Raw genomic sequence first — 72,089 nt, forward strand, 5'->3', positions numbered from 1 at the left:
TTGATTATTAACATCAATAGTATTTATAATTTATGCCATTCATAGCTATTTATCATCAGGTGAATCTACTCAACCAATTATTCGTGCGACGCCTCCTTTATTGCATTTTTTCGTTAACCATGAACTCTGTGTTGAAGCAAATAATGCTATTAATAAAATAAATTATAATTATTATTTTTATTTTACAATTAAATACCAATTTGTTTTGTTGATTTTGGTTGATAACTGTGATTATGTTGTCGAACTAACCCAAAAGCGGTAATAATAAACATTTTTACACATTTTAAATAGAGATTTAAAATATGACATTATGTTAGGTTTCTAACTGAAACTTATGATCGATGGCAGATAGCGGTTGTCGGTCAACATAAATATTTTATTCGCCATATTATTTGCGCAATTCTTCCATAAAAACTAAAATAATATTTTAATAAAAGTTATAATCATAAAAAATATAAAAAAAAGTTCAATTATGTATTTTCTACAAATATTTTTAAATTATTTTAATATATATTTTAAACATTTTAAAGTTATGTTTTAAATATTTAAGTTCAATTATTAATAAATAACTAAATAATAATTTCTAGTATGCCTAAGACAGTGTACAGCAGTTAATACCAATTTATAAATTATTAAACTTATTAAAATTTATAATTTACGCCATTTATGATTAGGTATTATCAGATGAGTTTTTACTCCACCAATTATTCTGTCGACGCCTCCTTTACCGCATTTTTTTTTTGTCAACCAGGAACTCTGTGTTAACGAAAATATTGATATTAATAAAATAGATATTATACAATAAAATACCAATTTGTTTCTTTGATTTTTTGTTGTGTTGTCGACCTAACCCTAAACCGATAATAAATAAACATTAAAAAATTCAAATTCTACTAAAAATATGACATTATGTTAGGTTTCTAACTGAAACTGATGGCCGTCAATATTCAGTACTGCCGACAAACTGTCCGCACAGAATTTGTGTACCAATAGTATCACTTTGTCGGACACTCACTCAATCACTCAACAAAATTTTTTCCCAACACTCAGTCATACAAACATACCATCAATAATAAACTAATCAATATTTTCGTTACCAATTGACTGTCCATTTAATTATCATCGACTAAATCTTCGATATATATATAACTGGTATAACATTGATGATGGATGACATCTTACAGTTATTTTGCTGTAAAATAATAAATAATTTTTACTTATTATAAAATTATATAAAAAAAAGCTAAAATAATATTTAGTTTATATTATTTCTATTATTATTATGAAAATTATAAATAATAGTTAAAAAATTATTTTATAATTATTTTTTTTTTTAAAAATTTCCCAACACTCAGTCATTACAAAAAAATACAATCAATAAACTAATCATTATTTCCGTTACCGTATCGGATCGTTAAATAGATCTTAATACAAACACACACATCGAAAATTGTATTATTAATTTATCAGGGTTATAAATAAAATTTTCATTAAAACAAAAGCGTTTTTCATTTTACATTTCATTTAAATTTATTTTATCAACTTATCTAAAAAAGGAAATTAGAGTAAATTTTTTTAACCTAACCTAACCTTACCTAATCTATTAGGTTTTTATTTATTTATTAATTCATCTATTCGCCGCCGCCATTATTTTGGTAGATACTTTATCTACGTATAGTAGACGTATTAATAATTAAAAATAATTATAATTATAATAATAATAATAATTTATTTATTCAAAAAAATAATTTATTAAAAGTTAATATTAATTATAAATTTTTTAATAAAAAAATAAAATTAAAAAATCCGCCGTCACTATTTTTATTTTATTTTAATAAAAAATAAGAATTTAAGAATTAAAATAATTAATTATTAATTTTAATAAAAATAAGTATGAAAATAATTAATTGTTATCCACAAGAGTTTCTAACCCTTTGATTTCATAAGTCATAATTTGTACAAATCATCAAACGGTAAGTACAGTAAAAAAAACTAATTTTTCTTTATTAATGTAAAAAGCCTTTAACCGCAAGCCGTGACACTTTCGATGTATAAATAAACTCAATCAGTTGTCGACACCGGCGGCCAATTGTTATCAACAGTTGAATGGTCTGATCGGTGCCAAAATAATTTGGTAAACTAATGGACAGTTGTTTCAATTGTTGCATTTGTGACAAACCGGATGTCAGTGTCAGTGAAGTTGTTTTCATCTTTAAGTTTATCATAAACTAATAGATTCAATGAATTTGATTTGTTGGCCATAAGTGGTCGTAAATTTAGTAAATAATTTGATAAAATTGTTGTCCAGTCTTAGTGTCAATGATTGGATAGTTTTCGGCAATGAATACAACTTATTGTCAGTAAATATAACATTCAATCCCAGACTTCCTCCACATATAGTGATGTCCAATGTCTGCAAATGTCGACCAAATTAATTATAATCATATAAATTATATAAAATGATAAATTTCATAGCATTTAAGTATTTCTTAATGTATTAATAATGATAATAATAATCAATTGAAAATAATAGTGTTATAATTTATTAATTTCAGTAATTAAAATTATTTTATCATATTATTATAAATATTATTATTTATAATTTTAAAATTACAATAAAAATGTTATATTAAATGTTATATTAAATAAGATTCAATTAAAAGTATACATTACATGTTCAATATAAATTTCAAATTACAATCAAAATGATATATAATATTAAATTATCTTCAATTAAAAATTATATTTATTCTACAATAAAATACAATAATATTAAAGTTTATTAATTTAAAAAAAAACATTTTTTAATAAATAAATATTTTTTGTGATATAATTACTATTATTATGGATATAAAAAATATGATTAATTTACTATTAATCACTACATTAGTAGTAGTAGTGAATAGTTTGCACTCAACTATCAAACACTACCCGAACGTAACGCTCGACACGTGTGGTATCGGCAGACAATCACTGTTGACTACCGGCCAGTGTTTCAAGTGGTCATACAATGAGACCACTAGTAGTGATATACAAAATGGACGGGTAGTCAAACCCGGAGAGTGGCCGTGGATTGCATTAGTTTTGTGTGAAAAATATTTTTGGTTTATAAAAATCAAAAGGCAATTGATTTACTAAAATATATAAAAATTATATATATTATTATATATTTCTAAAAATAATATTATAACAAACTCGAGTAAACAAAATTTTGTGCAAAATGTTTGTTAAAATTTTTTATTATAGTCACTTTTAAACATTAAGCTAAGCTATTTCTAAATACTGTAATATAATAAATTAATATAAAAATTTGAATATATATTATATATAAATATTTACTTTAATTTAATATATAAATACAATTAAATATTTACTGTATATATACTGTAGCTATCACTGTCCGGGTGTTATACTAAACAGCAATTGGATTATAACAGTAGCCCATTGTCTCAAGTAATGTCATTAATTAATTAAATTAATATAATTATTATAAATAAACCAATTAGAAAAAAGTGTTATAAGAATACCATTAAATAATATATATAAAAAACTTTAATAAAAATATTTTAATTAATACAAAATAATAAATTACTGTTTTGTTTGTTTGTCTTTTAATTTTTTTTAAAGAACTGATCGCACGTTTAGTGTGCGTATAGTTCAGGATCATAGAGATGATAGCCATACATATGGTGTCCAACAGTATTACTATCATCCGCTATATTTCGGATCGGATTCAAAAACAGACCTAACATATGATATCGCATTACTGAAACTCAAGTCACAGATACCGATACCAATCATTGCCTCTCAAACAATCAATCGACAGCCGTTTGTGAACAGCATTTGTTTGCCGGACAAAGACATTGTCAATACCGATGAAGAGTTGGCACTGACTGCCGGTTTTGGTCAGACAGATCAAGAGGAGTATAATTTGGGTCCATTGCTAATGGGTTGGATTAAGTTGGATAAAGTCGATAATAATTATACAGATCTATCGGCGAATACTATTATAGCGCACAGATATCCGATAAATACAGGAACAGCAGTTTGCAAAGTAAGTATACTAGTATACAGCATATACAATAAATATATATGATATATCTATATATACTAATAATAGGGTGATTCTGGCGGACCAGTGATCCAGTATGTCGGGGGTCGGGCCGTACTTATTGGACTAAACAAACTCATTACGATTGAAAATAGTGGTGAAAATTGTTTGCCATATAAATCACATCATACAATGCAATTCACAAGAGTTTCAAAATTTATTGATTGGATCGTCGATACTGTTAATAATAATAATTAATAAAAAATAATAATAGTTAGGATATGTTTGTTTGTATGTTTGTATATGTAATATAATATAATAATTTGTAACAATCTATTAATAATAGAAATTTAGTTTTTTAGGTAATTTTCTTTTCATTTGCTAATTGTTTGCAATGAACATTATTTTTAACTAATATTTATATAATAATAATAATAATAATAATAATAATAATAATAATAATAATAATAATAATAATAATAAATAGTTATCAATTAGTCAATTAAAAAACTTTATTTATAAAAAGTAAATTTTTAAGTATTAAAAATAATATATTGTTCTATATATTAAAATTTTTTATATAAATATAAGTTCAAAATGTTAGTATTTGCATACATTAGATGATAATACAGTATAATGTATACATACAGATAAAAGTTTTTTTTATTTTATTATTATTAAAAATTTAAGTATTAAAAGTATTTAAATTTTAAAATAATTATCTAAATCAAAATCTAAAATATGTAAATAAAAATATCTAAATTAAAAGTAATATTAATTGATTATTATTTAAAAAAATAATTATTTATGTTTTCTTCTCAACACTTGTTTGTAATAAATCGGATCTTTGGCTTCAAATCTTTCAATGTATTCATCAGTTTCTTGTTTTAGTTGTTGTGTGTATTGAATCTGTTCTTCAATATAACTGTTCGGACGAAACCTGTTGTGTAATGTCTTGAAGTCAATGGTTTGACCAACACTTTGTCCATCAGTTGGTCCATCAGTTGGACCACTGATGTCAATGCTATCCAATTGTATGTCAGTTGTGTTGTCTGTGTTTTTTCGCAACTTTTTGATTGTTGCAATGATTATAGTGATTATCATTAGCATTGTTACGACAATTGCAATAATTTGAAATAATTCAGTAGTGATGTTATGGTCATTAGGTATAATAGATTTCTGTGTAGCTAATAATATATTTAGTACAAAATTATTATAAAAAAAAGTTTAGTTAAAATTATATATTATATAATTAATTAATTGATACTAAATAATACTTACATGTTGTTATTAAAACAGTTGAATTCATTGTAATTAATTAATAAAAAAAGACTATATTTTATTAAAAAAATACTACTTTACGTATTAATTTACTTATAAAATGTATACAAATTTTATAATTATGTATTAATATAATAACTATTATTATTATACTTATTATAACTATATCTGAATTTTAATTATTCAACAAATATTACACAAACATCAATAAAAATTGATTTTAAAAAAAGTGTTAAATAAAATGTTTTAATCATATATTCAAGTTTATATAATTTAGTTTAGAAAAAATATATATAATAATAATATTAATTCAAATATTTAGAAAACATTACAATAAATATTTAAATATTGATTAACAAATGATAAATGAAAGGATGTGTTAAACATATAAACATTTTTGTATTGTTTAGAGAATATTTAATATCAGATTTTTTATTTTTAAAGATTAAAATAATTAATTTATACATTATATACAGTGCTAAACATAATTAATGAATTAATATAATTAATACTAACTTATTATTGTTTATACAAAAAATCTGAAAATCTGTTTATCAAGTGTTAAAAGGATGTGTTAATCAATAATTTTAAAATAAAACTTAAATATTTCATATTCTCTTTGAAGTATTAATATTAAAATAATAAAAAATATTGTGATAATTAAGTTTATTTTGAAAATTAATTAAAATAAATGGGTTTTGTTAAGTATACATACTATGATATTATTTTATTTTTATTTTTTTTTGTATAAATATTAATAAACAAAATTTATTTATTATTCTTTAAATGAAAAATAATCTTTTTTTTAATAGTTTTAAGATACCAAAGTATTATAAAATTCACAAAAATATCAATTTTAGCAAAACATTTAAACAAAAATACTGTATTTAATAAATTCATTAATAAATGATTTTTTTTTTTTTTAAAAACAGGATGTGTTAAAACAAATATAAACATTTTGAATATATTGTTTATTAAATATTTTGTATCATATTTTGTTGATTTTTTTATAGTTTAAAAAACAAAAAGTTTTCAATAAAATGTAGCCTTGATAACTTTTTTTTATAAAAGTGTTTTTAATGTAATAAAAGTAATTTCATTAAAATATATGAATTAATACAACAATTTTTTTAAAAAAACAATAATTCTTAAGGATTTTTGGTGTAATTTATTTTTTTAATTTAAATGTAGAAAAATCTCATCAATATATTAGATACAATACAGTATTATTAAATATAATAACATATAATTTAATTGTAATATTTTTTTTTAAAAAGTAAACCAAATATTTATTTACAATAGATTTTTTTTAAATGTAAACTAATGTCAAGTGAACCTCTAATTAGTTATTTATTAAAATATTATAAATCGTATAAATTTAATATATTTTTTATGATTTTTTAAAAAAAATTTCAAAAAATTTAATTGCAAACATTTTTAAACAAATAAAATCTAAATTATTAAACAATGTATACAACAAATAGTCTATTAATTTTAATAAAATTACTGTATTTAAAAACAAACATTTTTAACAACTTTAATTATAATGTTAACAATAAACAATAACAATAATAGTTTTAAAAATATGTATTATTAATATTATTAATACAGTAATAATCAATAATTTTTTTATAAGTAAATAATTACATAAACTATTAAAGTAGCTCTAAGTTATAGTTTAAATTAAATTAATAACAATTAATTAAAAAATAATATAATTTTTGTAAATAATATATAAGTAAAATAAAAATTAAAACTATTACCGTAGTATATATTTATACAAATTGTTATTAACCATTGATATAACAGAATTAAAATCAATATAATTATTATTATTGTTATAACATTATCGACTTAAATCTAAATCATATGTCAATCACTGTCATCACTACTATAACTTAATAAACTGTTTGAATTATTTTCCTTAAGATATTTTCCATAAGTAAACTGTTTTTTGCGACCATTTAATGTCAAATACTTAATAAATAAGTGCTTAATATTATTATTAATTAGTAACTGATTGGATATTATTGATAATATTTCATTTGTCATCAGTTTGTTTGGATCGCACAGTAGATAGACAAACCTGAGGTGTGCCAACTGTCCCATAGCTTTGATCGACTCATCAGTAATGGACGATTCAAAGCACCTGATATACTGTAGACGCGGTAGATTGCGGTGAATGTCGCGGAAAAACTGGTCACCAATTATACGCCAATAACCAACGCGAAGTTTCAAATGTGTTAATCGACGAAATCGTTTCAACGAATCGCTGGTCACTTCTGACACTTCGCCATAAGTCAACTCATCGAAAGATCTGGACCAACAATTCAGTGATAATCGTCTCAATTTCGGTGACATATGTTTAGTAATTGTCACAAATATTTGGATAATTAAGTCAATCGATGTTTCGTTTGATGTATAGCTAAACTCTATCAGTTGTCGACACCGGCGGCCAATTGTAGTCAACAGCTGAACGGTCTGATCAGTGCAATCGATGACAAAATTATTGGGTAAACCAATGGCCAGTTGTTTCAATTGCGGCATTTGTAACAAACAGTTTGTCATTATCTTGAATTTGTTTTCATTTTCATATTCATCGACTGATAGATTCAATTGTTTGATTTGTTGGCCATAATTAACTAATACGGTATCCAAACGTGTTTTCCTTGTTATACGGATGTCCACAGTCTTCAAGTTTGTCAAACTATTGATACTTTTTGAATACATTAGTTCGTTAGTTACCATACATCTGACGCTAAACTTAAATGTCTGTAATTGTTGACCAAATTGGCGACAAAAACAATCAAACGATTGACTATAACTGATCCAATCGTGTGAATTAAGACATACGTGACTAATGAATAGGTGTTTCAATTGCGGACAATATTTGATTAATAAATCAAAATAATTGATAAAATAAAGGATTGAACTTATATTAACTGTTGTAATGTTTGGACACTTTTTGGCCAACAATTCAAACAAATTAATTGTCTGTTTCTCACCAAACAATGAGTTGTTAAAAAAACTTATCAATAGTTTCTCATCAAATATCAGATCAGTTTGTCCATTGAATATCAATGACTGCCACTGTTTGGACACCAATTCAAGTCTTAGTTTGTCATCAGTTGGCAGATATTGAAGCAATAGTTCCGCCAAATCATCGCCGAAGCGATCAAACGAGTCCTTCGACGGTATCATCGCTGGTGTTGTCATTGTTTTTCAATTGATTTTCACAAATCAATTGTTATAATAATAATAATTATTATTATTATATTCAACAAACAATATATTGTAAACAATATATTCAACAATTGTATTATAGTATTACAAACCAAATCAATTAATTTAATTAGAAAATTATATTTACTATTAATTAAAAGTTAAACTAACTATTAGTGACTGACTAGTAGTTTAGTTAATAATACTATAATAATAATAATAATAATAAAAATCAATACAAATATTGTATTACATTTACACTACAAATACATTAATAATGTATTATTAATATTAATAATAATGAAATAATAAAATTTATGTAAATTTGATTAATACAACATAAAAACTTATAATAATAATAATTATAGAGAAGTTCCCCTCAAAAAAAAATAATATATATATATTATATTCCTTTTAATTTACCCGGAAATTAATGGGGAAAATATATATATAATTTTCTATTTGTATTTTCTATTAATAGTTGGCGAAAAAAATTATTTTATATTTTAAATATACGGTAAGTCAAGTATAAACAATTTTTAAAATACAGTAAACACAACACTAGTTTAATAATTATTTTTATTTAAATAAGTTTATTATTATAAGTTATTCAAATTGTTTTCAACAGTTGTTTTATATTAAATTATTGTTATTAAAAAATATATATTAATTCTAATTACTCTAATTATAAAATTTTTAAAAATAATGTGTTATATAAAGTTTTTCTATGTATTATCTATTATCATATATTAAGATCAAAATAATAATAATAATAATAATAATAAGTTATTTTAAACATTAATTAATTATTTTATTTTTTTTAAATATTTTATGAAAAAAAATTTTAGATATCATATTTGCCGCAAACAAAATCTTTTTGCATCTGTTTTGATAACCAATACTCGATAAACAAGTGCTTAATATTACTATCGATTAGTAATTGATTGGATATTATTGATATGATTTCAGTTGTCATCAGTTTGTTTGGATCGCACAGTAGATAGATATCCATGAGGTGTACCAACTGTACCATAGCTTGGATCGACTCATCAGTAATGGACGATTCAAAGCATCTGATATACTGTAGTCGCGGTAGATTGCAGTGAATATCACGGAAAAACTGGTCTCCAATTATACCCCAATAGCCTACACGAAGTGTCAAATGTGTTAATCGATAAAATCGTTTCAAAGATCCGCTGGTTATCACTACTAACTCTTCGTCATAATTGGACTCTTCGCCAGATATAGGCCAACAATTCAGTGATAATCGTCTCAATTTTGGTGAGATATGTTCAGTGATTGTCACAAATATTTGGATAATTAAGTCAATCGATGTTTCGTTTGATGAATAGCTAAACTCTAACAGTTGTCGACATCGGCGGCCAATTGTTGTCAACAGTTGAACGGTCTGATCGGTGCCAAAATCTACGGGCAAACTAATGGCCAGTTGTTTCAATTGTTGCATTTGTGACAAACAGTCTCTTAGTGTCTTGAAGTTGTTGCTGTCATCTTCAAGTTCATCATCAAGTGATAGATTCAATTGTTTGATTTGTTGGCCATAATTAGCTAATATGATATCTAAACGTGTTTTCCAGTTTATAATGATGTCCACAGTCTTCAAGTTTGTCAAACTATTGATACTTTTATAAAATAAGTGTTCATTAGTTTCAATACATTTTACGTTAAACTTAAATGTCTGTAATTGTTGGCCAAATAGGCGACAAAAACAATCAAACGATTGACTATAACTGATCCAATCGTGTGAATTAAGACATACATGACTAATGAATAAGTGTTTCAATTGGTGGCAGTATTTCAGTAATAAATCAAAATAATTGATTAAATAACGGATTGAACTTATATTAACTGATGTAATGTTTGGACACTTTTTGGCCAATAATTCAAACAACAAACTAATTGTCTGTTTTTCATCAATCAATGAGTTGTTTAAATTCAAATTCATGAATAGTTTGCCATCAAATACCAGATCAGTTTGTCCATTGAATATCAATGACTGCCACTGTTTGGACACCGATTCAAGTCTTAGTTTGTCATCAGTTGGCAGATATTGAAGCAATATTTCCGCCAAATCATCGCCGAAGCGATCAAACGAGTTCTTCGACGGTATCATCGCTGGTGTTGTTGTTGTTGTTGTCATTGTTTTTCAATTGATTTTCACAGTCTCTTCAAAATAGTCTTTTGATTTCTTTATAAGACATTTAAAAGTCAAATACAGCTGTAAATCATTAGTTAACAAAAATATATTAATATAAAACTATTAACTAATACTTACATTTGATTTTTACAAATCAATTAATTAAAACCATTTAATTAACACAAAAAACTATTAACAATATATAGTGATTGACATTAGTTTTTAATAATACAATAATAATAACAATACAAACATTGCATTACATTTACACAACACATGTGCAGTAATAATGTTTACAAATTATGAAAACTTTATATATTTATAGAGAAGTTCCCCAAAAATATATTCCCTTTTAATTTTTATTTAATAAAAATATTATTTTATCTCCTATTTTATTGGAACTATTAATATTGGTTAGGGGGTGAAAATTATTTTTTATTTATTAAAATATTTACATAAAATATTAGATTTATTTTTTAAAAATAATTTTTTTAAAAGTTACAATTATAAAGGAATTTATAATTATAAATTTATGTGTAAACTATAACATAGAGGGGGGAACTTATCTAAATTTCTATAATAATAATTCCTATTTTCTAAACGTTACTAATGTACAGTCAATAGTGTAATACATATGTACATATATCGATTATATTCAAAACCAAAACAAAATAGTATAATAGCACTACAAACATATAGATTTATCATAGATTACACACACAAATAGATTATAGATTATACATACAAATAAAATATTGTGTATAAATAACTATGTAATTATATAGACTCTATGCTTAGTAAAAACTCCGCCCCCATAAGCATTAAACACTATAAACTGTGCGCGCATATACACTGTATTAGTGGGCGGCCCTAATTGTTTTGGTTTTAAATATAATTGAACATAAATTATTTTATTATTATTGTTTGCAATGATTGCGTCAACAAAAAAAAATATAATATTAATAACAATAATATTTATATACAGTTATGTAATACTACTTAATGTTTCGTTTAGTACAGTAATAGTGATAATAATAATAAATATTTAATAATTAAATTGAATTTTTTTTAGTTTATATGATATACAGAGTGTACAGTAGTTTACAATATTTTAATTTGTTTTTCAATAATAATAATAATAATTAGTTTTATATTTATATTATACTTTAAATTAATGAATATTTTTGAAGACATTTTATAAACTAATTGAAGATCACTGAAGAAGACAATGACCACAACAACAGCGAAGAAGAAGGACTCGTTTGATCGCTTCGGCGATGATTTGTGTCAACTATTGCTTCAATATCTGCCAATTGATGACAGATTGAGACTACAATCGGTGTCCAAACAGTGGCTGACATTGATATTTATCACACAAACAGATCTTGTATTTGATGGCAAACTATTAGAAACAATGTCTTTGAATTCAATGCGTGATTATTATCCGACAATTAGATTGTTTAAACTGATTGTCCGAAAGTGTCCGAACATTACCGCAGTTACCATAAATGTCGGGTAAATGTTTGAACTTTTTTTTAAAAACAAAAAAAAACAAACAAAATACTAATAATTGTGACACAAATTATAATTTTATAGACAAAAACTGATTTTATTTATTATTTAATTATTTTTAATTTTTTTATTATTAGTTCAACACTTGCCGGTGCTGTCCATATGATGAACCGTTTTATCAATTTATTGACTAAAAACTCTAACCGATTGAAACACTTGTCAATTAAATTTGATTACTACGACCTACTGGTCATCGGCCGTATGTTTGACCAATTATTCTGGCGTTTCGGCCGACAGTTGCAGACATTCAAGTTTGACGGCAATAATCATGAATTTAATAAACAATTGTTTTACAAAGTCATCGACGGTTTGCCTAACCTGAAGACATTGGATATAACTAATGATAACAACAGTGAAAGTACTGTCCAATTGAATGATATATTTATTGATAATAATATGTATTATTTGTTACCGAAATCGTTGCAATCATTGAACATAAAACTGGACGAACTATCGATGCCGTTATTCCGTAATTTTGCCAATAATTTTGGCCATCAATTGATATCATTGACCATACAGTTGGACGAGTCTATTGTTGTCGATGAGGACGAAGACGACGAATGGTCTGTTAATTTGAAGCCATTGTTAACCGGATTTAGACAAATGCCGCGATTAAGACAACTTAAGTTTGAATTGCCGATGGATTTTGGGCCACAATTTACTGTCAATTTATTTTCGACAATTGGCCGCAACTGTCGTCAACTTAAATCCATAGACTATTCACCAAAATTTTCAAATATATTGACAATTAAGCGCATATTTGCCAAAATTAACAAACATATGTCCAAACAATTAAGACAATTAACAGTTGATTGTTCGCCCGATTATGATTGTAATGAGTTATCACTGACCAGCCGTTTGTTAAACCGATTGCACGGATTAACGCATTTGACATTAAGATTAGATAAGTGGCAGATAATCGGTAACCAGTTTTTTCAGGACATTCATCGCAATCTTCCGCGACTACAATATCTATACTGTGACAGGGCTTCAATTACTCGACAGTCTATAGCATCTATTGGACAATTGACACATTTGACGGATGTCTATCTACTGTGCGACCGATACACTGTAACATTAAGTAAATCCTATATTAAACGCCATTTACTAATTGGTACAAAAATTCAACATTTATTTATTGAATACAATGATTCAATAGGTAGACAATTGGTGTTTAAATGCGGTAAATATTTTCATAATAATTACCAAATTAATAGTACCGGTAATGATGTTAATGATGTTAGTTATGATTATAATCTTATCGCTTATAAGTATATTCATAGCCATACAGATAGTGATAGTGAATAAAGTCATAAATGAATAGTATTAATGATAATTATAATAATTATTATTATTATTACTATATTTATAATATATAAAATTGTATTATACATTATACCTGTTGATATAACATTAATTATTTTATCATAAATCAATTTAATTAAAATTATAACACTTAAATTATAGATTATAGCTATTATAATAGTTATTATACTTGATATTTGTTTGTCATTTAAATATGTGTTATTAATTTATTTATTTATTTAAACTGTAATTTATGGTGTATTTCATTAGTTTTTAATTATTTTATTAATTAATTAATTATATAAAATTTTAACCACTTATTTGCCAAAATTCACAAACATATGTCAAACATAGTTGTATTATACTGTAGTTGTACTTAAATATAATTGATATACCATTTATTGTGTAATTTTTATTTAAAATTTTTATTTATCAATCATTAATATATAAGTAGAATAAAGATTACAAATTTAATATTATAAACAAATTAAGTTAGTAGATGTTAGTTTTAAAGTTAAATAGTTAGTAGTAAATCGTTAAGGCGTGGTTCACATATTACGTTCGCACTTGAGGTGAGGGGGGGGGGTTGGCCAAAGCGAACTTTTGCGAACGAGGGGGAGGGGAGGGGTATAGTCTTTAAGAACGTTCGCATTTAGATAATATTTTATTTCTTGTGTGGGGGGGGGGTAGCGGTTAGGGACTTGCGAACGTAATTTTTTTTAAATGACTACATGCGAACAATTGCGTACATAGGGGAGGGAGGGGGTCTAGATTTCTTAAAAAGTGCGAACGTAATATGTGAACGACGCCTAAGTAGATCAGAGACAGAGACATCCATGAGGTGTGCCAACTGTCACAAAGCAGTAATCGACTAATCAGTGATAGACAAACAATTTTATTAATCATTTTATTTATCAATCATTAATATATAATTAGAATAAAGATTACAAATTAATATTATATTATCCGCGAGTAAACATCAAAAAATAATATTATAAACAAATTATATCTAATCATTAATTATTGGACACATATTACGGTAATCATTATTAGCTATCAATTATTTACTGATTGATTGTAATTATTTATATGTTTTCATAGTTTTTAATTATGGTTATTAAAATATTTTTAACCTAATTATTATTATTTTTAATTGTGTTATAGCATTGATAGTGTAATTTGTAAAAAAAAATAATTTTATTAATAATTATATATATATATACTGTATGTACAATACAATAATGATTACAAAAATTTAAATAATAATATTACCCTGGGTAATCATCAAAAAATAATATTATAAACAAATTATAGCTAATCGTTAATTATTGGACACAATTGCGGTAATCATTATTACTGATTGATTGTAATTAAAAATAATTGCTATTTCCATAACTAAAGCTTTTTGGACAATTTGACGCCCAATACTTAATAATCAATTGCTTAATATTACTACCAATTAGTAAATGTTTGGATAGAAATGGATCACTTGTTGTCAATTGTTTGTTTGAATCGCAAACCAGATAGACATCCGTCAGGTGTGCCAACTGTCCCAAAGCGATGATAGATTCATCAGTGATGAACACACTGTTGCAGTGTATATACTGTAGTCGCGGAAGATTGCGGTCAATATTATGGAAAAAGAGTCACCGATTATCCGCTCATTGTATACCATATAATTAAGTGTTAAATGTGTCAATCGATGCAATCGTTTTAACGAACCGCTGGTCAGTGGAAACTGTTTGTCATTTTCGTAATAAAAATACACTAATAATCGTCTCAATTGTGGTGACATATGTTTAGCGATTAACACAAATATTTTGTTTAAGTCAATCCGTGACCCATTTGATGTATACATGCTATATATAGCTAAAGTGTTTCAATTGTCGACACCGGCCGCCAATTGTTGTCAACAGTTGAATGATCTGATCGGTGCGAAAACAATAGGGCAAACTAATGGCCAGTTGTTTCAATTGTTGCATTTGTGACAAACCGGATGTCAGTGTATTGAAGTTGTTTTGATCTTTCAGATCAGCAGCCAATAGATTCAATGATTTGATTTGTTGGCCATAAATATCCGTAAATTTAGTAAATAATTTGATAGAATTGTTGTCCACTTTTACTACCAATGATTGCTTAGTTATAGGTAATGAATACGACTTATTGTCAGCAAATATAACATCCAATCTCACAATTCCGTCCCCTATAGTGATGTCCAATGTCTTCAAATTTGCAATTGTTGACAAAATCGTTGACAAAATAAATCAAATGATTTGCCATTTAATATATCAGAAATAAATAAATTAATTAAAAAAATGTTTTTAAAAAATATAAATCAAATGTGAATTCAATGCCAATAACAACACTACTAATACTTAAACTGATTTTCAATTCAATTGTTTTAATAATAATTTGAAACTAACTATTAGTTTGGACTTATATTTTAAGATATTGACATCTAGTAGTAGTTTATTATATTTATAACATAATAATTTTGATATAAAATACTAACAGTGCACCCGGGTAATTTAATATATTTTATTATAATTACAAAAAAATGACAAAAAAATAATATTTATATAAATAATTTTTTTTAATAGCTGTAAAGTATAGATTAAACAATTATAGTTAATAAGTTATAGAAAATTATTATTATTATTATTATTACCGTACATAAACCGGGTAAATATCTTTAATTAATTTATTAATAATAGTAATTGTGATTAAACATTGATATTACAGTAATAATATTTAAACAGAGATAATATTATTATTAACATTAGCGACAAAAATCTAAATCATAGCTTACGGTTATCTCAATCATTGTTATAACTACTACTACCACTACTACTACTACTACTACTACTACTACTACTACCACTACTACTACTACTACTACTACTACTACTACTACTACTACTACTACTACTACTACTACTACTACTTCTACCACTCAATAACTTTTATCACTACTACTATCACTACTGAATATACGCTTCCGGTAATTAACATTAAGATTATAATCATTAAGATATTTGCCATAAATAAACCGTTTTGACTCATTTGATGACCAATAGGTAATAAACAAGTTCTTCATATATTTACTACTAATAACTAAATGATTGGTTAGAAATGATTCACTTGTTTTCAGTTTGTTTATATCGCACAAGAGATAGACATCCATCAGATGAGCCAACTGTCCCAAAGCAGTGATGGACTTCTGAGTGATGGACAAATAGTCACATTTAATATACTGTAGTCGCGGAAGATTGCGGTGAAGATTACTCAAAAAACAGTCACCGATTATCAGCCAATTGTATACATGAAGTGTTAAATGTGTCAATCGATGCAATCGTTTTAACGAATCGCTGGTCAGTGGAAACTGTTCGTCATATTTGTGATAACAATCCACTGATAATCGTCTCAATTGTGGTGACATATGTTCAGCGATTGACACAAATATTTTGTTTAAGTCAATCCCCGACACTTTCGATGTATAGCTAAACTCTATCACTTGTCTACACCGGCGGCCAATTGTTGTCAACAGTTGAATAGTTTGATCGGTGCCAAAATCTACGGGCAAACTAATGGCCAGTTGTTTCAATTGTTGCATTTGTGACAAACCAGCTGTCAGTGTCTTAAAGTTGTGTTCATCTTTAAGTTTATCATAAACTAATAGATTCAATGATTTGATTTGTTGGCCATAAATATCTGTAAATTTAGTAAACAATTTGATAAAGTTGTTGTCCAATCCAAGTGTTAATGATTGCATAGTTTTCGGTAATATATACGACTTATTGTCAGCAAATATAACATCCAATCCCATACTTCTATCCCGTGTAGTGATGTCCAATGTCTTCAAATTTCTAAAACTATCAATACATTTATGAAACAATTCATCGCCACCTTTGATGCTTTTGCCGTTAATCTTGAATGTCTGCAATTGTTGACCAAATCGCTGACAAAATAAAACAAATGATTTGCCATAACTGTTGTGATAGTGATAATAGTTGTGGTTAAGACTAATGTGTGTCAATCGGGAACAGTACTTATTATTAGTTAATAACTTAAAGTAATCGGCAGTAAAATCATTTATAGTGACTGTTGTAATGTTTGGACACTTTTTGACAATTGATTTAAACAATTTCAAAGTCTGTTTCTTATTAAAGAATGAATTCATACCAAACAATTTCAATAGTTTGTCATCAAATACGAGATCCGTTTGTGTTGTGAATATCAATGCCAACCACTGTTTGGACACCGATTGTAGTCTTAATCTGTCATCCATTTGAAAATATTGAAGCAATAGTTGACACAAATCATCGCCGAAGCGATCAAACGAGTCCTTAGCTGTTGTCATATATGTCGTGATTTTCATTCAATTCTATTCAATATATTGTCTAAACAATTATCAAATGTTTTAGAAATCATATGTTTTTTAAAAGTATAAAATCAAATGTGAATTCAATGACAATAACAACACTACTAATACTTACATTGATTTTCAATTCAATTCAAATTTTACAATAATAATAATTGTATTCAAAAAAAGCAAACAATATATACAAAATCAATCAATGATTAATTACAAATATATAATAAAACAATTTAATGAATTATATTTAAATTATAATTAAAATTTGAAACTAACTATTAGTTTGAACAGATATTTTAATATACTGTATTGACATTAGTAGTAATAGTTTATTATATTTATAATTTTGATATAAAACAGTGCATCCGGGTAATTTAATAGTACAAAAAATAGTAATAGACTATTACTAATAATTACTAATAGTTTTATAAATATAAATATATAATATATATGTAGAATAAAGATTACAAAAATTTAAATTATATTTAATTATTTAAAATAATTATATTTAAATTACAATTAAAATTTGAAACAAACTATTAGTTTTGACTGATATTTTAAGATATCTGACATTTAGTAGTACTTATTATATTTATAATATAATAATTTTGATATAAACTAGTTATATAAATCAAAATTATTAATAGCTGTAAATTATAGATTAAATAATTTGTTTTTTTTAGATGTGTTATACCATTGATAGTGTAATTTGTAAAAAAATAAATAATTTTATTAATCATTTTATTTATCAATCATTAATACTGTATATACTGTATATAATATATATGTAGAATAAAGATTACAAAAATTTTAATTATATTTAATTATATAAAATAAGTATATTTAAATTACAATTAAAATTTGAAACAAACTATTAGTTTTGGCTGATATTTTAAGATATCTACTTATATAAATCAAAATTATTAATAGCTGTAAATTATAGATTAAATAATTTTTTTAAGTAATAGAAAATTATTATTATTATTACCGGGGTAAGTAAAATAATAATTTTAATAGTAATAAAAATAAATATTAAAGAAAATTTAGTTTTCAAATAATTATTGATTAAGCATTGATATTACAGTACTAAAATATTTTTAAACAAAATAATAGTATTGTTAACATTAGCGACAAAATCATATAAATCATAGCCTACGGTAATCACCAATCACTGTCATAACTACTACTACTACTATTATTATTGTATATAGACATCCGGTAATTAACATCAAGATTATAATGATTAAGATATTTGCCATAAATAAACTGTTTTCTCACACCATTTGATGAACAATAGTTAATATACAAGTGCTTCAAATATTTACTACTAATTAGTAAATGTTTGGTTAGAAATAATTTAGTTGTCATCAGTTTATTTGCATCATTCTTGAGATAGACATCCATGAGGTGTGACAACTGTCCCAAAGCAGTGATCGACTTCTCAGTGATGGACAAAGTGTTACATTTAATATACTGTAGTCGCGGAAGATTGCGGTGAATATTACTGAAAAAACAGTCGCCGATTATCCGTTGTTTGTATACAAAAAGTGTTAAATGTGTCAATCGATGCAATTGTTTTAACGAACCGCTGGTCAGTGGAAACTGTTTGTCATTTTCATAATAACAATTCACTGATAATCGTCTCAATTGTGGTGACATATGTTCAGCGATTGCCACAAATATTAAGTTTGAATCGATAGTTGAATCTCTCAATGAATAACCAAACTGTTTCAGTTGTCGACACCGGCGGCCAATTTTTGTCAACAGTTGAATGGTCTGATCGTTCCCAAAATCTACGGGTAAACTAATGTCCAATTGTTTCAATTGTTGCATTTGTGACAAACCGGCTGTCAGTGTCTTAAAGTTGTTTTCATCTTCAAGTTTATCATAAACTGATAGATTCAATGATCTGATTTGTTGGCCATAAGTGGTCGTAAATTTAGTAAATAATTTGATAAAATTGTTGTCCAGTCTTAGTGTCAATGATTGCATAGATTTTGGCAATGAATACGACTTATTGTCAGCAAATATAACATTCAATCCCAGACTTCCTCCACATATAGTGATGTCCAATGTCTTCAAATTTTTAAAACTATCGATACATTTAGGAAAAAATTCATCGTCACCTTTGATTCGTCTGCCGTTAGACATCTTGAATGTCTGCAATTGTTGACCAAATCGTTGACAAAATAAATCAAATGATTTGCCATAACTGTTCTGATAGTGATATCTGCTTTGATTAAGACTAATGTGTGTCAATCGGGAACAGTATTTGTTATTATTTAATAACTTAAAGTAATCGGCAGTAAAATCATTTATAGTGACTGTTGTAATGTTTGGACACTTTTTGACAATTGTTTTAAACAATTTCAAAGTTTGTTTCTTATTAATCAATGAGTTCTTATCAAACAATTTATTCAATAGTATGTCATCAAATACAAGATATGTTTGTGTATTGAATATCAATGACTGCCACTGTTTGGACACCGATTGCTGTCTTAGTCTGTCTTCTAGAGACAGATATTGAAGCAATAGTTGACACAAATCATCGCCGAAGCGATCAAACGAGTCCTTCATAGCTGTTGTCATATATGTCGTGATTTTCATTCAATTCAAATGTATATTAATCAGGGTTAAGTAAGGGGGGGGTAGGGGGGTAAGGCCAAAATACCCCCCCCTAAGCTCGAGAAATTGGGATTTTACCCCCCAGACTTTTTGACCAAATTGGAAAAATTGTCGCTTAAAAACGACGAGAAATGACCCCCCCCCCCCCTAAAATTTCGGCGCCGAAGGCGCCGAAAATTTTTTTGAGATTTATAAAAATTTTAATTTTAGTTGATACTATTTTATTTAGTGTTTTTATGTTTTTAATATTTATAAGAATCTAATTATTGATTAAAAATAGTTAAAATAACGTTAAAACTCATCCAAAAATAACATTATTTTAATTAAAATAATCTAAAAAATTAAAAATTACCCATTTGTTGAAAAGAGTAATCATATTACAATTTAAATATAAGTTTAAGATAGTTTAGGAAGTTAATAAAACAATAAATACTTATATTATAAGTTTTTTATTAATAATTTTTAAATTTAAATTTAAAAATATTTTCAATTTTATACTTAATATAACTAAAACTTTAACGAAAATTGAGTTAAATAAGTAGTATTCAGTCAGTATTTGTATAAAAAACATTTTAAAAATATATAATAAACTATAAACATTAAGTATTATTTAAAAAATTAATTGTTAAAAGTTAAAAATTATTAAAATACAAAAAATAACTCATTGTGTATCATAAATGCTTTTATCAACTATTTTTAAATCAAAAATACATTATTTTACTTTTTTGTAAAAATTTTAGTTTTTATTAATTTTTTAATTTTTTTTCAAAAAATATTTATTTTTTGTTAAAATTTAAGTTTTTTATTAATTTTTAATTTTTTTAATATTTTTGGAAATTTTACCTATTTTCCTGGGAACTTATACGGGAACTTATGGGAATTTTCCTTAATTTACATGGGAATATTCGGGAATTTAAGGGAATATTAGGAAATTTTCTCTGGACCCCCCCTTGATTTTGGATTTTTGAAAAAATTGCCGTTTAAAAATGCAATAAAAATCTTACCCCACCCAATACCCCCCCCCAAGATTTTTCGAGAATTTTGCAAATTTTACCCCGGTCTACCCCCCCCCCTAAAATCCAAAACCTTGCTTAACCCTGATATTAATATATAGTCTAAAAAACAATATTAGAAATATACTGTAATAATCAAATCATATGTTTAATTACAATAATTCAATGACAATACCAACACTACTAATACTTACATTGATTTTAAATTCAAATCTTTGATTAAATAATAGTTTATTATATTTATAGTTTTGATATAAAATATAATACAATTCAATTGTTATAATAATAATTATATTGAAAAAGCAAACCTTAAATGCAAATCATTCAATGAATAATTACAAACATATAATAAAACAATTTTATGAACTATATTTAAATTACAATTAGTTTGGACTTATATTTTAAGATATTGACATCTAGTAGTAGTATATTTACAGTTTTGATATAAAATACTAGCAGTGCACCCTGGTAATTTAATAAATTTTATTATAATTTAAAAATTTACTAATACTAATAATTACTAAGTATTACTAATAGTTATATATTTTGTTTGTGATTCATAGTTTTTAATTATGGTTATTAAAATATTTTAAACCTAATAATTAATGTATTAATTTTTTTTAATTGTGTTATAGCATTGATAGTGTAATTTGTAAAAAATAAATAATTTTATTAGTCATTTTATTTATCAATCATTAATACTCTATTATATTAATTAGTATTGTATTAATTCAATATGTAGAATAATGATTACAAAAATTTAAATAATAATATTACCCTGGGTAATCATCAAAAAATAATATTATAAACAAATTATAGCTAATCATTAATTATTGGACACAACAATATTAGAAATATATTAATTAAATTATATGTGAATTCAATGACAATAAAAACACTACTAATACTTACATTAATTTTCAGTACAATTCAAATCTTATAATAATAATTATTATTATATTCAAAAAAACAAATATTATATGCAAAACAATCAAATAATAAATACAAACATATAATTAAACAGTTTTATGAACTATATTTAAATTACAATTAAAATTTGAAACAAACTATTAGTTTTTACTGATATTTTTAGATATTGACAACTAGTAGTAGTTATTTTTATAACATAATAAGTTTGATATAGAATACTAATAGTGCACCTGGATAATTTAATAAATTTTATTGTAATTAAAAAATTTACAAAAAAAATTAATAATAATTATATAAATCAAAATTTTAATAATAATAATACAATAATACAACGAAAATTTAGTTTTCAAATTAATTATTGAATACTATTAATAATAGTGATTGTGATTAGACATTGATATTATAAATAATAGTATTTAAACAAAAATAATATTATTGTTAACATTAACGACAAAAATGTAAATCATAGCTTACGGTAATCTCAATCGCTGTCATTACTACTACAGTATATATTATCATTACGGGTAAGGTTATCATCATTAAGATATTTGCCATAAATCAACTGTTTTGGACTATTTGATGACCAATAGGTAATATACAAGTGTTTCATATATTTACTACCAATTAGTAAATGATTGGTTAGAAATGATTCACTTGTTTTCAGTTTTTTTGGATGATTCGTGAGACAGACATCCATGAGGTGTGCCAACTGTCCCAAAGCAGTGATCGACATCTCAGTAATGGACAATCTGTCGCATTTTATATACTGTAGTTGCGGAAGATTGCGGTGAATATTACTGAAAAAACAGTCACCGATTATCCGCAGATTGTATACACGAATAGTTAAATGTGTCAATCGATGCAATCGTTTTAACGAACCGCTGGTCAATGAATACTGTTGTTCATAGAAGGGACTACAACCCAGTGATAATCGTCTCAATTGTGGTGACATATATTCATTGATTGTCACAAATATTTGGTTTACAATCATAAGTACAGTCGGATGCAATTTAAATATACAGTTATATCTAAACTCTATCAGTGGTCGACACCGGCGGCCAATTCTTGTCAACAGTTGTATGGTCTGATCGGTGCCAAAATCTTCGGGCAAACTAATGGCCAGTTGTTTCAATTGTTGCATTTGTGACAAACTCGATGTCAGTGTTTTGATGTTGTTTTCATCCTCAAGTTTACCATAAATTGATAGATTCAATGATTTGATTTGTTGGCCATAAATATCCGTAAATTTAGTAAATAACTCAATATAACTGTTATCCACTTTTAGTGTCAATGATTGCATAGTTTTTGGCAATGAATACGACTTATTGTTATATTCAGCAAATATAACATTCAATCCCAGACTTTCTCTCCATATATTGATGTCTAATGTCTTCAAATTTCTAAAACTATTCATACATTTAGGAAACAATTGATTGCCACCATTGAGTCGTTTGGCGTTAATCTTGAATGTCTGCAATTGTTGACCAAATCGTTGACAAAATAAATCAAATGATTTGCCATAACTGGGGTAATAGAAATAATCCCAATGATTAAGACTAATGTGTGTCAATCGGGAACAGTATTTCTTATTATTTAATAACTTAAAGTATTCGGCAGTAAAATATGGATCACTTATAGTGACTGTTGTAATGTTTGGACAGTTTTTGACAATGAATTTAAAGACTTTCATCGTTTGTTTCTTATTAATGAATGCTTTTATACCAAAAAACTTCTTCAATAATTTTTCATCAAATAGGAGATGCGTTTCCGTATTGAATATCAATGACTTGAACTGTTTGGACACCGATTGTAGTCTTAGTCTGTCATCGATTGGCAGATATTGAAGCAATAGTTCCGCCAAATCATCGCCGAAGCGATCAAACGAGTCATTCATTGCTGTTATCACTGGTGTTGTTGTTGTTGTCATTATCTTCAGTGATCTTCACTTTTGTTTCTTTGATCTCTTCAAATAGTCTTTTGATTTTTAAATTTCAAATTTTGTGATCTATACTATTAATACTACATATAATTTATACCAAATTTGTGTGACGCAAACAATTATTATATTATATGTGTCGCGCGATTATTAATAATTTTAATTTATTAAATAAATAATAATTAAATAAAATATACTTTTTATTATACACTGTATTATATTGCCGTGTGTTGTGAAAGCACAACAAGATAACAGTTGGTTAGGACGCCATTTACTAATTGGTACAAAAATTAAACATTTATTTATTGAATACAATGATTCAATAGGTAGACAATTGGTGTTTAAATGCGGTAAATATTTTCATAATAATTACCAAATTAATAGTACCGGTAATGATGTTAATGATGTTAGTTATGATTATAATATACAGATAGTGATAGTGAATAAAGTCATAAATGAATAGTATTAATGATAATTATAATTATTATTATTACTATATTTATAATTTATATATAAAATTGTATTATACATTATACCTGTTGATATAACATTAATTATTTTATCATAAATCAATGGCATCAATAGCATTGATAGTGTAATTTGTAAAAAATTAAATCATTTTATTAGTCATTTAATTTATCAATCATTAATATATAAGTAGAATAAAGATTACAAATTTAAATAATAATATTATCCGCGGGTAAACATCAAAAAATAATATTATAAACAAATTATATCTAATCATTAATTATTGGACACATATTATGGTAATCATTATTGCTATCAATTATTTACTGATTGATTGTAATTAAAAATAATTACTATTTCCATAACAAAAGTATTTTGGTTTAATCACATAATTATGTGACGACCAATACTTAATAAACAATTGCTTAATATTACTACCAATTAGTAAATGTTTGGATAGAAATGATTCATTTGTTATCAGTTTGTATTGATCGCAAACCAGATAGACATCCGTCAGGTGTGCCAACTGTCCCAAAGCGATGATAGACTCAGCATTAATGGACACACAGTCGCAGTGTATATACTGTAGTCGCGGAAGAATGCGGTAAATGTTACTGAAAAAAGAGTTACCGATTATCTGCCAATTGTATACACGAAGTGTTAAATGTGTCAATCGATGCAATCGTTTTAACGAATCGCTGGTAAGTGGTAACTGTTTGTCATATTTGTGATAACAATCAACTGATAATCGTCTCAATTGTGGTGACATATGTTTAGCGATTAACACAAATATTTGGTTTAAGTCAATCCGTGACACAATCGTTGTATAGCTAAACTGTTTCAGTTGTCGACACCGGCGGCCAATTGTTGTCAACAGTTCAATGATCTGATCGGCGACTAAATAATAGGGCAAACTAATGGCCAATTGTTTCAATTGTCCCATTTGTGACAAACCTGATGTCAGTGTATTGAAGGTATTTTCATCATTCAGATCATCACCAAATAGATTCAATGATTTGATTTGTTGGCCATAAGTGGTCGTAAATTTTGTAAATAATTTGATAGAATTGTTGTCCAGTCTTAGTGTAAATGATTTCATAGTTTTCGGCAATGAATACAACTTATTGTCAGCAAATATAACATCATATCTCATACTTATTCCCTGTATATTGATGTCCAATGTCTTCAAATTTCTAAAACTATTCATACATTTAGGAAACCATAGATCGGCACCTTTGATACGGTACCCATTAATCTTGAATGTCTGCAATTGTTTACCAAATCGTTGACAAAATAAATCAAATGATTTGCCATAACTGTTGCGAAAGTTATGTCTGATGTGCTTAAGACTAATGTGTGTCAATCGGGAACAGTATTTCTTATTATTTAATAACTTAAAGTAATCGCCATTAAAATCATTTATAATGACTGTTGTAATGTTTGGACACTTTTTGACAATTGATTTAAACAAATTCAAAGTTTGTTTCTTATTATTAATCAATGATTTCTTATCAAACAATTTCAATAGTTTGTCATCAAATACTAGATGTGTTTCCGTATTGAATATCAATGCCAACCACTGTTTGGACACCGATTGTAGTCTTAATCTGCTATCAATCGGCAGATAAGTCAACAATAGTTGACACAAATCATCGCCGAAGCGATCAAACGAGTCCTTAGCTGTTGTCATATATGTCTTGATTTTCATTCAATTCAAATGAATATTAATATATTGTCAAAAAAAATCAGAAATAAATATAACAATCAAATCATATGTTTTTAAAAAAATTATAAATCAAATGTAAATTCAATGCCAATAACAACACTACTAATACTTACATTGATTTTCAATTCAATTCAAATCTTATAATAATAATAATTGTATTCAAAAAAGCACACAATATATGCAAAATCAATCAATGATTAATACAAACATATAATAAAACAATTTTATGAATTATATTTAAATTACTAATTAGTAATTAAAATTTTTAACTAACTATTAGTTTTTTGACTAATATTTTAAGATATTGACATCTAGTTGTAGTTTATTATATTTATAATTTTGATATAAAATACTAACAGTGCACCCGGGTAATTTAATAAATTTTACTAATATTATAATAATTACTAAGTATTACTAATAGTTATATAAATCAAAATTATTAATAGCCGTAAATTATAGATTAAATAATATTTTTAAAAATAACAATAATAAATACAATATCTATAGATATAATATTTACTTTAGATTTAATTATTGCTATTTATAATTTTATATATTTTGTTTGTGATTCATAGTTTTTAATTATGGTTATTAAAATATTTTAAACCTAATTATTAATGTATTATTTTTTTTAATAGTGTTATAGCATTGATAGTGAAATTTGTAAAAAAATAAATCATTTTATTAGTCATTTTATTTATCAATCATTAATACTCTATTATATTAATTAGTAAATTTAAATAATAATAATAATATTACCCTGGGTAATCATCAAAAAATAATATTATAAACAAATTATAGCTAATCTGTTTAATTATTGAACACAATTGCGGTAATCATTATTACTGATTGATTGCAATTAAAAATAATTGCTATTTCCATAACTAAAGCGATTTGGATTATTTGACGGCCAATACTTAATAAACAAATGCTTAATATTACTACCAATTAGTAAATGTTTGGATAGAAATGCATCATTAGTTGTCAATCGTTTGTTTGAATCGCAAACCAAATAGACATCCGTGAGATGTGCTAACTGTCCCAAAGCGATGATAGACTCATCAGTGATGGACACACTGTCGCAGTGTATTGACTGTAGTCGCGGAAGATTCAGATGAATATCTCGGAAAAACCAGTCGCTAATGAATCGCCAATAGGATCCGCAAAGTGACAAATGTGTCAATCGATGAAATCGTTTAAACGAACCGCTGGTCAGCAATAAGTTTTCATCGTATTTGGGATAACAATCCACTGATAATCGTCTCAATTGTGGTGACATATGTTCAATGATTGCCACAAATATTTTGTCCATTAAATCACTCGACAACTCTTTAGATAAATAGCTAAACTCTTTCAATTGTCGACACTGGCAGCCAATTATGGTCATCACTTTAACGGAATTATTGGTACCAAAATCGACGGGCAATCTAATGGCCAGTTGTTTCAATTGTTGCATTAGTGACAAACCGGTTGTCAATGTCTTGAAATTATCCAATTCTGTAAATTTATCGACCAATAGATTCAATGATCTAATTTGTTGGCCATAAGTGGTCGTAAATTTAGTAAACAATTGGTTAAAAATAATTGGATCTATTCTTAGTGACAGTGATTGTAAAGTTTTTGGCAATAAATACGATTTATTGTCAAAAGTTATGATATCCAAACCCATTGTTTTTCGCCAATTTATACGTATGTCTACAGTCTTCAAGTTTGTCAAACTATAGAAACTTTTATAAAACAATTGTTCATTAATTTCTCGTTTTTTTCTTTCGGTAAACTTGAATGTCAGCAATTGTTGGCCAAATTGGCGACAAAAACAATCAAATGTTTGGCTATATTTTTGCCAATAATGCGAATTAAGACATATATGACTAATGGATAGGTGTTTCAATTGGGAACAGTATTTCATTAATAATTCAAAATAATCGACAAAATAATGAATAAAACTTATAGTAACTGATGTAATGTTTGGACACTTTTTGACCAACAATTCAAACAAATCTTTAATCTGTTTCTTATTATTAAAAGACCACTGATTAATACTATTCAATAGTTTGCCATCAAATACCAGATGTGTTTGTGTATTGAATATTAATGCCAACCACTGTTTGGACACCGATTGTAGTCTTAGTTTGTCATCGATTGGCAGATATTGAAGCAATAGTTCCGCCAAATCATCGCCGAAGCGATCAAACGAGTCCTTCATTGCTGTTGTCATAAATGTCTTGATTTTCATTCAATTCTAATAAATATTAATATATTGTCTAAAAAACAATATTAGAAATATAATAATCAAATCATATGTTTTTTTAAAAGTATAAATCAAATGTTAATTCAATGACAATAACAACACTACTAATACTTACGTTGATTTTTAATTCAATTGTTATAATAATAATTGTAATGAAAAAGCAAACATTATATGCAAATCAATCAATGAATAAATACAAACATATAATAATAAAACAATTTTATGAACTATATTTAAATTACAATTAAAAATAAAACTAACTATTAGTTTGGATAGTTAAATATTTAAAGATATTGACATCTAGTAGTAGTTATTTTTGTAACTTAATAATTTTGATATAAAATACTAACAGTGCACCAGGGTAATGTAATAAATTTTATTATAATTTAATTACATTAATATTAACAATTAAAAAATAATTACAAAAAAATAATATTTTTTAAAAATCAAAATTATTAATAGTTGTAAATTAGAGATTAAATAATTTTTTAAGTTATAGAAAATTATTATTATTATATATCTATAAGAAAAAAAATCTAATAATAATAAATATTTTTAAAAATTTAGTTTTCAAATTAATTATTGATTAAGCATTGATATTACAGTAATAGTATTTAAACTAAAATAATATTATTGTTAACATTAGCGACAAAATCATATAAATCATAGCTTACAGTAATCTTAATCACTGTCATCACTACTACTACTGTATATTACGCATCCGGTTATTAACATTATTATCATTAATATATTTGCCATAAATAAAATGTTTTGTCCCACCATTTGATGAACAATAGTTAGTATACAAGTGTTTCATATATTTACTCTTAATTAGTAAATGATTGGTTAGAAATGATTCACTTGTTTTCAGTTTGTTTGCATCGCACGGAAGATAAACATCCATGAGGTGTGCCAACTGTCCCAAAGCAGTGATGGACTTCTCAGTGATAGACAAAGTGTTACATTTAATATACTGTAGTCGCGGAAGATTGCGGTCAATATTACTGAAAAAAGAGTCACCGATTATCCGCTGATTGTATATACGAAGTGTTAAATGTGTCAATCGATGCAATCGTTTTAACGAACCGCTGGTCAGTGGAAACTGTTGGTCATATATGGGACAACAACCCAGTGATAATCGTCTCAATTGTGGTGACATGTGTTCATTGATTGACACAAATATTTGGTTTAAGTAAATTCGTGACACTTTCGATGTATAGCTAAACTCTATCAGTTGTCGACACCGGCGGCCAATTGTTATCAACAGTTGAATGGTCTGATCGGTGCCAAAATAATTTGGTAAAATAATGGACAGTTGTTTCAATTGTTGAATTTGTGACAAACCGACTGTCAGTGTATTGAAGTTGTTTTCATCTTCCAGATAATCAGGCAATAGAGTCAATGATCTGATTTGTTGGCCATAAGTGGTCGTAAATTTAGTAAATAATTTGATAAAATTGTTGTCCAGTCTTAGTGTAAATGATTGCATAGTTTTTGGCAATGAATACAACTTATTGTCAGTAAATATAACATTCAATCCCAGACTTTCTTCCCATATAGTGATGTCCAATGTCCTCAAATTTCTAAAACTATCCATACATTTAGGAAACAATTTATTGGTGATATCTATGCCATTACTTTTCAATGTCTGTAATTGTTGACCAAATCGTTGACAAAATAAATCAAATGATTTGCCATAACTGTTGTGATAGAGATAACTGCTGTGATTAAGACTAATGTGTGTCAATCGGGAACAGTATTTGTTATCATTAAATAACTTAAAGTAATCGTCAGTAAAATGTGTATCTTTTATAGTGATTGTAGTAATGTTTGGACACTTTTTGACAATTGATTCAAACAAATTCAAAGTTTGTTTCTTATTAATCAATGAGTTCTTACCAAACAATCTCTCCCTTAGTTTTCTATCAAAAACCAAATGTGTTTCAGTAGTGAATATCAATGTCAGCCACTGTTTGGACACCGATTCCAGACTTAGTCTGTCATCGATTGGCAGATATTGAAGCAATAGTTCCGCCAAATCATCGCCGAAGCGATCAAACGAGTCCTTCGGTGTCATTACTGTTGTGGTTTTTGTGGTCATTGTCTTCAGTTATCTTTCTTTTTATGTCTTAAATAGTCTCTTGATTTTTATTAATTTATTTTTTTCATTCAATGATTAAAACAGAAATAAAATGTTTATATAAAATGTAAATCAATTATGAATTTAATTACAAAACAATACTTACATTAATTTATAATTGTTTTTGAAAACTACTGTATATTATATATACAATCACTGAATCAATACATTAATACAAACATTATAATAAACAATTAATTAATTAATTTCAAACTATATTTATTAATTAAATGCAAATAATAATACAGTTATTGACTGACTTTAACTTTAATACAGTAATTAAATAATAAATATTATTAATAATATCAATACACATAACATTGCATTACATTTACACAACAAGTTATTTATACGTATATAAAGTTTTTATATTAATATTTGTATGTTTAATACTAATAGAGGTGTGGCTTATAATTTAATACAACTATTATACCCATTAACTAATAGTTTATATGTATATATATTACATAAAATCTATGGTTAGTACAATATATATATGTTTTCATACTATGCTTACAATTATGTTTATTTGTATTATTTGTTGATGTAATACATTATACATATTATTTGATGACATCTATTAGTTATTAAAAAAAATATTATATAAAAATAATATAATTATATTTTATTACTTTTAATTATTATTATTTTTTATAATTGCAAACATTTTTTTAGCAATGAAACAAATTCTTATTTATTTATCAATTTATACAACAAATAGTTAATTAATTTTTAATAAATTATTTAAATTAAGAGAGAGAGAGAGAGAGAGAGATAAAAAATCATTTGTATTAACTTTAATGATAAAAGTTTTAAAAGTATTTATTATTATTATTATTATTATTAATCATTACTTGAAAGTAATGTTACAAACATATAATTTATTTATTTTTAGGTAATCGCTGGTCAGTAGTACTAACTTTTCGGTTAAATCAATAAAAATGTAAAATTAATAATACAATTATTATTATTATTATAAAAATATATATAATATATATATATAGATAAAAAAATATGGATTTAAAAAAATTATAATTAAAAAAATATATGCATTTTATAACTATACAGTATATTACCGTAATTGAAATGTAATCAATGAATTTTATTATTACAGTAATTATTATTACAAATTATTATTATTATTATGTATTTCAATATGAATAGCTATTAAATTATCAATTAAAATACTGTCACTACTGTCACTATCATTATCATTGTGTATACGGTTCGGGTAATTAAAATTATTATTAATATATTTCCCGTAAATAAACGGTTTTTGCCGACTATCTGCCGACCAATCCTTAATATACAAGTGTTTAACTTTAGTACCGATTAGTAAATGCTGTAAAATAAATGCTTTGCTTGTCTTGAGTTTCTTTTGCTCGCATCTAATATCGACATCCATGAGGTGAGCCAACTGTCCCATAGCTTGAATCGACTTCTCAGTAATGGACACTCTGTCGCATCTGATATACTGTAGTCGCGGAAGATTCAGATGAATGTTACGGAAAACTGGTCACCGATTATACGCCATTTGTGTACGCGAAATGCCAAATGAGTCAATCGGTACAATCGTTGTAACGAACCGCTGGTCAGTACTAACTTTTTATCGTAATTGGGATAACAATTCACTGATAATCGTCTCAATTGCGGTGACATATGTTCATTGATTGCGGCAAACATGTCAACTGTATTAGCCATTAATATGTTTGTTGAAATGTAAAACTGTTTCAGTTGTCGACACCGGCGGCCAATTGTTGCCAACAGTCCAACGGTCTGATTGGTGTCAAAATCATTGGGCAAACTGATGGCCAGTTGTTTCAATTGTTGCATTTGTGACAAACCGGCAGATAATATCTTCAAATTGTTCTGATCTTTGTGTTTATCGAGCATTACATCCAACAGATTCAATGATCTGATTTGTTGTCCGTAAATGATTGTAAATTTAGTAAATAATTTAATAAAATTGTTGTCCAATCTTAGTGTTAATGATCGTATAGTTTTCGGCAATAACTTACAGCCGGCTAATATGACATCCAATCCTAGACTTGTCTTCCCGTTAGTCTTAATATCAATAGTCTTCAAGTTTGGCAAACATTTCAGACATTTATAAAACAATTGTTTAGTGCTTTCGATGTGTTTGAAGTCAATCTTGAATGTCTGCAATTGTTGGCCAAATTGCAGACAAAAACAATCAAATGATTTGCGATAACTTTCCCAAACAATTTGATTACTATACTTAAGACATATGTGTTTCAATTGTGAACAGTATTTCATTAATAATTCAAAATAATTAACAGAATATGAGATATCTTTTATAATAACTGTTTGAATGTTTGGACACTTTTTGACCAACAATTCAAACAAATCAATAGTTTGTTTATTATCTGTTAAGTTCACAGACAATGTTTCCAATAGTTTGCCATCAAATATGAGATCAGTTTGTGTATTGAATACAGTGTATTAAGTAAAGCACTACGAGGTGGTTCAGCCAATAGCAGATGTGGTATCAATGTAGAGGTAAAAATGACATCACATATACAATTAGTGCATACAAGCATACAGTATATATCAATGCATTGACTTATTAATACACAGTATACTATATAGTGTTGCCAACAACAACAAAATTTACACTTATTTTTTATAAAAATTTATTATTTATATACTATAAATCAGACCTTGTCTCTGACTGGTATAATTCAATGTAGATGAAAAATAAATTTTAAAAAATAATCCATTGACTTAATGGTTAAACAAAAAGTATTACAAAATTTTTTTTAAAAAATCTAATAATTTAAAAATTAATAACTACAGTTTTTAAATATCAATTAATTCATAAGCAGTTATAAATTAATAATTTTTTAAATAATTATCTAAAATTTATTTTAAATAATGTTTATTAAAGAAATTATTAAAAACATTTAAATCTTAATTAAAATGTGATTTTATTTTTAAATAATAAAAATTAAATATTTAGAGTAAGATTTTATGATAATATTTTTAATTAATAAAATTATTTTTATAACATTTAACATAATAACAATTAATTTTTTAAAAAATTGTGATAATAATAATCAATTATTTTTATTTTATATTTATATAATATAATCAATTATGTAAACAAGATTTTTATAATTTATTTTTTATAATTGTTGTTTCAAAGTACGTTATTTTATTTATTTAATAGTTTTAATTTTATTAGTTTTAATAATTAATATTTTATTTATTTTAGTTTTTTAAGGATATTAAGTTTGTTTTTAAAAATTTTTATTATTAATATACTGATATATATATATGATTAATAAACTTACATTCGAAGTGGCTATTGATTTCTTAGAAATGGAACATCAAATATGTAATAATAAATATAAAATTTCATGTTTATCTGAGTATTTAATTAAAGCTCAATATCTTAATTATAATAATTTTTATTTAATACATAAATTATCAATTGTTAAAAATAATGTTAATTTTATTGATAATACTAATACTAATGTTATATATTATAATAATGTTTTGTGTCCGATTGAATATAAAATTGATTTTATATATAAAGGAATTTTAATAAATTTATTTTAATTAGAATATCTTATTAAAATTATAATATATTATTTTATTAAAATAATACTGTATAATAAAGGTATTATATAATAAAATAGTTATATAATAAATTTTTGTGAATATAATTAAATAAATATTTTTAATTTATTTACTATATTTATAATTTAGTTTATTTTTACAGATTAATAAATAATAATAATAATAATAATAATAAATTATAATAAATAAAGGATTTAGAGCTCTTAAATAATGATTAATATATGATTTATAAAATATATAGTATTTACTATTTTTTAGCTGGCAACGCTAGTTACGTTACAGTATTTTACCACATGTATAGTCTCTACTAAAAACCCTGATTGAATATCAATGCCAACCACTGTTTGGACACCGATTGTAGTCTTAGTCTGTCATCGATTGGCAGATATTGAAGCAATAGTTCCGCCAAATCATCGCCGAAGCGATCAAACGAGTCGTTCATTGCTGTCATCACTGGTCATTATCTTCAGTGATCTTCACTTTTATTTTCTTTGATCTCTTCAAATAGTCTTTTGATTTTTAAATTTCAATTTTTGTGATTCAATTATAAATGTATAATATTTTAACTAAAAAATATCAAAAATAATTAAATCGATAAAAAAATGTGAATTCAATGACAAAAAACTACTAATACTTGCATTAATTTATCCAATCAATTGGTATAATAATAATAATAATAATTGTATTCAACAAACAAAAACAAACATTAAATCAATTTATAAATCGCACCAAAAAAATAACACATGTTTTCAATACATGTATACAAACATACACTCAATGTTTTGTATGTGTAATACTAATAGAGGTGTGGCTTAAAGTATAACATAACTATTATACCCATTAACTATAGTTTATATGTATATATATTTTATTAAATCTATGGTTAATATATGTTTTTATGCTGTGCTTACAATTATAATATTTATAATACAGTATTATTTGTTGATTCAAATACACATTACTATTGTTGACATCTATTAGTTATTTATAGGTATAATGTTATAAATAGTTTATAAATTATCGATAACATTCATTTGACCCAAACTTATTAAACCCAAACCATTTAACCCAAACTTATTTGATCCAAACATTTATACACCAATTGGTAATATCTGGCTTTTTTTGGTTATTTGTTTTTCATAAAAAAATTATGCTATAATATATACAGTAGTTTAATTATCTCATTTTTTAAAAATTTTATTCAATATAGTTTAATACAATTTTTACAAGTTTTATATTATTAACTATACTTATATTAGTTTGAATTAAATATATAATTTTCTAATACTAACTTAATTAAATTGATAGTAAATTAAAAAAAATAAAATATTAAATATTTGGGTTAAATAAGTTATTGGTCAGTTAATTATTGTCAATAATCTTAATTTATTAATTACCGGAAGCGTATATACAGTATTTTGAGATTTGACTAAATTTTTAAAAATATTTTATTTATTATTATTATTAAAATTTTTAATTTACCGATACTTAGCCGGTACAATAATTATACAAAACATTGAATTACAATTACCGGTAATTTATAAGTACTATACACACTAAACTTATAGTGTATTTTAGGGTATTTACTGTAACAATAAAAGTGTGAAAAAGTGTAAATAAATACCCTATCGGTTATGTACTGAATGTTAAATTTAGTGTATTTTTTTGTAGACATTAGAGTATTGAGCGTAAAAATAACACTTTCATTGAAAACGTTTTAAATAGATATCTATTTAAAACGTTAGTACTGTAAGCACACTATTAAAACTGTTTGATTACTATAGTGTTGTAATGGTGTGTATGATATACAGTGCATCAATGGATGACTAAACAAATTTTGTTTGAATTAAGTAAAGTAAATGTTTTTCATAAATAAATATAAGTTACACTTAAAAGTTTTGGTTTCACATATATAAAGGTATATTAAATTTAATAACTAAACAAAGATATCTTTGTTTAGTTATTACATATAATTTTAATTAAAATATAAATATCTAATACTTAAATGTCTGTACAGTAATATAATAATATGTATTGAATGTATATTTTAAATAATAATTTTTATATTTATTTATCTAATAGATTCAAGGTATGTTATTATATGTATTATACATTTTATTTTAATTTATTTATATTTAATAGATTCAAGGTATATACATTTTATTTTAATGAATAATATTAACAAAAATATCTTTGTTTATATACATTATTAACAATTACTTAACTATTAATTTATTTTTAATATTACAGACCAATTAAAGACTGCGATAAACAATATTATTGATTGAAATGTATATAAATATTAATTTAAGTTAATCTAAATGTTAGAAAAATTATTGTTTCTTAATGTAGTTATTATATAAATATTAGTATATGTTATAATAAAAGTATATGTATTTTATTAAATTTAAAATAAATTATTATAAATAAAATAAATATTGTGTATTTTTTAAAAAGATATTTTTTTGAATAATTTTACATTAAAAAATGAAAAATAATTTCTCTTAGAAATGTAATTAATATACTTAATTTTAGGCAAAATTTACTCTAATTTTTTACAATATTTTACTAATAAAAAAGCGTATTTTTTTACGCTAAACTTGACCTAAATTTTTACAAAAAAATTACAAAAAAAATTACACTTTTTTTACTCGTTTTATTTTAGAGAAAAGCGATAAAAAATACCCTAAAAGGCAAAAAAGTGTAAAACTCTACGCTTTTGGTTGTGAGTGTAGTATACTGTATTATTAAAATAATTTTGCTTTTAGTTAATATTTATATACAATTATTGTAAATATATTTTTTCAAATTACGGTAATTGATTTAATTTGAATAATTATATTTTTTAAATAAAGTTTTTAATATTATTAAACTACATACGACTGCAATTATTTAAAACTAAGTGTTTTACATATATATAATATACAGTAGTTTTCAAAACAATTATAAATTAATGTAAGTATTGTTTTGTGATTTAAATTCATTATTGATTTATATTTTATATAAACATTTTATTTCTTATAGTTTTAATCATTGAATGAAAAAACTTAATAAAAATCAAGAGATTATTAAAGACATAAAAAGAAAAATAACTGAAGACAATGACCACAACAACAACATTGATGTCACAGAAGGACTCGTTTGATCGCTTCGGCGATGATTTGTGTCAACTATTGCTTCAATATCTGCCGATTGATGTCCGACTAAGACTGCAATCGGTGTCCAAACAGTGGTTGGCATTGATATTCAATACACAAACACATCTGGTATTTGATAAAAAACTATTGATGAAATTGTTTGGTAAGAACTCATTGATTAATAAGAAACAAACTTTGAATTTGTTTAAATCAATTGTCAAAAAGTGTCCAAACATTACAACAGTCACTATAAGTGATCCGCATTTTATTGCCGATTACTTTAAGTTATTAAATAATAACAAATACTGTTCCCGATTGACACACATTAATCTTAATCTTAATAAAACACACATTAAAGTTATGACAAATTATTTGATTTATTTTGTCAACGATTTGGTCAACAACTGCAGACATTCAAGATTAATGGCTACCATATCAATGGTGGCAATCAATTGTTTACTAAATGTGTCGATAGTTTTAGAAATTTGAAGACTTTGGACATCACTATATGGGAAGAAAGTTTGGGATTGAATGTTATATTTGCTGACAATAAGTCGTATTCATTGCCGAAAACTATTCAATCATTGACACTAAGACTGGATAACAATTTTATAAAATTATTTACAAAGTTTACGAATATTTATGGCCAACAAATCAGATCATTGAATCTATTGGCTGATGGTCTGGAAGATGAAAACAACTTCAAGACACTGACATCCGGTTTATCACAAATGCAACAATTGAAACAACTGTCCATTAGTTTACCCATATATTTTGATACCTATCAGACCATTCAACTGTTTACAACAATTGGCCGCCGGTGTCGACAACTGATAGAGTTTAGCTATACATTGAAAATGCCACGGATTGACTTAAACCAAACAATAGTGACAATCAATGAACATATGTCACCACAATTGAGACGATTATCAGTGGATTGTTATCACAAATATGATAAAAAGTTAGTACTGACCAGCTATTCGTTAAAACGATTGCATCGATTGACACATTTAACACTTCGTGTATACAATCATCGGATAATCGGTGACTCATTTTTCAATAATATTGACCGCAATCTTCCGCGACTACAGTATATTAAATGTGACTATTTGTCTATCACTGAGAAGTCGATCACTGCTTTGGGACAGTTGGCACATCTCATGGATGTATATCTCATCAACGATGCAAACAAACTAAAAACAAATGAATCATTTCTAACCAATCATTTACTAATTAATAGTAAATATATGAAGAACTTCTATATTAACTATTGGTCATCAAATGGTGGGACAAAACAGTTTATTTATGGCACATATCTTAATGATGATAATCTTAATGTTAATTATCGGAGGCGTGTATACAGTAGTAGTAGTAGTGATGACAGTGATTGAGATTACCGTAAGCTATGATTTACATGATTTTGTCGCTAATGTTAACAATACTATTATTTTTGTTTAAATACTATTACTTATAATATCAATGCTTAATCACAATCACTATTATTAATACTGTAGTATTCAATAATTAATTTGAAAACTAAATTTTATTTAATATTGTATTTTTTTATTATTATTAAAATTTTTATTTTACTTATCCTGTTTTTAATATGTTTAATATATTTTTATAAAAATAATTATTTAATCTATAATTTAAAGCTATTAATAATTTTGATTTATATATTTATATTTTTTTGTATTTATTTTGTAATTATAATAAAATTTATTAAATATACCCGGGTGCACTGTTAGTATTTTATATCAAAATTATTATGTTATAAATATAATAAACTACTACTAGATGTCAATATCTTAAAATATAAGTCCAAACTAATAGTTAGTTTCAAATTTTAATTATAATTTAAATATAATTCATAAAATTGTTTTATTATATGTTTGTATTACTAATACAGTATTAGTAGTGTTGTTATTGGCATTGAATACACATATGATTTATACTTTTAAAAAAACATATGATTTGATTATTTATTTCTGATATTTTTTAGACAATATATTAATATTGATATTATTAATAATATTATTAAATAATTAAATTGATATTTTATTTGTTTTTTTTGTAAACAGTATTTATTATATTTAGTAATTAATTGATTGTATAATTTAGGTATATATTAGACTAAATTAATACTAATTAGTAATAAGTATACAGTATTTTGTTAATTATTTTATTAAATTATATGAATTAATTTAAATGATTTTAATTATAAGTTTTGATTTTTTTTAAATCAAAAAACAAGACTATTTGAAGACATATTAACTTATAATTGAAGATCACTGAAGAAGACAATGAGCACAACAACAGCGAAGAAAGACTCGTTTGATGATCGCTTCGGCGATGATTTGTGTCAACTATTGCTTCAATATCTGCCGATTGAAGACAAACTAAGACTGGAATCGGTGTCCAAACAGTGGTTGGCATTGATATTCAATACACAAACTGATGTCATATTTGATGAAAAACTATTACATAATATGTCTTTGGACTCAATGGGTGACAATTGTCAGACGACAATTAAGTTGTTTGATCTGATTATATCAAAATGTCCGAACATTACCGCAGTTAACATAAGTTTTGGGTAAGGGTTTGAACTTTTTTTTGTTTAAAAATAATAATAATTGACACAAATTATGATTTTTATTAGTTCAACACTTCCCGGTGCTGTCCATATGATGAACAGTTTCATCAATTTATTGATCAAATACTGTCACCGATTGCGACACATCTCTATTAAACTTGATTACGACGGCCTCTGGTCGGACTTCAACCGTATGTTTAAACGTTTATTCAGACAATTTGGCCAACAATTGTTGACATTCAAGTTTGTCGGCAATAATCTTGGATTTAATAAACAATTGTTTTACGAAGTGGTCAACGGTATGCCAAACCTGAAGACATTGGACATCCTATACGAAAACAGCGATCAAAGTTCTGTCCAATTGAATGATATTTTCAGAAAGAATAATAAGTTTTATTTGTTACCGAAATCGTTGCAATCATTGAACATAAAACTTGCCGACACATCGTTGCCGTTGTTCGCTAATTTTGCCGATATTTTTGGCCACCAATTGATATCATTGACCATACGATTTGACCACTTAGTTATTGACGACGACGTAGATGTATGGGCTAATGATCTAAAGCCATTATCGGCCGGTTTTCGGCAAATGCCGCGATTAAGACAACTCAAGTTTGAATTGCCGATCGATTTTGGGACCGACTTTAGTGGGGATTTATTTTCAACAATTGGCCGCAACTGTCGACAACTTCGATCACTGGATTATAAATCAAATTTAGGAAATATATTGAAAATTAAGGCCATATTTGTCGCTATTAACAAACATATGTCTAAACAATTGAGAAGATTATCGCTGGAATGGATGTGCGATAATATTGACGACGACAATGAAGACGTAGAAGAATTATCACTGACCAGCGGTTCCCTAAACCGATTGCACGGTTTAACACATTTGACACTCCGGTTACACGACTGGGATATAATTGGCGAACAATTTTTTCAGGACATTCATCTGAATCTTCCGCGACTACAGTCCATACACTGCGACAATGCGCCCGTCACTGATGAGTCGATCGCCGCTATGGGACAGTTAGCACACCTAATGGATGTCTATCTTCCGACCTATGGATACATTGAGAAGACAAGTGAAGCCAATATTAGACAGCATTTACTAATCGACACTAAAATTAAACACTTGTTTGTTGTATACAAGGATTCAATAGATGGTAGACAACAGGTGTTTAAATGCGGTAAATATGTTGATAATGATAACTAAATCAGTAGTAATAGTTTTATTGGTAGTCTTTATAGCTAGTGATAGCGATTAAAGTCCGTATAAATGTATTGTATTGATAGCAATGATGTTTAGAAATGATTATAATTTTATTGCTTATGTTATACAATAGTCTCAATCAATTTGTTAGACCATGTCCTATCTAACTGTTCCTTAAGTGATAAAAAAACTAACTATTAATAAAAATAATAGTGAATAGTATTATTTGTAACAAATTATGTTTAATTTATGTTTAATTTTTTTTATTATTTTTATTAATGTACCAAAATTATAAATATTACAAATTTTTTTATAATAATAATTATATTAAACAAAATAATATTACTGTAAACAAAATATTCATTCATTATTGTATATTATGTTATATTTAATAAACAATTGCTTAATATATTACTACCAATTAGTAAATTAATTGAAAATAAATAATTCACTTGTATTCAACAACAAAAAGTTTATTTCAATCGCAAATTAGATATCAAATAACTAACTGTACTGGGTAATTTGATAAATTTTATTATTACAATTAGAAAAAATTACAACAAAAATAATAGTGTAAAAATTTTGGATAAATTAGAAAAAAAATCAAAGCTATTAAATTATAGATTAAATTATTTTAAAAATTATAATGATTTTATTATAAATTATAAACATGGTAAGTAAAATAATTATAAAAATATAATATTAAAGAAAATTAGTTAATCAATAATTATTGAACATATAAATAATGATTATGATTAAACATTGATATTATTTAAATAGCATTTAAACAAAAGTAATATTATTATTGTTAATAAATAGCTACAAAAATCTTAATCATTAGTAAATCTATATCACTGTCCATCAGTAGTACTGATTCAGTACTCATAACTACTGTATCCGATAATTAACATTAAGATTAAGTAAATGATTGGAAATAAATGATTTAGTTGTAACTATTGATTGACTGGTCATAGCTTTATATGTATTAAATGCGTCCCATTTTTTCCCCCATATCCTCTCTATTGTTTAATCCCGGTATAGGAAACACTAACAAACAATGCAATAATAATAAGTAAATTATAAGTATATTAATTACAAGTTATATAATAAGTAAGTATAAGTTATAATAATTTATTACATTATTATTATTATTATTATTGAATTGATTCCCATTTGATTCATTCCCGTCTAAATAAAAGTAATGTCAATCACTATATATATGATATAATACAGTAGTTTTGTGTTAATTGATTTGTAAAAATCAAATGTAAGTATTTTGTTAGTTATGTTGTCATTGATTTTTAACTAATGATTTATTACTTTATTTAACTTTTTAAGATGTTTTAAGAAATCCAGAAACTATTTTGAAGTGTGAAAATCATTTGAAAAAAAACAATTACCACAACAACAACAACACCAGTGATGACACAGTCGAAGGACTCGTTTGATCGTTTCGGCGATAATTTGTGTCAAATATTTCTTCAATATCTGCCAACTGATGACAAACTAAGACTACAATCGGTGTCCAAACAGTGGCAGTCATTGATATTCAATGGACAAACCGATCTGGTATTTGATGACAAACTATTGGAGAGTTTTTTTAATAACACATTGATTGATGAAAAACAGACAATTAATTTGTTTGTATTGTTAATCAAAAAGTGTCCAAACATTACAACAGTCAATATAAGTTCAATCCGTTATTTAATTAATTATTTTGATTTATTAATGAAATATTGTCCTCAATTGAAACACCTATCCATTAGTCACGTATGTCTTAATTCACACGATTGGCACAGTTATAGCAAATCATTTGATTGTTTTTGTCGTCGATTTGGCCAACAATTGCTTACATTTAAGTTTGAAGTAAAATGTATGGAAACATATCAACATTTATTTTATAAAAGTATCGATAGTTTGATAAACTTAAAGACTGTGGATATCCCTGTAAACAGTAAAACACGTTTGGATATCATATTAGCTAATTGTGGCCAACAAATCAAATCATTGAATCTATTAGTCGATGAATTTGAAAATGAAAACAAATTCAAGACACTAACAGACTGTTTGTCACAAATGCCACAATTGAAACAACTGGCCATTAGTTTACCCAATAATTTAGATACCGATTGCACTGATCAAACTGTTCAACTGTTGACTACAATTGGCCGCCGATGTCGACAACTTATAGAGTTTAGCTATTCATCAAAAGAGTTGACGATTGACTTAATTAGGCAAATATTTGTGACAATCGCTGAACATATGTCACCGAAATTGAGACGATTATCACTGAATTGTTGGCCCAAAAGTTATTACGAAAAGTCCAATTATGACGAAGAGTTAGTAGTGATAACCAGCGATTCGTTGAAACGATTTCATCGATTAACACATTTGACACTTCGCGTTGGTTATTGGCGTATAATTGGTGACCAGTTTTTCCGCGACATTCACCGTAATCTACCGCGACTACAGTATATCAGATGCTTTGAATCGTCTATTACTGATGAGTCGATCCTAGCTATGGGACAGTTGGCACACCTGACGGATATCTATCTACTGTGCGATCCAAACAAACTGATGACAACTGAAATCATATCAATAATATCCAATCAATTACTAATCGATAGTAATATTAAGCACTTGTTAATTGAGTATTGGTTATCAAATGGTCGGCCAAATCGGTTAATTTATGGAAAATATATTACCCTATGTCCGCCCCTCCCCTCCCCCCACTAACAGGTTTTTATAAGAAATAAAAATCAACTTTTAGTATTGGACTGTAACTTACATATACCCCTTCCCCCCTCTACTAGGGCTATATGTGAAGTCGTGGGGTAGGAAACATTTGGGGGATGGGGTAATATGTAAGACCGGTCATTATTTAAACCTGTCAATAGTTGGCATATGTGGGGGAGTGGTAATTACATACATTTAAAAAATAATTTCAATATTGTGGGGCTATTTGTGAATCTATTAAATCAATCTTTTGGTAGGGGGGGGGTGTAACTCAAATCTTGCCCTATAGTTTTACATATAGCCCCGGATACCATAGGGGGGGCATATATACGCATACGGACGGTTATTACACTAATTAAGATTAAAATATATTTTTTTATATTAAATACTCAATAATGACAAAAACAATTTGAATACACAATAATAAACTTATTTAATTGAATATAATTAATATAAAAAATTTTAGTGAAAAACAAAAATATATATAATATACACTATATATCAACTATTATATTAGCAATAATACTAATTATACCATTTATAACATACTATAATATATATGTAAATATTTATTATTATTATTATTATTATTATCAACAAATTATTATTTACTATTTCACTGTTAATAATATATTATCTAATAACAATAATTATTATAAAGTTTATAATACAGTATTATTTGTTGATTCAAATACACACTACTATTGATATGTCATCTATTAGTTATTTATATAATATTATAAATAGTATAATTATAATTGATAAATTTTATTACAATTAAAAATTTACAAAAATAAACTAATTGTAAAAAAATAAATTATGGATAAATTATTTTTTTTGTTGTCTAAAAATAAAAATTTTCTAATTGCTATTAAAAATTATAATGACTTTATTATAAATCATAAACCGGTTAAGTAAAATCAATCAATTGTTAACAATATTATAACAAACAATATACTACTAAATACTTACATTTGATTTTTTACAATTAATTGTTATAATATTAAAAATATTAATAATAATTGTATTCAAATCAATCAATCAATACATAAACAAATTTATTTAAAAAACTTATTATATTAACATTTAATTACAAAACTATAAAATATTATTAGAAATATTAAAATAAATATTAACTGACAGTTAATTATAAGTTATTATTAGAGCATTTATTTCACATATAACTTATATTTTTAGTGATTAAAGATATTAACAAAATAATTAGATATATAAACGATTGATTGAAAACCAATAATTATAGCAAAAGTTTTAGTCACATAAACACATATAACAACATATTTTGAAAGGTAGTCACATATTATCAAATATTATCACATATTTCGCATATAACTGTAAAATAATAGTTGAATTACATTTTTCTTATGTATTTTTGTATATATTATTTGTTCAATTTTTTAAAAATAGTATTTTTTTATCAATGCAACTTTATTTGTTAATTTTTGTAAACAAATCAAAAAAATAATAATATGTTTTGTTATTTTCTAATGTTTACTAAAAGACAATAGGAGTGAAAAGGTTATTTGTATTAATTTAAATTAATACAAACATTTTAAAAGCTAAATATTTTTAATTTATGCGTTTTTTAAGTTTAAATAATAAAAATATTAAATATTAATTTATCATAAATTGTAACACAAAATTACTTAATTAATATATAATTTTTAATAAATTTATTAATCTTTATAATCACATATTTTGACTTTTCAAAGCAATTATAAGCACATTTTTTACTATTTTAAGCAAATATAATCACATATTTTTATATTTTTAAGCAAATATTTCATTGAATAAAAACCAAATTTTAGTCACATATATCTAAAGTTACTAGTTATTATTAAAAACATTGCATTACATATACATTGCATTACATATGCATTGCATTACATATACATTGCATTACATATACATTGCATTACATATGCATTGCATTACATATGCATTACGTGTTACATATTTTTTGTTATTTGTTTGTAAACAGTATTTATTATACAATAATAATAATAATAAAATTAATTAATTAATTGATTAGTTAATTGTTTGTTATAAGTCATACATTTAGACTATTGTGTAAATAATATTTATATTTTTTAATTACTTATTTTTTTTAGTAAATAATATGATATTTTTGTTTAATTATTTATATGATTTTAATTTTAAAGTTTTATATTTCATAATATTTTTTTAGTCAACAAAAACAAGACTATTTGAAGACATAATAATAAACTAATATATTGAAGATCACTGAAGAAGACAATGACCACAACAACAACAACAGCGAAGAAGGACTCGTTTGATCGCTTCGGCGATGATTTGGCGGAACTATTGCTTCAATATCTGCCGATAAAAGACAGACTTATACTGCAATCGGTGTCCAAACAGTGGTTGGCATTGATATTCACGACACAAACTGATCTCATATTTGGTAAAAAGCTAAATAATATGTCTTTGAACTCAATTGATCTCAACTATTATGAGACGATAATTAAATGGTTTGAAGTGATTGTATCAAAATGTCCGAACATTACCGCAGTTAACATAAATGTTAGGTAAAGAGTTTTGAACTTTTTTTTTGTTTTTTAAAACTAATAATAATTTGACACAAATTATGATTATTTTTTTTATAGTATAAAATTTCCCGGTTCTGTCCATATAATGAATCAAATAATGAATTTATTGATCAAATACTGTCACCAATTGCTACACATCTCTATTGAACTTCATTACAGAGGCCTCTGGTCGGACTTCGACAGTATGTTTGAGAGTTTATTCACAAAATTTGGCCGACAATTGTTGACATTCAAGTTTGACGGCAATAATCTTAGATTTAATAAACAATTGTTTTACGATGTGGTCAACGGTGTGACTAACCTGAAGACATTGGATATCATTTACAGGGGAAGACTCTTCGGTTCCGGCAGAAAAAGTTCTGTCCAATTGAATGATATTTTCAGAGATAATAATAAGTTTTATTCGTTACCGAAATCGTTGCAATCATTGAACATAAAACTTGACGACACATCGTTGCCGTTGTTCGCAAATTTTGCCGATATTTATGGCCACCAATTGATATCATTGACTCTACTAATAGACGAGTCTGTTGTCGATGAGGACAAGGAATGGGCCGTTAATCTCAAGCCATTATCGACCGGTTTTCGACAAATGCCGCGATTAAGACAACTCATGTTTGATTTGCCGATCAATTTTAGCCTAGAATTTATCGGCGATTTATTTACGACAATTGGCCGCAATTGTCGCCAACTTAAATCTTTACACTATGAATGTCGATCATATTATTCAAATATTTCTATAATTAATCCAATGTTTGACGCAATCGATGAACATATGTCTCGACAATTGAGACGATTATCAGTGGATTGTTCGGCCGTTTATGACAACGACTTATTACTGACCAGCGGTTCGCTAAACCGATTGCACGCATTGACACATTTGATACTTCGGTCAAACGTCTCGAGTATAATTGGTGACCAGTTTTTTCGTGATATTCATCGCAATCTTCCGCGACTACAGTATATCAAATGCGACAGAATGTCCATCACTGATGAGTCGATCGCCGCTATGGGACAGTTGGCACACCTCAGGGATGTCTATCTTCCGACCTATGGATACATTGAGAAGACAAGTGAAGCTAATATTAGACGGCATTTACTGATCGACACAAAAGTTAAACACTTGTTTTTGGTTTACAAGGATTCAATAGATGGTATACAACAGGTGTTTAAATGCGGTAAATATGTTGATAATGATAACCAAATTAGTAGTAATAGTTTTATTGGTAGTCTTATAGCTAGTGATAGCGATTAAAGTCCGTATAAATGTATTGTATTGATAGCAATGATGTTTAGTAATGATTATAATCTTATTGTTTATGTTATACAATAGTATCAATCAATTTGTTAGACCATATCCTATCCAACTGTTCCTTAAGTGATAATTAACTATTATATTAATAATTATAATAATAATAAGTGAATAATATTGTTTGATAATAATAGATAGTTATTTGTAACATAATATGTTTAATTTATTATTATTAATGTAATAAAATTATAAATATTACAATTTTTTTTAAATAAAAATTATATTAAACAAAATATTCATTCATTATTGTATACTATTTTATATTTAATAAATAATTGCTTAATATATTACTACCAATTAGTAAACTAATTGAAAATTAATGATTCACTTGTTGTCATAAAAATAGTTTATTTCGATCGCAAATTAAATATCAAATTACTAACTGTACTGGGTAATTTGATAAATTTTATTATTACAATTAAAAAAATTTACAATATAAATAATAGTGTAAATATTTTGGATAAATTACGGTAGTTTAAAAAATCAAAAATATCAAAGCTATTAAATTATTTTTAAAATTATAATGACTTTATTATGAAATTATAAACCGGGTAAGTAAAATAAAAATTACAAATTTTAATAATAATAAAATAAAATAATAAATATAATATTAGTTACCGGTAATCAATTAATTATTGAACATTGTTTTTATAATAGTTATTATGATTAAGCATTGATATTATTTAAATAGCATTTAAACAAATAGTATTATTGTTAATATTAGCGACAAAAATCTAAATCATTAGTAAATTTATATCACTGTCCATCAGTACTCATCACTACAACTACTAATGTATCCGTTAATTAACATTAAGATTATCATAATTAAAATATTTGCCATAAATAAAACGTTTTGACTCATTTGATGAACAATACTCAATATACAAGTGTTTAATATGACTACCAATTAGTAATTGATTGGAAATAAATACATCACTTGTTGTCATACGTTTGTTTGCATCGAACAGGAGATAGACATCCCTGAGGTGTGCTAACTGTCCTAAAGCGGTAATCGACACCTCAGTAATAGACACACAATCACATCTAATATACTGTAGTCGCGGAAGATTGCGGTGAATATTATTGAAAAAACAGTCACCGATTATCTGCCGACTGTATACACGAAGTGTTAAATGTGTCAATCGATGCAATCGTTTTAACGAACTGCTGGTCAGTACTGACTGTTCATCAACGGGATAACAATTCACTGTTAATCGTCTCAATTGTGGTGACATATGTTCATTGATTGCGGCAAATATGTCGACTGAGTTATCTATTAACTTGTTTATTGAAATACCAAACTTTTTCAGTTGTCGACACCGGCGGCCAATTGTTGTCAACAGTCGAATGGTATGAACGGTACCAAAACCTACGGGCAAACTAATGACCAGTTGTTTCAATTGTTGCATTTGTGACAAACCGGCCGACAATATCGTCAAATTGCGATAATCTTCAAGATCTTCAGCCAATAGATTCAATGATCTGATTTGTTGGCCGTAAATATTAGTAAACTTAATTTGTAAAAATAATTTAATAAACCTGTTGTCCAATCTTACTGTCAGTGATTGAATTGTTTTCGGTAATAACTTATTGACGGCTAATATAACATCAAATCCTAGACTTATCCTTCCGTTAGTCCTGATATCAATAGTAGTCAAGTTTGGCAAACAATTCAGACATTTATTAAACAATTGTTCAGTGCTTTCGATGTGATTGACGTCCAATGTCTTCAAGTTTGACAAGTTTTCAAACAATTGTCTATTAGTTGGGGTATATATTTCGTCAAACTTGAATGTCAGCAATTGTTGGCCAAATCGGTTACAAAAACAATCAAATGATTTGCGATAACTTTGCCAATCAATTGGATTACTATAGTTAAGACATATGTGTTTCAATTGTGAACAGTATTTCATTAATAATTCAAAATAATTAACAGAATATGAGATATCTTTTATAATAACTGTTGTAATGTTTGGACACTTTTTGACCAACAATTCAAACAAATCAATAGTCTGTTTATTATCTGTTAAGTTCACAGACAATGTTTCCAATAGTTTGACATCAAATATGAGATAATTTTGTGTATTGAATATCAATGTCGACCACTGTTTGGACACCGATTCCAGTCTTACTTTGTCTTCAATTAGCAGATATTGAAGCAATAGTTGACACAAATCATCGCCGAAGCGATCAAACGAGTCCTTCTTCACTGTCATTACTGTTGTTGTTGTGGTCATTATCTTCAGTGATCTTCACTTTTGTTTAGTTCACTTCAAATAATCTCTTGATTTTTTGATAATTTTAAAAGTTTTGATTCAAATCAATGAATAATATATTGACTGAAAAAAAACAAAAACAAAATATCAAAAATAATTAAATCAATTAATTGTTAACAACATTATATAACAACAAAACTACTACTAAAATACTTATATTTGATTTTTTACAATCAATTGACATAATAATAATAATTGTATTCAAATCAATCAATCAATATATAAACAAATTTATATAAACTTATATTATATTAACACTTAATTAGAAAACTATAAAATATTATTAGAAATATTAAAATAAATATTAACTGACAGTTAAATTAAAAACATTGCATTACATATACATTGATTCAATTCAATGAATATATTGTTAACAATTAATTGATTTAATTATTTTTGATATTTTGTTTTTGTTTTTTTCAGTCAATATATTATAATTAAATTTGTTTTACAATCAATTAATATAACAATAATCACAAAATCATTTACAAACAAACAAAAAATTAATACATTTTATTATACGATTGCTTTTATACTATTTATTATATTATGAAACAATCGTATAATAAATTGTACTAATTTTTTGTTTGTTTGTAAATGATTTTGTGTGTTATTGTAATAATAATAACAACAATAATAATTGTATTCAAATCAAACAAACAATATTTTCAATCAATCAATCAATACATATATAAACTTATTATATTAACACTTAATTACAAAACTTTAATTACTATTAAAAATGTAAATAAATATTAACTGACAATAACTTTAATAATAATAATAATAATAATAAAACATTGCATTACATATACAACACATGGGAACACAATATTATATTAATTATAAAACTTTTTAAGGGAAAGTTTCCATTAATATATTTACTATCAATTAGCAGTTTTTTTTAACTAACAAATAAATATTTAATAATAATTTTTTAAAAGTTAATTACAACTAATAGGGATTAAATATATATATATATTATGATAATACAGGGTTTTTTCATTGATTTTGTAGTTTTATATAATAATTTTGTAGTTTTACAACAATAGTTTGTAGTTTATAACATGAAATTGTAGTTTTGCAACAATAGTTTGGATTTTTATAGCAATAGATTGAAGTTCACGTTATATCAAAAAATACAATTATTGTTTGCATTGAATCTAAAATTCGAATACAATTAATATATTGCTTACAGTTAGCTTCAATCTATTGCTATAAAAATCCAAACTATTGTTGCAAAACTACAATTTCATGTTATAAACTACAAACTATTGTTGCAAAACTACAAAATTATTATATAAAACTACAAAATCAATGAAAAAACCCTGTAATAATAATATTAATTTAATAAACTAAATTAATTCCACTATTAATTGTTTAAAGGGAATACACATAGTGTGGGAATTTAACAACACTAGAATAGTTTCAATACTGTATTAATGTATGTATTATTTAACAAAAACGTTATTAATGTCTATAAAATTTTTTTACAAAATCCTGAGACGACAACAATGTAATAGAAGTCCTATTCATTAACTAAGTTATCATATTTAATGCTTACAATGACTGTAAAGCTTAGACTCTAATTGTAAATATGATAACTTAGTTAATGAATAGGACTTTAAAATTAACATTTATTATTATACATTGTTGTCGTCTCAGGATTTTGTAAAAAAATTTTAATACCGTATATTATTTTACATTGTATTTAATATTAATAATAAATAGTGTTTGCAATGCATGTATTGCGTCAACAAATAAAAAAATATTTACAGTTATTTGTAAATGTAATACATATTTGTATTATTACTGTTTGTTTAGTACTACTAATAATAATACAATTATTTATTTATTTATTTATTTATTTGTTTGTTTACAATACAATAATATAATAGTAATAACAATAAAAACGTAAATTAAATAAATTAATTGATTGATTGACTAATTGTTTGTATAAGTTATACATTTAGACTATTGTTGTAAATATTTATTTATTTTTTTTATGTTTTAATTACTTATTTTATTAAATAATATAATATTATATATAATTATATTTATATGATTTTAATTACTAATAAGTTTTTTGTATATTTTTTTAGTTTAGATTTTCTGTCAACAAAATCAAAGACTCACTGAAGACTCATTGAAGATCACTGAAGAAGACAATGACCACAACAATGGCGAAGGACTCGTTTGATGAATTGGCTAAATGTTAACAAAAATATTATTTGTTTAAAAAATACTAATTACCGGTACTGTAATATCAATGCATAATCACAATCACTATTAATTTGAATTCTTTAATTTTTTATTATTATTAAAATTTTTATTTTATTTATCCAGTATATATATATATAATAAAAATTGCTTGTATAATAATTTTATTATTATTTTTTTTAAATATAAAATTATAGATTTTGCCGTTTTACCGTTACTTGACTTTCTACAGTATTATAAATTATTAAAAAACATTGAATTACACATAATTTATAAGTACTACTGTATTATTTAAATAACTGTTTTTAGTTAATATTTATATACAATTGTAAATATAGTTTTTCTAATTACCGGTAATTGTTAATTGATTTGTTGTTTGTAATAATGTTTTTTTATGTTTATCAATCAGTGTCCAAATAGTGTCAATCATTGATATTCAATATACAAACAAATCTCGTATTTGATAGAAAACTATTGAATAGTTTTTCATTGGATTCAATGAACAATAGAGATAAGTCAATGAAATTGATTTTGAATTGATTTTTATAAAACTGTTTAAACATTACAACAAGTTATTATAAGTCCGATATATTTTTGTAAAAAAAATATTTTGAATCATTGATTAAATACTGTTACCGATTGAAACACTTATATCTAATGCCTATGAATAGCGTTCAGCTGTTAAACTATGGTCTCCACTGTTTGTTTGACCGATTTTGCCATCAATTTAAAAAGAAATTCAATAAATTTATAGTCAATTAGTTTGTATTTATTGATTGATTGCATAAAAATTTATGATATGTTTGTTGAATACAAAAAAAACCAGTTGAGAATGCTTTAAAAGCATTTCCACACGAATTCCTTAACTTAAAAAGGAAAAAATTTTAAAAAAATAAAAAAAAACAGTTGAGAATGCTTCAAAAGCATTCCCATACGATCTCCTTAACTTAAAAAAGAAAAAAACCAAAAAAAATCAAAAAAAATTTTGTAGCGGAGCCTGGATTCGATCCTATGTCCTCGTGGGACAGACAGACGGACAGACGGACAGACTTTTAGAATGCATATACGTATTCCTTTCAGGAATTCGTGATAATTATTAGTAAAAATCATAATTGATTTGTAAATCAATGTAAGTATTAGTAGTTATGTTATTGTTTTTTTTATTGAATTTATTGAAAGAGTTTTAATAATTACAAGAAGATTATTGAAAGTTAAGATCAAATGTGAAGACAGATGACAGCGAAGACATGAACAGCAATGAACGGCTCGTTTGATGATCGCTTCGGCGATGATTTGGCGGAACTATTGCTTCAATATCTGCCAATCGATGACAAACTAAGACTGGAATCGGTGTCCAAACAGTGGTTGGCATTGATATTCAATACACAAACACATCTCGTATTTGATATAAAAAACTTATTGAATTAGAGATAAGTCAATGAAATTGTTTGAATTGTTAACAAAAACGTTATTAATGTCTATATGTATTACTTTACACTGTATTTAATAATATTAATAATAAATAGTGTTTGCAATGCATGTATTGCGTCAACAAATAAAATATATTTACAGTTATGTGTAAATGTAATACACATTTGTATTATTACTGTTTGTTTAGTACTACTAATAATAATACAATTATTTATTTATTTATTTATTTATTTGTAAACAGTATTTATTATACAATACAATAATATAATAGTAATAACAATAAAAAAGTAAATTTAATTAATTAATTGATTAATTGTTTGTATAAGTTATACATTTAGCCTATTGTTGTAAATATTTATTTATTTATTGTTTATGTTTTAATTACTTATTTTATTAAATAATATAATATTATATATAATTATATTTATATTATTTTAATTATAAAGTTTTTTTTGTATATTTTTTTAGTTTAATCAAATACTATTTGAAGGTCACTGAAGACTCATTGAAGATCACTGAAGAAGATAATGACCACAACAATGGCGAAGGACTCGTTTGATCGCTTCGGCGATGATTTGTGTCAACTATTGCTTCAATATCTGCCAATCGATGACAGACTAAGACTACAATCGGTGTCCAAGCAGTGGTTGGCATTGATATTCAATACACAAACACATCTAGTATTTAGTAAAAAACTATTGAATAAAATGTCTTTGGACTCAATGAGTGACTATTATCAGACAATCAAATTGTTTCATGTGTTGGTCCGCAAGTGTCGGAACATTACCGCAGTTACCATAAATGTTGGGTAAGATTTTTAATTTATTTGTTTGTTTGTTATAATAATTATGACATAAATTATGATTTTATTATTAGTTCAACACTTCCCGGTGCTGTCCATATGATGAGCCGTTTCATTGATTTATTGATCAAATACTGTCACCGATTGCGACACATCTCTATAAAACATGATTACGACGGCCTCTGGTCGGTCATCGACCGTACGTTTGAACGGTTTTTCTGGCGTTTCGGCCAACAGTTGTTGACATTCAAGTTTGTCGGCAATAATCATGATTTCAATAAACAATTGTTTTACGAAGTGGTCGACGCTATGCCTAACCTGAAGACATTGGATATCATTTATAAAAATCATTTCATTACTGAAAGTAATGTCCAATTGGACGATATATTTTTCGGCAATAATATGTGCTATTTATTGCCGGAATCGTTACAATCGTTGAACATATTATTTTACGACACATCGCTACCGTTGTTCGCTAATTTTGCCGATTATTTTGGCCACCAATTGATATCATTGACCATAGAATTTGATGACTTAGTCGTTAATGATGACGACGACGAAGTATGGGCTGTTGATCTGAAGCCATTATCGGCCGGTTTTCGACAAATGCCGCGATTAAGACAACTTAAGTTTGATTTGCCGATCGATTTTGCGATCGACTTTAGTGGGGATTTATTTTCGACAATTGGCCGCAACTGTCGACAACTTCGATCACTGGATTATAAATCAAATTTTGGAAATATATTGAAAATTAAGGCCATATTTGTCTCTATTAACAAACATATGTCTAAACAATTGCAGCGATTATCGCTGGAATGGATGTGCGATAATGTTGACGACAATGAAGACTTGGAAGAATTATCACTGACCAGCGATTCCCTAAACCGATTGCACGGTTTAACACATTTAACACTCGGGTTACACGACTGGGATATAATTGGTGAACAATTTTTTCAGGACATTCATCTGAATCTACCGCGACTACAGTCCATACACTGTGACAACGCGGCCATCACTGAGAAGTCAATCCGATCTATTGGACGGTTAACTCATCTGATGGATGTCTATATCCAGTCCGACCGATACACTACTATAACTAAATCATTTATTTTCAAACACTTACGTTTGGGTACTAAAGCTAGACATTTGTATTTAAAATATGGGGATTCAGTACGTAATGCAAAACGTATTTATAAATGTGGAAAATATTTAAATAAAGTTTATACTAAAACTATTGCTAATAATATTGATGATAGTAGTAGTAGTAGTAGTAGTAATAGTAGTATTGATGCTTATATTAACAGTTATTATAATAGATTTGATAGTGATGATGATAATAATTTATATACCATTAGTAGTAACAGTAGTAGTAGTAGTAATAGTAATGATGCCACTTATGATTATAAAGATAATATTATTATTATTAATATCAGTGATGATAGTGATTAGTATTTTTGATAATAATAATAATAATCAATACTATTATATAATTTGGAAATGTTTGTATATATACTGTATATGTTTGTAACGCTTAAAAAATTAATTTTAATGTGTCGCGCGATTATTACGGTAATAATTATTAATTTATTAAAATAAAAAATTATAATAATAAATAAAATACTGTTTTTTAAAAATAATACACTAAAACTTGATAAACAAATGCTTAATATAGTAAACAAATTATAGTAAATGTTTGGAAATAAATGATTCAATAGATGTCAAAAAAGTTTGTCTCGATTGTAAATTATAATAATATAAATAAATATAAATATTAGTAAATGTAGCAGTTATAAAAATAACTGAATAAAATTTTATTACAATTAAAAAAATTTACAAATATAAACTAATTGTGAAAAAAATAAATGTTTATAATGTTTAATACTATTTTGAAGGCGTGGCTTAAACTTACAGTACATATATTTATATGTATGTATATATATGTATAGATTTTATTTATATATATCTATGAAACACAATATAAGCGCCAAAATAAATAAGTATTGCTTTGTTTGACTGAAAATATTTTATTTATGATTATTATTATTGTTGTTGTTATCAGCAGTCGCTGTTAATTAAAAAATTTTAATAATAATAATAATAATTAATATGGAGTTAATAATTAATAAAATTTCAAATATTAATTATATGTTAAATAGATTAAGTGTATTAAAATCATTACACAATAGTATTATTGATAAACAAACAAATATTTTGTAACAAAATAGTGTTGTTTTGTGTGAAACGATTGATGGCTTGAATGCAATGAATATCACAACAAATGATTGCATTTCTATGAAAATCACTGATTATAGTGACTGTTATGACAACAACAACAACACACGTGTGGATAACAACAATAACACGAGATTCACGTGCTTTTGGCCTAAATGTCGATACATTAGTAGAAATAAATACGTTTTATTGACACATAAATTAATTCATTTACCGATTAAAACAATCAAATGTGATGTCGAATATTGCGATAAAAAATTTACAACAAAATCATATTTAAATCAACACAAACTACAAAAGCATTTAAATGTCAAATTTAAATGTGATTTTAATGATTGTAACAAAATTTTTGCATCAAAAACTAATCTAAATAAACATAAATCTAGTATTCATTTTATGAATCGATTTAAATGTAATTATTGTAATAACAGTTTTACTCGTAAATATTGTTTAAGAGTTCACGAAAAAACAATACATTTAAAATACAAACCATTCAAATGTGGTGTCGATTATTGCGATAAAACATTTACACAAAAATCTAATTTAATTAGACATCAATTAATACATTTAAATGTAAAACGATTTCATTGTTCAGTTAACGAGTGTTTGAAAAGTTTTACAACAAATCATTGTTTACGACAACACATATCAATAGATCATTCAATTTAATTGAAATGTGATTATAGCGGATGTAACTTTTTTCAAAAAAATATTTAAGAGAGTCAAACATTTTTGTTGTTGTTTTTTGTCTACAAATTAATTTTTAATTATTATAAATGATTATTAATATCTAATTTATTTATGCATAATAATAGTTCAGTCAACCAACTGTTTGTTTACTGATAAGAAATATTTCAAAAAAATTTCAATCAAATATAAAATGTATTTCTGTAGTAAAATATTGCATAAATATATATAATTTATGTTTTTGTAGTGTACTACATCTAATTAACTAAATTTTTTAAGTTTATTTTACTATCAATAAATAAATATAAAACTTTATAATTTTAATTGTTTCGCGGGTTTTATTATTATATGATAATTATTATTAAAAAAAATTAATATATCATATAACTTATTAAACTATATTTATGATAAATTTGTTAATATTTACAGTTATTTAATCAATTTGTTTAAACAATTTATTATATTTATTGTGATCACATTCACTTAAATAATATTATCTCAATATATATTTTTTAAAAAATAATAGATGAGTACATTTAAATTTTTAATCTTATTGATTATCATCAAAAATCACTATCAAATTCAATTAAATCGTCATCACTATTACTATCACTATCGTAGTCCAGATTAAACCTTTTATCTAAAATATTATAATCATTAGTATTATTACTATTAATATATTTTCCATAATTAAACACACGATATATATTATCAAATGAATCCATGTATTGATAACATAAGTGTTTAACTTTACGGTCAATTAGTAAATGTTTGGAAATAAATGATTCATTTATAGGCTGACTGTTTTCATCGCATATAATATAAACATCCATCAGATGTGCCAACTGTCCCATCGATTGGATTGACTGTTCAGTGATGGACATACTGTCACAGTTTATAGACTGTAGTCGCGGAAGATTTCGGTGTATATTATGGAAAAACTGGTCACCGATTAACTGACAATCATATAACCGAAGTTTCAAATGTGTCAATCGGTTCAATCGGTTTAATAAATCGCTTGACAATAATAAGTCTGGGTTTTTAAGATTAGACATACAATCCAGTGATAATCGTCTCAATTCTGGTGACATATGTTTGTTAATTGTTGTCAATATGTTATCAATTTTTATTATATTTGCTGTTATAAAATAAACACTGAATTTAAACAGTTTAAGTCCCGGACAATTGCGGCCAATTGTGGTCAACAAATACCAATAAATTCAATATCACCGAAATTGGGCAACAAATTCAAGTCGAGTTGTCGTAATTTTGTCATTTGTTCAAAACCTCTCATCAATAAATCGATTGAAATAATTTTATAACTAAACTGATCCACTGATACGTCCAACGATTGCAATTGTTGGCCATAATTGTCGGCAAACTTTCCAAACATTGGCAACAATTTTTCGTTTAATTTGATTGTCATAGACTTCAATGATTTGGGTAAAACATTAGCTGAGAATATCATATGAGATAACGGTTTAGTATTCATGAAGATATCAAATGTCTGCAAATTTTTCAAACTATTTATACATTTAGAAAATACATGTCTATCCGTATCTATTAGACAATTAGTAGCAAACTTTATAGTCAGCAATTGTTTGGCAAATTGACGACAAAAACGATTAAATAGATGGACAACGGTTAGCACCGAAACACTATTTTTGTTTAGTAGATATAAGTGTTTCAATCGATGACAGTATTTAATCAGTAATTTTAAATACTTTCCGCAAAAACCAATTGTATTTATAGTAACTGTTGTAATGTTTGGCGACTTTTTCAAAATCAATTCAAACAATTTCATTGACTTATTATTATTGCGTCTGTTTTGCAATGAATCCATTGATAAACTATTCAATAGTTTCCAATCAAATACGAGATCAGTTTGTGTATTGAATATCAATGCCAACCACTGTTTGGACACCGATTCCAGTCTTAGTTTGTCATCGATTGGCAGATATTGAAGCAATAGTTCCGCCAAATCATCGCCGAAACGATCAAACGAGTCCTTCTTCACAGTCATCACTAGTGATGGTGTTGTTGTTGTTGTCTTTATTAATGTCTTCAGCGATGTCTTCAAAAGTTTTTCAAATGTGTGTTTGTATTATTCAAAAACTTTTGAATAAATTCAATCAAAAATGTTAACTAAAAAAAATAAAATAAAACATTAATTCAATGATAACAACAACAACTCGACTACTAATTAATACTTACATTGATTTTCACAAATCAATTGCTATTTTAATAATAATAATTATATTCAAAAAAAACAAACAATAAATGCAATCAAATAAACTAATATTTAAAAACATTTAATTAATTGAATAGTAATTATATAATCAATAATAATATCAAATAGTGATTACAATAACATTAAATAAATGATTTAAAAGTAAATTAAATAATAATAATAAACACAAATATTAACCAAATATTTACTATTATTTTTCAAATACTGTATATAACAAACTTACTGTAATTTTGAGTATTTGATACTTTTATAGACTATTAGACTTATATTTATCAATACTATTACTAACTAAACTAAATAAGTACCAATAGTTTGTTAAAGTAGATGCAACAAAAACGTTTACTAACTGTTTACTAAGCATTTATTTATAACATATGCGCGCAATGTTTATACTGTTTAATACTATTTAAAGGCGTGGCCTATATACTATGTTATACATATAAACTATAAAGTATATATATATATATATATTGTGTTTAATATATGTTTTTGTAGTATTTATAAGTACTGTATTTTACTGTCAATAAATAATTATTATTTAATAAAAAACGTTATTAATGTCTATATTTGTATTACTTTACACTGTATTTAATAATAATAAATAGTGTTTGCAATGCATGTATTGCGTCAACAAATAAAAAAATATTTACAGTTATTTGTAAATGTAATACACATTTGTATTACTGTTTGTTTAGTACTACTAATAATAATACAATAATTATTTATTTATTATTTATTTGTTTGTTTCTAAACAGTATTTATTATATTATATTTTGTAATACAATAATATAGTAATAATAATAATAATAATAATAAAGTAAATAAAATAAATAAATTAATTGATTAATTAATTGTTTGTATAAGTTATACATTTAGACTATTGTGTAAATAATATTTTTAATTTTTTAATTACTTATTTTATTAAATAATATAATCTTTTTATTTTAATGATATTTATTATATGATTTTAATTATAAAGTATTTTTGGTATATTTTTTTAGTTTAGATTTTTTCTGTCAACAAAATCAAAGACTATCTGAAGGTCAGTGAAGACAATGACCACAACAACAGCAATGAAGGACTCGTTTGATCGCTTCGGCGATGATTTGTGTCAACTATTGCTTACAAATCTGCCGATAAAAGACAGACTTAAACTGCAATCGGTGTCCAAACAGTGGCAGTCATTGATATTCAATACACAAACACATCTAGTATTTAGTAAAAAACTATTGAATAAAATGTCTTTGGACTCAATGAGTGACTATTATCAGACAATTAAATTGTTTCATCTGTTGGTCCGAAAGTGTCGGAACATTACCGCAATTACCATAAATGTTGGGTAAGATTTTGAATTTATTGTTTGTTTGTTTGTTATAATAATTATGACATAAATTATGATTTTATTATTAGTTCAACACTTCCCGGTGCTGTCAATATGTTGAGCCGTTTCATTGATTTATTGATCAAATACTGTCACCGATTGCGACACATCTCTATAAAACTTGATTACGACGGCCTCTGGTCGGTCATCGACCGTACGTTTGAACGGTTTTTCTGGCGTTTCGGCCAACAGTTGTTGACATTCAAGTTTTTCGGCTATAATCATGAATTCAATAAACAATTGTTTTACGAAGTGATCGACGGTATGCCTAACCTGAAGACATTGGATCTCATTTATAGCCATCCATTGAATATTGAAAGTACTGTCCAATTGGACGATATATTTATCGGCAATAATATGTGTTATTTATTGCCGGAATCGTTGCAATCATTGAACATAAAACTTTATGAATCATCGCTTCCTTTATTCGCTAATTTTGCCGATATTTTTGGCCACCAATTGATATCATTAACTCTAGGGTTTGAGGAGTTATTTGTTAATGACGAAGAAGAACAAGAAGAATGGGCCGTTGATCTGAAGCCATTATCGGCCGGTTTTCGACAAATGCCGCGATTAAGACAACTTAAGTTTGATTTGCCGATCGATTTTGCGATAGACTTTAATGAGGATTTATTTTCGACAATTGGCTGCAACTGTCGACAACTTCGATCACTGGATTATAAATCAAATATTGGAAATATATTGAAAATTAAGTCAATGTTTATCGCAATTAACAAATATATGTCTAAACAATTGAGACGATTATCGCTGGAATGGAAGTGCGATAATGTTGACGACGACAATGAAGACTTGGAAGAATTATCACTGACCAGCGGATCCCTAAACCGATTGCACCGATTAACACATTTGACAATCCGGTTACACGAATGGGATATAATTGGCGAACAATTTTTTCAGGACATTCATCTGAATCTTCCGCGACTACAATCAATACACTGCGACAATGCGCCCATAACTGAGAAGTCTGTCCAATCTATTGGACAGTTAGCACAGCTGATGGATGTCTGTATTCTGTCGGATAACACATATACGGCTATAAAAAAATCCTTTATTTTCAATCATTTACTGAATCGATCCAAAGCTAAACACTTGTATTTACAATATATGGATTCAGTACGTGTTAGACAACGGATGTTTAAATGTGGAAAATATCTAAATAAAGATTATAGTAATTATAATAATATTAATAAAATTATTGATGATAGCGATGATGACAGTATTAGTAGTGGTATTGATGTTATTATTAATAGTTATAATTATACATTATATGATAGCGATGATAATTATCAAATTAATACAATTAGTAGTACCAGTAGTAGTAGTAGTAGTAGTAGTAGTAGTAGTAGTAGTAGTAGTAGTAGTAGTAGTAGTAGTAATAGTAGTAATGATGACACTTATAATGATAGCGATTATATTATTAACATCAGTGATAGTGATTAGTATTTTTTTTTTTGATAATAATAATAATTTATAAATTGTATTATATTTATTATATTATAGGATTGTACAGTAAATTATATATTATAGCTATTATTATTATTATTATCGTATAATAATAAATTCTAAAATTATTTTATTCATAGTCATAACTAGTGTCTTGATTTCCAACTAAAAAAAAAATTATTTTGTCGGTTCAACGCTTATAACTGGGACTTAGTATGTCCACCGAAGTTGACCAGTGGACGCTATTTCCGAAATTTTATTATAACTATAAATAACTATTTGTTGGGTTAGCCAACTATAAAAACTTATAAATAACTATTTCATTATGACTAATAAAATATAGTCATTAAATTGTAAAATATTGCACAAATATATGTAAAAACAAAAAGTAATAGTTATATAAATTATATAAAATGTGTAAACTGTTATCAACTCATATTACTTTTTTTTAACAATAGAAATAATTAGTTTATTTATATAAATCATTTTTGTAAATATGATGAAAACAAGTGAATTCAGAAATCAGTTGAAATATTTATAAAATAAATAACTATTTCAATAACTATTTGGCTTTTTTGGCAATTATATACAACTATTTAATAGAGTATAAAAAATTATTAATCAATACAATAGTCATAACTAAGTAATTATATTTATAATTAAAATGATTCAATAATTTTTATTTATTTTTTTTAATTTCAAAAATCTTTTAATTATATAATCGATAAATTCGATATCCAATTCATTGCATTGTATTTCATTATATTAATAAAAAATAGAGAGAAAAAATTTAACAAAAAAATATACGGTTTATATCAAAATATGTTTTTTTTGTTAGTAATTTATAACAATTGCTATTAAATTGTAGTACAAAAATTGTAATCATTATAAATATATATATATTTTTAATATAATTACTGAAATTAATTCAAATGTTTTAGTATCCAAACTGCTGTATGAATGAATAGATCGGAGTCGACATCAACTTTTCCGAGTTGATGACAATCATCGTAAACGTGGCACCGGGTGGTCACACCCCTGGCTCGCAATAGCTGATACCAACGCATACCCTGACTGTACGGTACGCGTCGATCCTTGCGGCCGAGTAGCATAAGTGTCGGTACCCTTACATTGCCGATCCATCTAATCGGCGATCGATCGAACATTACCCGCAACTGGTCGCCAGTTGGCGGCTGTTTAGTAAAATCGTCGTCACCGGCGGCGGTGCCAAACGATTCGCAGTAACACCAGTCGGGAATATCGGTCATATCTTTCATAACAGACATATCGATGACAGGATTCAGGGCTACACACGACCGGAAATTCCAATCAGGGTATTGACCGCTCAGATGGGCGACCAGAAAACCGCCGTGAGATCCGCCAAATAGGACGACATGTTTGCTGTCGACCAGTGATTGTTCGTGCGATAAGTATTCCAGACATTTGATACAATCTTTGACATCTTTGTCGCCGACGTTACCGATTAGGTCGTCGACATACTGTCGATCCACTCCAAGAGATCCTCTATAGTTGACTGAATAATAATAATAATAATAAAATTTAGTTTTTAATTATAACATCAATAGTCTCTCTCTCTCACTCTCTCACTCACTCACTCACTCATTCACTCTCTCTCTCTCTCTCTCTCTCTGTCAGTGACTCTGAGGACAGACCTAATAATGTTTTGAATCCAAGTCTGGCGAATAGCAACCGATATATTGAAAAACAATTATAGGCCAAAGCGTGAGGGCCGCCGTGCGGTATCAGTACAGTCGGCGCGGGTTTCGTTGCCACCTGAGTAGGACTGACCAGAATAGCGGTAATCAATTTGGACGGATCGTCAGCACTGGGCAGCCAGTAGTTGTTGTACGTCAACTCCGTGGCCAACGATCTACTATTATCCGATTCATCGCTCAATTCTAGCCATTGGACGGTAACTGAATTTTTATAGCCGACATTGAGTCGGCCGACAAATACATTGGGCCTGACGTTGACCGCCGAACCGACAACAACAGCGATATCCTGGCGTAGGTCAATGAGTTCGGCCGATGGCAGCGGAAATTGGATTGGCGTCCACTGTTTGGCAGCGATATCCACCAAACAGAGTATTAAGTTTAGTTCGGTTAAACAGTTGACCACTAAATGTTTGCCCGATTCTAGGAAGCATTTTTCGGGCAGTTGGTTCAAAAATAGTGCCGCCAATTGATCACTATATCGTAGATTACCGTCGGTGTCGACGACGATCTCGCGTTTACCGTTGCTATCAATAATAGTTTCGGTCGATTTCGTGACAAAATCATAGCGCCGTAGACGAAAGGCCGTATGATGAGGACCTCCGCTATCGTTCTCCAAATAGACAAACGATTGGCCGTCGGGAGCGATACGCGGATCTTTGACACAAAGATTATTCAGACCGCAAATCAGTTGCGGTTTTGCATCAATGGTTCCCTCAGTAGTAGTAGTAGTGGCCGTCAAATCAACAGTGAATATACCACTCAACCTATTCGGACAGTAGGTTAAGCCCAGTCGTCGCGGCTCTTCAACCCATCCGACAAATCCGATCCTATCGTCACCAGTGTTTCCGATCCAAAATGGCTGACCCAACGAATAGCCGTCCATTTCGATGACACGTATTTTATAGTCGGCATCCGTGTCCAGAATGGCTACAACCGTATGACTGACGCCATCGTACAGTTCTCCCCAGTCGTCTCTATGTGTGTGTGTGTGGACAACAAGTTAGAGGACAGATATTATTTAATAAGAGATCCATAATAAAACCTGTAGACAAACTCCTGACCCCTGGTATCGGTAGACTCTTTACCGCCGGCAGTGCTATCGTCACTCTTACCAGTCTTCGCCACCAACTTCTTGTAGAACGACTGGGCTTTCGGTGGCTTAAATTGAGCCGTATATAGTAGTCGGCGACCAGTTGGCGACCACTGAAAACTGTTAAACTCCTGTCCCGAAACAATTGACAAATGTTCGTCCACTTCGTTCAGATCCAATGACTTGAGTCGAGTCGACTGATCCCAGATTTCAAGCCATTGTTTCTGTTTAGCAGCCGATTGCGGATCTTTGGCACCGTTTCGTATAACTGCCCGAAGACGACGACGACGCGAGTCGCCAGAAGTGGCCAATTCGGTCGCCGCTCTAAACACAACAACAAAATAATTATCGGGTAAACAACATGTATCCGCACGCGTGTATAGACTACTAGTGCTAGTAGTAGTAGTAGAACTAGTTCTTACTCATTGGTCACGTCTACGGGTTGGCCGATAGCAGCGGTCAATCGTTTACAGTGTTGGCCATCAGCTCTCAATTTGAGCAAATGTTGGGTCTGGTGTCGGGTCGGTTCCATGCGATCCAAATCCCGTACTTTCCAGTCAATAGTCAACGATTGTTGTTGTTGTCGGTTGAGACTACTGTTGTCGGACGGCTGCTGATCACCGCCTAATAGGCTAAGCCGACCGGCAACGGGAATCGGTTTGCTGACCTCCGACCGATACAAATCGGCCAATTGGTCCAACTATTTATTTAATTAAAAAAATGTATGAATACATCGGTAAAATTTTGGTCAACAATTCATATATCATATATGATATGATTATTATTACCTGAAGAGTACGTCCATCGGCAGTGATTACCGAAGTAGTGTCTATCAAAAAATGAGAGGACATCACAACATGAAATCACGGGCGAGTGTTGGCCATTGAAACAAAATCAATTGCGAAACACACACTTACCGTTAACATATTGGTCGCCGATAACTACAGTGGACATCGTGTCTGTGTGTGTGCCGTTAGTATACTATGATTTTTACCGATAGTTTAACACCGAATAATAGACGCAATAATTTCGGTAAACAATAACCAAACAAACAGTGTATTCAATAATAATGTTTTTTTTTGTTTTGTTTGTTATTACAGTTTGTTATTACAGTATTATTGTATTACTTATTATTAATACTGTATTAATAAACTAAATTTATAAGTATTAATATATAATACAGTGTATAATGTGTTTAATCTACTGTATGTTTTAGTAGTATTTCTAATGGGCTGTTCACACATTACGTTCGCACTTTTTAAGAAATCTAGACCCCTTCCTCCCCTATGTTCGCATGTCCCTAACCGCTACCCCCCCCTACAACCACAAGAAATGAAATATTATCTAAATTCAAACGTTCTTAAAGTCTCTACCCCTCCCTCCCCCTCGTTCGCAAAAGTTCGCTTTGGCTAACCCGCCCCCTCCCTTCAAGTGCGAACGTAATATGTGAATCACGCCTAAGTAGTTTACTGTCAATAAATAATAATTATAAAACTTTTTTTAAAAAAGTTTTATAAATTTTAATGCATTTAATAATCAAATAGTTAGTTGTTTTTAATTATTGTAAAAAAATGATAATTACTTGCTAGTAGTTTATTATACAGTGTATTACAAAACTTTATTACAATTTTTTTAAAAATTAAAAATAATATAGTACTGTAAAAAATCTATTCAGTTTAAAAATAAAATAATAACTAAAAGTAAAACATTTTTTTAAAAATTCAAATATTTTGTCTCAGTATTTAAACAAAAATATATATTTAATATACAATAATAATAATAATAGCAATAATATATAATTTACTGTACAATCCTATAAATATAATACAATTTATAAATTATTATTATTATCAAAAAAAATACTAATCACTATCACTGATGTTAATAATATAATCGCTATCATTATAAATGGCATCATTACTACTACTACTACTACTACTACTACTACTACTACTGGTACTACTAATTGTATTAATTTGATAATCATCATCGCTATCATATAATGTATAATTATAACTATTAATAATAACATCAATACCACTACTAATGTCATCATCGCTATCATCAATATTTTTATCATTAATATTATAATTACTATAATCTTTATTTAGATATTTTCCACATTTAAACATACGTTGTCTAACACGTACTGAATCCTTATATTGTAAATACAAGTGTTTAGCTTTTGTATCGATTAGTAAATGATTGAAAATATAGGATTTTTTTATAGCCGTATATTTGCTGTCCGACAGAATACAGACATCCATTAGCTGTGCTAACTGTCCGATAGATTGGACGGACTTCTCAGTGATGGGCGCATTGTCGCAGTGTATGGACTGTAGTCGCGGAAGATTTAGATGAATGTCCTGAAAAAATTGTTCGCCAATTATATCCCAGTCGTATAACCGGAGTGTCAAATGTGTTAAACCGTGCAATCGGTTTAGGGAATCGCTGGTCAGTGATAATTCTTCTAAGTCTTCATTGTCGTCAACATTATTGCACATCCATTCAAGCGATAATCGCTGCAATTGTTTAGACATATGTTTGTTAATAGCGACAAATATGGCCTTAATTTTCAATATATTTCCAAAATATGATTTATAATCTAATGATCGAAGTTGTCGACAGTTGCGGCCAATTGTCGAAAATAAATCCACACTAAAGTCGGCCCCAAAATCGATCGGCAAATCAAAATTAAGTTGTCTTAATCGCGGCATTTGTCGAAAACCGGCCGATAATGGCTTTAGATTAGCAGTCCATACTTCGTCGCCGTCGTCGTTGTCATCATTAACAACTAAGTCATCAAATTGTATGGTCAATGATATCAATTGGTGGCCAAAAATATCGGCAAAATTAGCGAACAATGGCAGAGATGTTTCGGCAAGTTTTATGTTTAAAGATTGTAACGATTCCGGCAATAAATAACACATATTATTGCCGATAAATATATCGTCCAATTGGACAGTACTTTCAGGATTGAAAGGATGCTTACAATTGATATCCAATGTCTTCAGGTTAGGCATAGCGTCGACCACTTCGTAAAACAATTGTTTATTGAACTGATAATTATAGCCTTGAAACTTGAATGTCAACAACTGTTGGCCAAAACGCCAGAAAAACCGTTCAAACGTACGGTCGATGACCGACCAGAGGCCGTCGTAATCAAGTTTAATAGAGATGTGTCGCAATCGGTGACTGTATTTGATCAATAAATTGATGAAACGGCTCATCATATGGACAGCACCGGGAAGTATTGAACTATAAGATAAAAATCATAATTTATGTCATAATTATTATAACAAACAAATTAAAAATCTTACCCAACATTTATGGTAACTGCGGTAATGTTACGACACTTCCGGACCAACACATGAAACAATTTGATTGTCTGATAATAGTCACTCATTGAGTCCAAAGACATTTTATTCAATAGTTTTTTATTAAATACTAGATGTGTTTGTGTATTGAATATCAATGCCAACCACTGTTTGGACACCGATTGCAGTATAAGTCTGTCTTTTATCGGCAGATTTGTTAGCAATAGTTGACACAAATCATCGCCGAAGCGATCAAACGAGTCCTTCATTGCTGTTGTCATTGTCTTCACTGACCTTCAAATAGTCTTTGATTTTGTTGACAGAAAAAATCTAAACTAAAAAAATATACAAAAAAAACTTTATAATTAAAATCATATAAATATCATTAAAAATATTATATTATTTAATAAAATAAGTAATTAAAACATAAAAAAATAAAAAAAATATTTACACAATAGTCTAAATGTATAACTTATACAAACAATTAATCAATCAATCAATTAATTTATTTATTTAATTTACTTATTATTATTATTATCACTAAATTTTATATTATTGTATTACAAAAAATAATATAATAAATACTGTTTACAAACAAATTAAATAAAAAATAATTAATTAATTATTATTATTGTATTATTATTAGTAGTACTAAACAAACAGTAATACAAATGTGTATTACATTTACACATAACTGTAAATATATTTTATTTGTTGACGCAATACATGCATTGCAAACACTATTTATTATTAATATTATTAAATACAGTGTAAAGTAATACATATAGACATTAATAACGTTTTATTTATTAAATAATACATACATTAATACTGTATTAGATTATTGAAACCACTCTAGTGTTGTTAAATTCCCACCCAATGTGTGTTCCCTTTAAACAATTAATAGTAAATAATTTAGTTTTATTACATTAAGATTATTACTATTATAATAATAGGCTTTTCACAAAGTCTTTTCGTATGGTGTCTAAAAAATTAAAAGCTAAATTTTTCATTTAATATTATTTAATTGCATTCAATATATGTACCCTATTGTTGAGCAACATTTAAACATTTGTCATGTAATTTTTGGAACCCTTCCACAGAACAGCTTTTATTCTGTAAGTGAAAAAAGAGATCGATGTCTTGTACGATATCCTCTATTCCTCTCAAGTTTTAGCCATTAAGGAATGTCTCCAAAAATCAAAACAAGTGATAAATTTATAACTCAATATCGGGAGAATAAGGTGTATTATCAAGCATTTTTACCAATAGCACCATAACTTTTTTAAGTCAATATTAATATTTCAAGTTACCTGTAATTAGCTAATTAGTTAGGTGTAAAATAATGAAGAATAAAAAACTCAAATTTTAAAAATATAACCGATCTATTTAAGATTATCATATATGATGGTCACTTTTACCAATAACTTATAAAGCAATTGATAAAATAATTTTGTGGATCAGGGTCGTTAAGGTCACACAAAACGTCATAGTCCACAACTCATTGTTGTAAACTTCTTTGATTGTCTGCAATTGTTCTGTAACTATCTAAAAATATACAATATTATTTTTGTAGTTGTCTATCATAAATTAATGTATCGTAATCAGTTTCAATTCGATTGACTTCTTTAATAACGTTTAACAGAGCATTTTCGACATCATGACAAACTCGAAATGTGTTTAACATTTTTAAAACTATTTAACAAATTTTTCAATTCTTGCAGCCAAAAAATTAAAGTCACAAATTAAAGATAAACATCTTATATCATAATTAAAAGAGTAAAATCAATGATACCTTTAAAAGTTTTTACAGTAATAACCTAACTTTTAGAACATACATAATGCGAAAAGACTGTGAAAAGCCTATTATTATAATATATATATATATTTTTACTATTGAACCGACATTTTGGTCAAAAGCACGTGAATCGCGGGTTATTGTTATCCACACGTGTGTTGTTGTTATATAAGACAAGACTATATTAATTAAAGACATTAAATACGTAAAGATTACTGAAAACAATGACCACAACAACAACAACAACAACAGCTGTTAAGGACTCGTTTGATCGCTTCGGCGATGATTTGGCGGAACTATTGCTTCAATATCTGCCAATCGATGACAGACTAAGACTACAATCGGTGTCCAAACAGTGGCTGACATTGATATTCAATACGGAAACACATCTGGTATTTGATTGGGATCTATTGGACAGAATGTCTTTGGTCACAAACCGTGACAATTATCTGATAATTAAGTTGTTTGAACTGATTGTCTCAAAATTACCGAACATTACCGCAGTTACTATAAGTAATAAGTAAGTGGTTTTGAAATAATAACTATTTTTCTAATAATACAATATATAATACTAATTAAAACCCCGATTTACTTTATAATAGTTCAATACTGTCCACTGTTGTCCATCTAATAAACAGTTTTATCAATTTATTGATCAAATACTGTCACCGATTGCGACACATCTCTATTGGACACTATTATTTAGGCCAGTGGTCAGGTATTACCGATCGTATGGTTAAATTATTTTTCAACCGTTTCGGTCAACAGTTGTTGACATTCAAGTTTGTCGGTAACCTTAAAGTCAATGAAGTCGATAATCATATATTCAATAGACAATTGTTTTACAAAGTGGTCGACGGTATGCCTAACCTGAAGACATTGTTTATAACATCTGTATTATTGAATCATTTGTTTATCGGTAATAATAATAATAATAATAAGTGTCATGTTTTGCCCAAATCGTTGCAATCATTGAACATAGAACTGGACAACTTGTCGATGCCGTTGTTGGCCAGGTTTGCCGATATTTATGGCCAACAATTGACATCATTAACGATATGGTCTAACAGGAAAACAATTGGTAGCAATTTTATCGGCAATTTATTTACGACAATTGGCCGCAACTGTCGCCAACTTAAATCATTAGAGTTTTACTTTCTTATAAAAAATAT

At 26.6% G+C, this 72,089-nt stretch overlaps 15 protein-coding genes across 15 annotated transcripts in view; 7 read left to right on the top strand and 8 right to left on the bottom strand.

Moving 5' to 3' along the window:
* The first annotated feature begins 3,037 nt into the window (after positions 1 to 3,037).
* On the top strand, positions 3,038 to 4,309 carry LOC128954377 (vitamin K-dependent protein C-like). Its single transcript, XM_054299953.1, has 3 exons — positions 3,038 to 3,045; positions 3,628 to 4,054; positions 4,121 to 4,309. The coding sequence occupies exons 1-3, from the start codon at positions 3,038 to 3,040 to the stop codon at positions 4,307 to 4,309; spliced, it is 624 nt and encodes a 207-aa protein (XP_054155928.1).
* A 5,089-nt stretch (positions 4,310 to 9,398) lies between these two features.
* On the bottom strand, positions 9,399 to 10,754 carry LOC128954378 (uncharacterized). Its single transcript, XM_054299954.1, has 2 exons — positions 10,539 to 10,754; positions 9,399 to 10,194 (listed from the first exon to the last, which is right to left on the bottom strand). Exons 1-2 carry the CDS (start codon positions 10,553 to 10,555, stop codon positions 9,399 to 9,401), a joined length of 813 nt encoding a protein of 270 aa, XP_054155929.1. The 5' UTR covers positions 10,556 to 10,754.
* Positions 10,755 to 11,903: 1,149 nt separating this feature from the next.
* On the top strand, positions 11,904 to 13,589 carry LOC128954379 (uncharacterized). The gene is made up of 2 exons (XM_054299955.1): positions 11,904 to 12,224; positions 12,359 to 13,589. Exons 1-2 carry the CDS (start codon positions 11,938 to 11,940, stop codon positions 13,587 to 13,589), a joined length of 1,518 nt encoding a protein of 505 aa, XP_054155930.1. The 5' UTR covers positions 11,904 to 11,937.
* A 2,749-nt stretch (positions 13,590 to 16,338) lies between these two features.
* LOC128954400 (uncharacterized) lies at positions 16,339 to 18,102 on the bottom strand. Its single transcript, XM_054299976.1, has 2 exons — positions 18,083 to 18,102; positions 16,339 to 17,986 (listed from the first exon to the last, which is right to left on the bottom strand). Exon 2 carries the CDS (start codon positions 17,962 to 17,964, stop codon positions 16,540 to 16,542), a length of 1,425 nt encoding a protein of 474 aa, XP_054155951.1. The 5' UTR covers positions 17,965 to 17,986; positions 18,083 to 18,102; the 3' UTR covers positions 16,339 to 16,539.
* Positions 18,103 to 25,273: 7,171 nt separating this feature from the next.
* Positions 25,274 to 26,826, bottom strand: LOC128954380 (uncharacterized). Its single transcript, XM_054299956.1, has 2 exons — positions 26,773 to 26,826; positions 25,274 to 26,629 (listed from the first exon to the last, which is right to left on the bottom strand). The coding sequence occupies exon 2, from the start codon at positions 26,621 to 26,623 to the stop codon at positions 25,274 to 25,276; it is 1,350 nt and encodes a 449-aa protein (XP_054155931.1). The 5' UTR covers positions 26,624 to 26,629; positions 26,773 to 26,826.
* Positions 26,827 to 29,767: 2,941 nt separating this feature from the next.
* On the bottom strand, positions 29,768 to 31,035 carry LOC128954382 (uncharacterized). Its single transcript, XM_054299957.1, has 2 exons — positions 29,931 to 31,035; positions 29,768 to 29,847 (listed from the first exon to the last, which is right to left on the bottom strand). Exons 1-2 carry the CDS (start codon positions 31,009 to 31,011, stop codon positions 29,768 to 29,770), a joined length of 1,161 nt encoding a protein of 386 aa, XP_054155932.1. The 5' UTR covers positions 31,012 to 31,035.
* Positions 31,036 to 32,237: 1,202 nt separating this feature from the next.
* Positions 32,238 to 33,540, bottom strand: LOC128954404 (uncharacterized). Its single transcript, XM_054299983.1, has 2 exons — positions 33,069 to 33,540; positions 32,238 to 32,965 (listed from the first exon to the last, which is right to left on the bottom strand). Exon 2 carries the CDS (start codon positions 32,941 to 32,943, stop codon positions 32,542 to 32,544), a length of 402 nt encoding a protein of 133 aa, XP_054155958.1. The 5' UTR covers positions 32,944 to 32,965; positions 33,069 to 33,540; the 3' UTR covers positions 32,238 to 32,541.
* A 6,485-nt stretch (positions 33,541 to 40,025) lies between these two features.
* Positions 40,026 to 41,599, top strand: LOC128954383 (uncharacterized). The gene is made up of 2 exons (XM_054299958.1): positions 40,026 to 40,383; positions 40,450 to 41,599. The coding sequence occupies exons 1-2, from the start codon at positions 40,094 to 40,096 to the stop codon at positions 41,597 to 41,599; spliced, it is 1,440 nt and encodes a 479-aa protein (XP_054155933.1). The 5' UTR covers positions 40,026 to 40,093.
* Positions 41,600 to 46,567: 4,968 nt separating this feature from the next.
* LOC128954399 (uncharacterized) lies at positions 46,568 to 48,177 on the top strand. The gene is made up of 2 exons (XM_054299975.1): positions 46,568 to 46,899; positions 46,978 to 48,177. Exons 1-2 carry the CDS (start codon positions 46,607 to 46,609, stop codon positions 48,173 to 48,175), a joined length of 1,491 nt encoding a protein of 496 aa, XP_054155950.1. The 5' UTR covers positions 46,568 to 46,606; the 3' UTR covers positions 48,176 to 48,177.
* An 833-nt stretch (positions 48,178 to 49,010) lies between these two features.
* On the bottom strand, positions 49,011 to 50,469 carry LOC128954384 (uncharacterized). The gene is made up of 3 exons (XM_054299959.1): positions 50,273 to 50,469; positions 49,772 to 50,101; positions 49,011 to 49,714 (listed from the first exon to the last, which is right to left on the bottom strand). Exons 1-3 carry the CDS (start codon positions 50,467 to 50,469, stop codon positions 49,033 to 49,035), a joined length of 1,209 nt encoding a protein of 402 aa, XP_054155934.1. The 3' UTR covers positions 49,011 to 49,032.
* Positions 50,470 to 54,684: 4,215 nt separating this feature from the next.
* On the top strand, positions 54,685 to 57,636 carry LOC128954385 (uncharacterized). The gene is made up of 3 exons (XM_054299961.1): positions 54,685 to 54,967; positions 55,036 to 56,179; positions 57,625 to 57,636. Exons 1-3 carry the CDS (start codon positions 54,687 to 54,689, stop codon positions 57,634 to 57,636), a joined length of 1,437 nt encoding a protein of 478 aa, XP_054155936.1. The 5' UTR covers positions 54,685 to 54,686.
* A 3,354-nt stretch (positions 57,637 to 60,990) lies between these two features.
* On the top strand, positions 60,991 to 63,145 carry LOC128954386 (uncharacterized). Its single transcript, XM_054299962.1, has 4 exons — positions 60,991 to 61,015; positions 61,133 to 61,470; positions 61,542 to 62,674; positions 63,117 to 63,145. The coding sequence occupies exons 2-4, from the start codon at positions 61,187 to 61,189 to the stop codon at positions 63,143 to 63,145; spliced, it is 1,446 nt and encodes a 481-aa protein (XP_054155937.1). The 5' UTR covers positions 60,991 to 61,015; positions 61,133 to 61,186.
* Positions 63,146 to 63,869: 724 nt separating this feature from the next.
* LOC128954398 (acylamino-acid-releasing enzyme-like) lies at positions 63,870 to 66,921 on the bottom strand. The gene is made up of 6 exons (XM_054299974.1): positions 66,720 to 66,921; positions 66,591 to 66,631; positions 66,225 to 66,502; positions 65,755 to 66,126; positions 64,650 to 65,686; positions 63,870 to 64,510 (listed from the first exon to the last, which is right to left on the bottom strand). The coding sequence occupies exons 1-6, from the start codon at positions 66,754 to 66,756 to the stop codon at positions 63,900 to 63,902; spliced, it is 2,376 nt and encodes a 791-aa protein (XP_054155949.1). The 5' UTR covers positions 66,757 to 66,921; the 3' UTR covers positions 63,870 to 63,899.
* Positions 66,922 to 67,288: 367 nt separating this feature from the next.
* Positions 67,289 to 69,609, bottom strand: LOC128954387 (uncharacterized). The gene is made up of 4 exons (XM_054299963.1): positions 69,571 to 69,609; positions 69,123 to 69,454; positions 67,766 to 69,060; positions 67,289 to 67,296 (listed from the first exon to the last, which is right to left on the bottom strand). The coding sequence occupies exons 2-4, from the start codon at positions 69,398 to 69,400 to the stop codon at positions 67,289 to 67,291; spliced, it is 1,581 nt and encodes a 526-aa protein (XP_054155938.1). The 5' UTR covers positions 69,401 to 69,454; positions 69,571 to 69,609.
* A 1,466-nt stretch (positions 69,610 to 71,075) lies between these two features.
* LOC128954388 (uncharacterized) overlaps positions 71,076 to 72,089 on the top strand; it is a 1,539-nt gene continuing 525 nt past the window's right edge. The window contains exons 1-2 of the mRNA XM_054299964.1: positions 71,076 to 71,437; positions 71,520 to 72,089. The exon at positions 71,520 to 72,089 is cut by the window's right edge and continues 417 nt beyond it. Coding sequence (XP_054155939.1) covers positions 71,142 to 71,437; positions 71,520 to 72,089 — 866 coding nt within the window. The 5' untranslated portion in view covers positions 71,076 to 71,141. The remainder of the gene's footprint in view (positions 71,438 to 71,519) is intronic.

The sequence above is a fragment of the Oppia nitens genome, unplaced genomic scaffold, assembly GCF_028296485.1.
Source record: "Oppia nitens isolate AA-2021 unplaced genomic scaffold, nextdenovo-longstitch-racon4-pilon3 scaffold27_pilon_pilon_pilon, whole genome shotgun sequence".
In the NCBI taxonomy this organism is placed as follows: Eukaryota; Metazoa; Arthropoda; class Arachnida; order Sarcoptiformes; family Oppiidae; genus Oppia; species Oppia nitens.

Excerpts from the sequence above, each read along its gene's own strand:
- LOC128954377 (XM_054299953.1), top strand. Across the intron at positions 4,055-4,120 it reads CAGGAACAGCAGTTTGCAAA|GGTGATTCTGGCGGACCAGT; the intron begins GTAAGTATACTA and ends TACTAATAATAG.
- LOC128954379 (XM_054299955.1), top strand. The coding sequence starts at position 11,938 with ATGACCACAACAACAGCGAAGAAGAAGGACTCGTTTGATCGCTTCGGC. Across the intron at positions 12,225-12,358 it reads GCAGTTACCATAAATGTCGG|TTCAACACTTGCCGGTGCTG; the intron begins GTAAATGTTTGA and ends TTTTATTATTAG.
- LOC128954400 (XM_054299976.1), bottom strand. The coding sequence starts at position 17,964 with ATGAAAATCACGACATATATGACAACAGCTAAGGACTCGTTTGATCGC.
- LOC128954380 (XM_054299956.1), bottom strand. The coding sequence starts at position 26,623 with ATGACAACAGCTAAGGACTCGTTTGATCGCTTCGGCGATGATTTGTGT.
- LOC128954382 (XM_054299957.1), bottom strand. The coding sequence starts at position 31,011 with ATGACCACAAAAACCACAACAGTAATGACACCGAAGGACTCGTTTGAT. Across the intron at positions 29,848-29,930 it reads ATACAATCAGCGGATAATCG|TCCATCACTGCTTTGGGACA; the intron begins GTGACTCTTTTT and ends ATCACTGAGAAG.
- LOC128954404 (XM_054299983.1), bottom strand. The coding sequence starts at position 32,943 with ATGCTCGATAAACACAAAGATCAGAACAATTTGAAGATATTATCTGCC.
- LOC128954383 (XM_054299958.1), top strand. The coding sequence starts at position 40,094 with ATGAGCACAACAACAGCGAAGAAAGACTCGTTTGATGATCGCTTCGGC. Across the intron at positions 40,384-40,449 it reads GCAGTTAACATAAGTTTTGG|TTCAACACTTCCCGGTGCTG; the intron begins GTAAGGGTTTGA and ends GATTTTTATTAG.
- LOC128954399 (XM_054299975.1), top strand. The coding sequence starts at position 46,607 with ATGACCACAACAACAACAACAGCGAAGAAGGACTCGTTTGATCGCTTC. Across the intron at positions 46,900-46,977 it reads GCAGTTAACATAAATGTTAG|TATAAAATTTCCCGGTTCTG; the intron begins GTAAAGAGTTTT and ends TTTTTTTTATAG.
- LOC128954384 (XM_054299959.1), bottom strand. The coding sequence starts at position 50,469 with ATGACCACAACAACAACAGTAATGACAGTGAAGAAGGACTCGTTTGAT. Across the intron at positions 50,102-50,272 it reads GTCAAACTATTGGAAACATT|TAATCCAATTGATTGGCAAA; the intron begins GTCTGTGAACTT and ends TCTTAACTATAG. Across the intron at positions 49,715-49,771 it reads ACAGTAAGATTGGACAACAG|ATCATTGAATCTATTGGCTG; the intron begins GTTTATTAAATT and ends CCAACAAATCAG.
- LOC128954385 (XM_054299961.1), top strand. The coding sequence starts at position 54,687 with ATGACCACAACAATGGCGAAGGACTCGTTTGATCGCTTCGGCGATGAT. Across the intron at positions 54,968-55,035 it reads GCAGTTACCATAAATGTTGG|TTCAACACTTCCCGGTGCTG; the intron begins GTAAGATTTTTA and ends TTTTATTATTAG.
- LOC128954386 (XM_054299962.1), top strand. The coding sequence starts at position 61,187 with ATGACCACAACAACAGCAATGAAGGACTCGTTTGATCGCTTCGGCGAT. Across the intron at positions 61,471-61,541 it reads GCAATTACCATAAATGTTGG|TTCAACACTTCCCGGTGCTG; the intron begins GTAAGATTTTGA and ends TTTTATTATTAG. Across the intron at positions 62,675-63,116 it reads TAGACAACGGATGTTTAAAT|TCATAACTAGTGTCTTGATT; the intron begins GTGGAAAATATC and ends TTTTATTCATAG.
- LOC128954398 (XM_054299974.1), bottom strand. The coding sequence starts at position 66,756 with ATGTCCACTGTAGTTATCGGCGACCAATATGTTAACG. Across the intron at positions 66,503-66,590 it reads CCGATGGACGTACTCTTCAG|TTGGACCAATTGGCCGATTT; the intron begins GTAATAATAATC and ends TTAAATAAATAG. Across the intron at positions 65,687-65,754 it reads GGTCAGGAGTTTGTCTACAG|AGACGACTGGGGAGAACTGT; the intron begins GTTTTATTATGG and ends ACACACACATAG.
- LOC128954387 (XM_054299963.1), bottom strand. The coding sequence starts at position 69,400 with ATGACAACAGCAATGAAGGACTCGTTTGATCGCTTCGGCGATGATTTG. Across the intron at positions 69,061-69,122 it reads GCAGTTACCATAAATGTTGG|TTCAATACTTCCCGGTGCTG; the intron begins GTAAGATTTTTA and ends TTTATCTTATAG.